Source organism: Mus caroli, unplaced genomic scaffold, assembly GCF_978045245.1.
Source record: "Mus caroli unplaced genomic scaffold, Mus_caroli_1 scaffold_11, whole genome shotgun sequence".
Lineage (NCBI taxonomy): Eukaryota > Metazoa > Chordata > Mammalia > Rodentia > Muridae > Mus > Mus caroli.
Window position 1 is genome coordinate 16,427,284 of NW_028227266.1, and position 72,089 is coordinate 16,499,372.

A 72,089-nucleotide genomic window follows, 5' to 3' on the forward strand; every position below is an offset into this window, starting at 1 on the left:
GGTTGTTCTGTTCAGAAGTGTTCTCCCATATCAATGAATTCAAGAATAGTCTCAACTTTCTCTTCTGTCAGAGTCAGTGCATATGGACTTATATGCAGATCTTTAGTCTATTTGAAGTCAAGTTTTACACGTGGTTATATGTATGGATCTATTTGGCTTGTTCTACATACAGTCATCAAGTTTGACTAGCACCATTTGATGTGTCTTTTATCCAATGTGTATTTCTTTTTTCCTTACAAAAAGCCAGTTTTCCATAGTAGTGTGGATTTATGACTGAGTCTTGAGTTACATCCATCAATGTCGCTGGTTTTGTGCCAATTTCATGCTGTTTTTATTACTAGAGCTCTGTAGTATAATTGGAGTTTAGTGGTCATGATGCCAGCAGTTCTTTTACCATTCAGGGTTGTTTTTGCTGTAACAATTGTGTGTGTGTGTGTGTGTGTGTGTGTGTGTGTGTGTGTGTTTAAATGAAGCTGAAAATTGTCCTTTCAAATTTTGTGAAGAATTTGTTTAAAATTTGATGTGAATTTTACATTGAATCTAAAGTTTGTTTTTGGTAGGACTGTTATTTTTACACAGTTCTATTTGTTACTTACCTTAGTGTTGTGACAACATAAATAACAAGAAGTAACTTAAAATTAAAGAGTTATTTGGGCTTATAGTTTGAGAGGATACAGTCCATTCTGGTTGGGAAATCCTGGCAGTAGAGGATAAAGCAGCTTGTCGTATTGCATCTGCTGTTAAGCACTGAGCGAATACTATCAAAAATCAAATTAACTTAGGCAATTTTCAATATCCTCAGTTCATTTCATTGCCCATCCCTATATCTGTCTGAACAACCTTTATGAAATTCTTTAACATATATTATTAAGACATGAATAATCTCAATCAATCCTAAAAACTAACAATGCTATCAGATAGCAACACAGATACACAGCAGAGTTTTTGTCCTGCTTTTCTGCACGATATTAATCTATCACCCATCATATTTATTAAATGTCTTGATCTTTCACTCTTTTCATTCTACAACTAATAAAATCCCATGTGTGCAGTTCCATGGTAAAAATTTGTCTTTTGTCACACCCTCAGTTGGTGTTTCTGGGTCATGATCTTTGGTATTTGTTTGAGAACAAATTTGTCTGCGGCAAGAGTAGTTTTGTGTTGACATTGATTTTGAAATGAACAAGTTGATAAAGCTGCTATATTTGAGGTTAGGTTGGGTGTGTTTTCAGTATTTAAATACGTGTCTAAATATGTAAGTAAGGCAGTGTAGTTTTGGGGGTATAGGTATGGGTTATGGGTTATAGCGATTGCATACAGTATTTAAAGTAGGAAGAGTGATTGCTTACAGGTTGAAGATTTTAGAAAGAACAAGCTGACGACAGGCCCATAAGATGATGTGGGGCAATTAGAACTTGGAAAAAACCATTATGTATGTAGTCTACTTGAGCATCCTTGTCAAGGCGGTCCAACTTAAAAACTACATTTCCCATAAACCATTTCAATTGTAATTCTCATTTAGAAGCAATTAATTGGTTTCGCGAGAGTTCCTAGTTCACCAAGAATGCCCGGCTCATTAAGGTTATCAAACTCCATTTCCCAAGATGCACGCCGTGAAGGGTTCACGTTTTAAATGGCTTATGAAGTTTCGCGAGATTTCGAAGATGGACGTGAAATAGAAGCCATTACTTCGGGGAGCTAGTGGAAGTCACATGTGCGAAAGGATAGTTGGGGTTCCCTCTGTGTTTGGACCCTTCTGTTCCCCAAAGCGTTCTGAAGCATTCCGGGGCCTTGCGTGAACTTCTAGTTCTTCCGCCTTAGCCGCGGAGACTTCCGCTTCCTGGATTCCACCCTCAGTCTGGTAAGCCGGTGGTTCGTCACTTAACCCGTTAGCTCCTGGAAGCGGAGAGCTGTGGCCCGGATGAGGCCACCAGAAACCTTAGGAGGCGTGCCTTGAAGTTCCAATCCTGGCGCCCGAGGAGAGCTTGGATTGGAACACTTCGTTGGTGACAAAGGGGGGTTCTGCTGACCTGGTTTTAAAATATGTAGACCAGGATGTTCATGGGTGTCGGAATGACAGTGATTGCTCTTAGCATAGGTTTCTTTTTAAAACTGTCATTGATATGTGCACACTTTTTTCTTTTTGTTATTGTGAAACTTGCCTAATACCTTTTCTATTATGTTAAATCATCAGTTGCTTTATGCGTTTGTTGGCTGACAATCCTCATGTGAATAAATTACTTGTAAAAATAGTTGTAGTTTAATTTGAAAGTTAATCTAATTAAAAACTGCATTGGCTAATGTTCTACCTTGAACTTTTCCCATAATATTTTTCCATGCTTTTATATAAAGGCCACAACTTCAATAAACATATAATTAAAGATAGCAATAGCTATGTTTTTTTGCAGAGGCCAAATTTTTGTTTGTAGTCTACAAGGTGACATTGGTATCTGTAAATAATAAACATGACTTTAGAAGTTAGTGATGATGGTTACACAATAATGAGCATGCTAGGTGCCAGGGAAATTGTACACTTACATTTTAAATAAAATGGCAATTTTTATATTATGAAAAATATTAAAAAGATGACCATTTAGTGAATTTATAAGCTAGATTATGATGGGGATCATTCAAGGCTTGTGTGCTCTTGTTATAGTACATATTTTCTCTCCCCTATAGTGAAATATATGGATTTTACTGTTCCCCAAATACTATTATGTATTTTAATAAAATCATTTTCTACTGATACAAGTATCCCATCACATCAAGTATCTTAAACTCAAAGGGTAGTCACTTTACAGTAGTGTCACACCTTATATTTTAAAATGAGATGTAAAACCCAGGTGTTGCATTTCTCTCTCCAAGGTGTGTTGGATCTGTATTTTAGTCTTTAGAATATTGACATTTTTATGCCATTAAATTTATAGTTAATCTGCTTATATATCTGAGAACTTTGATTTTAAGTGTATTTTCTTTTTTTTTTTTCCTCTCAACCTTTTTTCTACTTTTTTAAAAAAAAATTATTAGGTATTTTCTTCATTTACATTTCAAATGCTATCCCAAAAGTCCCCTATACCCTCCCCTGCCCTGCTCCCCTACCCACCCACTCCCATTTCTTGGCTCTGGCGTTCCCCTGTACTGAGTCTTATAAAGTTTGAAAGACCAAGAGGCCTCTCTTCCCAATGCTGGCTGACTAGGCCATCTTGTGCTACATATGCAACTAGAGACACGAGCTCTGGGGGTACTGGTTAGTTCATATTGTTGTTCCTTACGTGTGTTTTCAATTACATTTTCTTCAAGCTGTTATACTTTATGAATTTGAGATCAAGATTATTTCTAAAATATATATTTCTACTAATTTATAATTTAGAACAGTATTTGGATGTTGTTCATAGGCAGTTCTGTCACCTGACTAAAATAAGTAAATATACTTCCTTTTAATTATACACATTTGTTGTATCCTGGTTTGGATGGAGACTTGAAATATCGGTAGTGAGTTTATCTAGCACAATCATAGATATCCCTGCTTTCCTTCTGACTCTAAGTAAAATTGGCTTCCCATATGCTGGAATTTTTTCTATTTTTATGTCAAGGAACTTGTCTTTTTCTGGAGGTGTTTTGTTTTTTGTTTGTTGTTTTTAATTTTGTTCATCTGTTTGTTTTTATCCTACTTTTCTTTTCCTTCTGTATTGCTGTAGCTGTACTCTTCTACTGTGTTTTCTTTTTTTTTCTGCTCTTTTTTCCCTGCTGTATTTCAGGTACTGATGAATTGAAATATCTTGTGCTTGACCAATATAATGCTGGTATATCGAGTGAATAAGCAAATAATGGAGTTTTGGTTTTTTGTTTTTTTTTCAAGCATAATGGAATTAGGACAATTGACTTTTCAATAGTAACTAAGTTTAGAAAGGACACATTCTCTTGACATTAGGAACTTCTTGCTGCGTTTGCTTTGTGTGTGTGTGTGTTTTACTGTTAAATTTTCCTTTTCTATTTCAGGCTCATGCCAGCCATCTTCCCAAAACATGTCAGAGGCTTTTTCCCTCTAAATTCTGGAATATTTTGGGTAAGGATATCACTGGACATGTTGGTAGACTCCTACAATTTCAGCACTTAGGAAGTAGATGTAGGAGAATCAGAAGTTCAAGGACAGGGTGTACTGTATGCATGTCTAGTTATAGGCCAACTTGGGATGCATAAGACCCTATCTGATAAGAACTAAAAAGGGGTCCATTAAGATGGCTCAGTGGATGAAATCATTTACAGAGCAGGTGTGACTTACCACTTGAGTACACACGTCAAATCCCATCACTCCTTTAAGGAAAATGGAAGGCTCACACAGTAGAATATGGATGAGAAGCAGGTGTATATGGGGGCGTGCAACTGTTCTAGAAAGCACAACATGGCAGAAATAACAGAGACCCTAAATCAACATGGTGGATATACAGACCTTGTTCTCAGTGGTTGCAACTTTGGATGGTCCTAGAACTTACTGTATAGACCTGGCTGGCCTCAAACTTAAAGATATCCCTGTGTGTCCCTCCCCACTGCCTCACCATGCTCAGTAAAGTATAGTTTGCCATATGATTATCATATATTATGGCTCCTTTGATATGTGTATTAATATAGAGGTTTCTTTTGACTGTCATTCCTCAACATCTTGTTGGAAGTAAATATCACCTACTAGCCCCTGAGACATGGCCTAGGTAGCAGAGGTGTATTGAAATATTTATATTGATTTACTGAGAATGCAACTCATGTTGTTTATAGCTAATAATGAAGAGAGAAATGGATCTAAATAGTAGTGGAATTGCAGAAGCTGTAATATATATTGCTTTGTATATGTTTGTATCCTGAGTTGAAATGAGTCCTACAAGGGCAAGCTCAATTAAAATGCTGCTTTGCTTGTAATAGTTGCAATTACATATGAATGCCCTGCCTGTCACTATGTTGTGAAGTCATATATGGAAATAAAGTTGAACATTGGAAGAATTCTAACACAGAAAAGGTGTTCCCAATAGACACTTTTGACACACAAAAACAAATTTGAATCATAAACTTGACAACTGAGGCATAACTTCTGCCCTTGTGAGAAGGAAGGCAGGGACTAGCATAAGTTCTACTGTGTTCCAGGTGCCAGTTCAGGGAAGCCCTTCTTAGGGCCAACACATGATACCTCCATGTCTATTTGGGTTAAGCACTCTAGTGCAAGGAACCTTAGTTGAACTTAATGGCCTCCTCATTCTGTTGCTCTCCAGCTGGGATAGTAGCGACTACTCCTTGCTAGCCAGTTGTTTTTCCATAGTCTGAATCCTAATGAGGAGAAGAATGTTTCTGAATACTAGGGGTATTGAGGAGACAAAATGCAGTGGGATAGTATTCACTGTGTTTCAAAGGTGAGTGCCGTAGAATCCAACATCTGGTTCCTCTGAAAACTGCATCCCACTTCATCAATGGTGCTGTCCCTCTGATTACCACTGTTTTATATTGTGTATCTTGCAGAAAACTTCAGAATTAGTATTCTTTATAGCTATTTCTAGATGTGCTTCCCACAGTTAGTCTTTGCTGCATCTGTATGTGAGACCACCAGTTTATCCAAAACTAATAGTCTCTGCACTGCATCTGCATACCTCTTGCTTTTCTGTTACTACAGAACACTGGACATATTCCACAGGTCTAACTTGGACATAGGGGCATCCTTTCAGCTTGAACTACCCGGGAAATTTGCGCCATGAAGTAAATGAGAGGCTTAAGGTACTGCACTACACTGTAAGGCTGTCTTAGCACCATGGTTGTTGTTCAAATCACAGAACCTTTGAGAATATTTCCAACCCTTCGAATTCTTTTTAGGTCTTTTCTGTGTAATGCTTGTGAGGCACTTGCTTCATAGACGCTATCTTGCTGTAAGAGTAAATGTGTATTGATTTCAGTTCATTTGTTACTTAACTCTCTGTTTACTTTTCTGTTATAAATTATCATTCCAACTTAAGGACAGTGAACAGAGCAGAGAAATTGAAGCCTTACTTGGAGTGTATCGCATGGTTAGAAACGTAGAAAAAGAACTAACCAAGTAAACTGGGTAGTTTGTGGAGGTATGACATCATGCTTTCATTTCTGTTGCTGTGACAAATTAACAAAAAGCCTCATAAAGGAAGAAAGACTTTGCAGGGAAGACACAAATGCAGCAGTGCAAGGCAGCTAGCCACGTGATATTGAGCTGAAAGAAATGAATGGATCCATGTTGCCTGCTTCCTATAACTCAGCAAATTTCTTATACCCTTACACAGCCCATGGCCCAGTCCATGAAGTCGTATTGTCACAGTGACCTGTGTCAATTAACACTTGAGCTAGTTTCCCTGTGCGTGACCACAGGCCTGTCTGGACTAGACAACTCTATTTCAATCGAGACTCTCTCCCAGGTAACTATTAGTTGTGGAAAGGTGACATTTTAAATTAGCCATTGTAGACAGTAATGTCTACTGGCCATTTTTTATGGATACTTGGAGTATCAGTAGCAAGAGGCTAGCTCTGACCACTTTTCTGTGAGCATTTGTAGGCAAAAGCATAGAAGAAAGAATGCATTGTTCCCCAAGTGCTCAAAATATGCATAGGTTTAAGTGATTCAGGAACCAAAATATATTTCTGGACAACTCAAATTGTTCCTTACTGTAGCAGATTGAATTTGAAATAATGTTGCTGGAATTAGGGTCAGACCCTGGATCTTACCAGCTTTGGCGGAGTAGGTTTGATCACTATTCTGAATAAGGCAATTAAAAGATGAAAGTGAAAATTAGGAAAAGGATATTCATTCAGGGAGTCCACAGTGGAAAAGTGTTGTAATGATTCTCCAAGTCCATGTGCTGGTGCTGACATTGAGGTTTCTGCTTAAGCAGAGGGGGAAAGTATATATAATTAGCAGTTCCAGTGAATGTGTGGTGTCTCCTGCAATATAGTCTGATAAATTATCATAAGCCTCAGAGTGACATGAGACTTCAACCTATTCTTTACCCAGTGAGATTCCTGGGTATATTTTATTTTCTGGATTGAATTGTTTCAGCAGTCTGGTAGCAAAGCGAAGGATATTGGCGGCCCTTTAGGCTATCTTCATTTCTGTGAGGATAATAACAGCAAGAATTGCAAGACTTTGTTTCATCCCTTCCTCTTTCTACCCATCCCTCCTCTTTATTGGGTGATTTTGAGGCTCAAACCCAGACCCACAGTCTGCTAGGCAAACATTCTGCTACTAAGCTCTATTGCTACCTTTAAATTCTGCTTTATTGATTATTCAGGTCCACATTTATCTACTTGTCATAAAATATAGCCTGTTATAATTTAGTAAGTGTATTAAGTGAATGTGTATGTGTGTGTGTGTGTGTAGTAGTAGTAGTAGTAGTAGATGAAAAAAGGCAAGGGTTTGCATAGTAATTGGAGTAGATAGTAATATTTCAAAAGTTTTAAATTTTAATAAAAATCCTAAAGAGAAGAGCCACCCAGACACAGATTGTAGGGAAGAACTTTGGAAGCAAGAGACAGCAAATGCCAAGACCCTAAGTTGTGTGCATTTCAGGGGTATGGAGCTCAGTGAAGTCATTGTGCATTAGCATAAGTGAATGACTGAGTAAGAGACTTAATTCTTGAGGAAAATTTGACACTTTCAGCATGTTTTCAGCAAAGATTTGATGTTACATATATTTTATAAACAAAGTTCATGGCAGCAAAGAATTTAGGAGCTTGATTTTGATTTAGGAAATTTAGGTTGATTAAGTGAGGGGTGATGTCTGTGATCAAAGCAATTATAATATAGATGCTGAGGAATAGCCAGAACTTTGAGTGTGTGAAGTGACAGGATTTGCCCATATGGATGGATGGAAAATGTAGGAAAGAAAGAGGAGGGGCAAGGTTGGTTATGCAATTTAAATAGCTCCATTTTTTCCTTTTCCTTTTTTTCCCCCTTTTTCCTCCTATGGCTATGTACATATGTGCACATGTCTGTGTATGGGTGTACTCATTCATATGTGTTTTAGGCAATAGGTTGCTGTTGGGTGTCAGCCAATTTGAGATAGGGTCTGGTATTAAATCCAGAGCTTGCTGTTTTGGCTAGACTGTCTGGCCAATAAGACTGTAAGATCCCAATATAGTCCTCTCTTCTTTTTTTCCTGTGATATGGTCATGGACTTGAGTTGCCATTGCCAGTGTTTTATTTGAGTAGTGAGATTTGAAATCATTTCCTTATGTGTGCATGGCAGGCATTTTACCCATTGTACCAGCCATTTATTTTAGAGTGCTGAAGATTAAAGCTAAAGCCTTTACTCATTCCAGGAAAGTTCCCTATCCTTGAATTACACCTTCTTATTTTTCATATTAGTAGGCTAGATATACAACTCTGTTCTGCTTTTAACCATCTATGACTCCAAAACTGTAATTTATCACCTTGGCAAGTCAAGTATTTTCCCTCAGGTGTAAGAAATACGTGCATAAGTAAAGGAGCTGCAAATCAAATGATTACAGAAGATAATTTCCCAACACTTAACCAAAGACTTAAACGTGTTTATAAATATTGGTCAAGCATCTTACTATCTAGAAATTCATTCAGTGGGGAAAAAAGTTATAGAATTTTAGCTGTAAGAAATTATTGGAGGTGTAGTTTTTCTATTTGTGAAAATAGAAGAGGGAAGAGGAGCTGTTGGGTAGTGTGGGGATGAGTAGATCCAAATTCTCAATTAATAAAATGTTACTAAAAATGAGAACCATCAAGGAAGTTTTATTTTATAAATACTTTTGTTGATTCTAATACTGCTCTGTTGCCTTTCAGACAAGATTGGGATCCAGTTACCAGTTATCCTTGTTGAGGAACCAAATCGGAGTTTCTACGAAGTTGCCTATGGCTGCTGGAGACAGGGGATTCTGTTAGACAGTAAGGAGGCAGATGTGCAATTGGTCACAGAGGGTTCCAGTCAGAATTCCTGAAGATCCTTCACAATGGTCACAGGTAGAGAGGCTCACAGTAGGTTCTGACAGCAAATGGGGATGCCATAGTCCCGGGGAAACTGCTGTTCAGGGGCAGCTTCGCATAATAACTCTTGTCCTTTGGTCCATGTACTGAGGTGCTATGTCATACTCCATACAGAAAAGAAAGGCTTGCTGGGTTTCTCCTCTGCCTCACTCCAAGTGTATATTGTGCCTCACTCCAAGTGTGTATATTGTTGGGTTTTCTTGAGAGTGCACATACACAAATACATCTTTGAGATTGCTCTCATTTGTCCTTCCATTTATTTGTTTAAAAATTTTCATTGATTCTTTGTGAATTTCACATCATTCACCCATATCCCACTCATGTCCCCAACCCTCTCTTGCACCCACCCTTACAAAGGAAAACAAAAGATAAAAAAATTAAGAGAAGAAAACTCTCTGGACGCTTCTGTGTGTCACTAGGTGTACCTTTTTGCCCAAATATCTTTACTTGCAAATGCTCACAGCAGTGACTCATTGTTCTGGTTCGAGGGCTCTGGCTTCTGCTATTCCATCAATACTAGAGATTCACAGGGCTCCTCTCAGATATCCTGCTGTTGCCTTGTGTCAGGGATCCTGCAGCTTTGGTTCTATAGGACTGGCCCCCTTCCTGTGCTCCAGTAGTTCATAGATGGAGTAGATGTTGGAGTGGCCCAACTCAAAAGTCCTGGATCTGGGCCTGGGTGGTGGCTGTGTTGTTCAGCCCACCAGCTCTCCTGAGCCTGTGTCACCAAGATCAACTCTCCAGCAGTACCCAGAAGAGAGGTAACCATCCTCCAACTCCCACCCCACCCTGCCCAGTGCTTCAGCTTGTGAGAGGCAGGGCTCCCTAAGTCACCAGGGTCATTTCTACTGTATTGTGCTCCTCAGGAGAGTTGCAGGGGGCCTGTTCTCCAGAGAGCGCGCTCTCTCTCTTTCTCTCTTTCTCTTTCTCTCTCTCTCTCTCTCTCTCTCTCCCTCCCTCCCTCCCACACACACAGTGTGTGTGTGTGTGTATACATGTGTTTATGTATTTATATGTACATATACATAGATATACATTTAACCATTACAGTAGATGTATATTAATTGGTACTCAGAACTCAATATTATGTCTGCCATATTTATTCTTGGTTACTCATTTACAATAGTTTTTATTTGTTTCTTTGTGTGTTTTAAGATGTCTCATTATAAGGTGGTTTGCAGTTCTCAATCCTCAAGCCTTCTGTGTATGAGGGGTTATTGGAATGTATTACCAAGCTTGGCTTCCTTGCTAAGTATTGATTGCCACTTAATGAATTATTGGAGAGTCCATGCATAATACTTTCTTTAATTTGTAAATATTGGCAAGTAATTTTTACAAGAAAATTTCTACAAAGAATCCAAACTACAATGCAATTTCCATAGCACACAAAAGCTACTAAGTATGAATGTGTTCCTTTTTATAATATCCTAAGATGAATCATATATGTGTGTGTATGTGTGTGTATGTGTGTGTGTATACACACATACACATACATATATGGTAGTAAATAGTGTGATTATGGATATGTAGATAATGGAGTACAATATATACTTTATGTATTTGTTAATATTAGGATTTACTCTTTTAAGTATTTCTTCCCATTTCTAGCTCATATCTTCAGATCTTCAACTATTCTTAAGTTTATACCTCTCTGTGTTTATCACTTTCTCCTCGGGGAATTGCAAGTGTTTACCCTTTAGGTAGATACTCCTCTCTGTCTCTATAAAGTATCAGAGTGAAATAAAGTTTACAATGATTACACAGGTATTGGGGGTAGGTGATGCTTCTCATGAATATGTGTAAAATTTTAAAAATCATATGTTTAGTGTGGGTGCCTTATAAAAAAAATAACAGGTTAATCTAGATTTATTTATTTATTTATTTATTGCCACTGTGGTATCAAATCAGTTAAGAAAGAATTAATGAAATTTAGGAAAATTTGATGGCAATGAGGTAGCTCAGGAGGTTAGGTAACTTGCATATGCCTGAAGATCTGAGTTGGATTCCTAGTGTCCACATGGAGGAAGGAAAAAACTACAATCCATATAATGAATAATATAGATAGATAGATAGATAGATAGATAGATAGATAGATAGATAGATGTAGTAAAAAGAAAGTACAAAAAGATTAAGTGTTTAAGCAAAGTAATTTGGTTGGCTTTTGCTCTGTTTTGATATATAGGTCCCAAAAAGAGGCCATAAATTTGAAAGAAAAATGGAGATTTAATAGGAGGAAATGTAGGGAGGGGGAAATGATACAAATACATTAATATTTCAAAAGAAATGAGCCAGGCGAGGTGGCGCACGTCTTTAATCCCAGCACTTGGGAGGCAGAGGCAGGCAGATTTCTGAGTTCCAGGACAGCCAGGGCTATACAGAGAAACCCTGTCTCTAAAAAACAAACAACAACAACAAACTAATATTTCAAAAAATTAAATTTAAATTCTAATACTCAATTACAATTGGACATATCATCAGATTAGCATGGTATATATCCAGAGGGAATGAATTCATGCTTAAGTCAGTATTTCTTGCAACATTTGTAGTAATTCTGAAAATGTCTAAAAGTTTTCCTTTTAGGTTTTGTAATGTGCAATCTTTTTTTTTTTCCCCCTGCTATGTCTAATTATTTTCCTGTGTACAGTAAACTGTAACACTTTGAACTACTGAGATAAAATGAGTAACTGGAGGTATATAGCTCAGCAGTAGAAACACTGGGCATTGCAGAGGAGTTTTGTTTGGCTCACAGCATCCTTGTGGCAGCTCACAGTTGTTTCTCCATTTCTAGAGGATATGACATTGTCTTTTGATCTCTACGTGCACCAGGAACACATATGATGCATACACATACACAGAGAAGACATAAAAATCAATCATTTTTTTAATTGAGATGAAATAAAACAAAACTTAGCCTTTAATGATCCTTCAGTGATGATCCATACATTCACAGTGCCCTTCATTACCCCTGTGTAACTCCTGAAGTTTTCTATAACTTCAAACTGAAGCTGAAAATCCCTTGAAGAATAACTCTTCAGTTATTTCCTCCATAGCCCCTGGCAGAAGCATTCTGCTTTTTGCCTCATGAATGACTTCTTGGACCTCATGGAAGTGAAATCACATACCTGCCCTTCTTCGTTTTGCTAATGTCTTTGAGCGCAATGTCTTCATTGTTTATTTATATGTATTGTAGCATATACCAGAACTTCATTCCTTTTAAGGCTGACTAAAATTCCATACATTTCTTTATCCATACTTGCTAACGTCTATCAGCTGTTTTCCCCTCCCTCTGTTTTCCTCTCAGTCCCTGCCCCTTCCTCTGTCTCTTTCCTTATCTGACTTGCTTTCTCTCCCTTCTCCTGCCTGCACTTCCTCAATATCTGGGACTACACACACAGTTACCTAAACCCTTGAAGGCTGTTGAAGTTAATGTTTATGTTAGTATTCTTGATATCTAATTCATCCATAAAGGTATTTTGATTTGTTTGTTGTTATTGATGATGTTGTTGTTGTTTTAACTTAAGACCATTTTTTGTGTCTATAATGAAAATAAAGATCAACTTACATTTTAAATTAAGAGTTTTAAAACCGTGATCATAATGGTTCTTTAATACTGAACTGTTTTGTGCCCTTATTGAAAATTGTTTTTCTACCCATACCAGATTTCTCCCTAGCTCTTTGTTTTGACTTTCCTGTGTATACTTTAGTCATTTTTCATACTGTGGAAGTCTGGAATTGTGACTTTGTGTGTGTATGTGTGTGTGTGTGTATGTGTGTGTGACTCAAATTTTAAGTTTGCTCACTTTTAAGCATTGTTCTTAGAGTTCTTAATATTTTGCAATCAATCTCAATCTCTCTCTCTCTCTCTCTCTCTCTCTCTCTCTCTCTCTCTCTCTCTTTCTCTCTCTCTCTCTACTAATAATTGTTAACTTTTTTCTCCTTTTTTTTCCCCCCATTTAGTGTTTGGTCATCTACTGCTAAGGTCTACCCTTAAGAGTAGTTTGTTTTTTCAGTGAGATACGATTGGAGAAAACTAATTTTCATATGTATGCAGTTACCAGTTGAAGATAGCTTCTGGGTTAGGGATTGGACTTATGTACACTTTCCCTTCCAGTTCTGTTTCCAGTTTATGGCTATTATGAATAGAGCAGCAGTGAACATGGTTGAACAAGTGTCTCTGTAGTAGGATGAAGCATCTTTTGGGTATAGATGGATCTCAAGATAGGTCTACTCCTAGCTTCCTGAGGAACCACCACATTGATTTCCATCATTGCTATACATGCTTGCATTCCCCCTGAGCAATGGTTGGGTCTTCCCCTTACTCACAACCTCGCCAGCATAAGCATTCATTTGTTTTATTGATCTTGGGCATTCTAGCTGGTGAATGGTGAAATCTTCAAGTAGTTTTGATTTACATTTCCCTGTTGACTAACAATGTTGAAAATTCTTTAAGTGCTTCTCAGCCATTTGTGTGTCCTCTTTTGAGAATTCTCTGTTTAGATCTGTACCCTACTTTTAAATTAGGTTGTTTTCTTGATGTCTGGGTTTTTTAAGTTCTTTATATAGTTTAGATATTAGCTCTCTATCAGAAATATAGTTGGCAAAAATTTTTTCCTATTCTGTGGCCTGCTCTTTTCTCCAAATGATGGTGTCCTTTGCCATAGAAACTTTTCAATTTCATGAGGTTCCATTGTTCTTTCTGGGTCTTCAATTCAATTCCATTGATCAGTCTGTCTATTATTGCTCTGTTATTGTTGTGTTCAGAAAGTTTTTTCTTATGCCAGTAAATTCAAACTATTCCCTATGTTCTCTTCCAGCAGATCTAGCCTTATGTCCAGGTCTTTGATCCATTTAGAGTTGAGTTTAGTATCTACCTGTTTGCCTTCTTCATGCAGCCATCAGGTTTGATCAGCACCATTAATTGAAGGCGCTATCTTTTTTCCTGATTTTTTTTTTTCCAAAAGATTAATTGCCCATTGGTGTATGGACTTATGACCGTATGTTAAATGTGATTTCATTTTTCAGCGTGCCTCTTGTAGCTATATTTCTGTAATACAAACTTGAGCATGGTAATACTTCCAGCAGTTTATTTTTCAGGATATTTTATATTCATAATCCAAATATACATACACATATGTGTGTGTGTGTGTGTGTGTATATATATTCAGAAACATGTGTGTGTGTGTATTTGGATATATATGTGTGTGTGTATATATGTATATATATATGTATATATATATATATATATATATTCAGAATCGTGTGTGTGTGTGTGTGTATGCTATTGTAGAAGATAACTGCTTTCCTCATTTCTTTCACAGACCATTAGTATTCTTGTATATAAAGGCTACTGATTTTTGTGTAGTGATTCTGTATCCTACTATTTTACTAAAAGTGTATATCAGCTGTAGGAGTTTCCTAATGGAGTTTTCAGGATCACTTACATATATAATCATAATATCTGTGATTAAAAATCCATAAACTCTTTTTCTGTATATATTCCTTTGTTCTCCATCAATTGTATTATTGTTCTATCTAAAACTTCAAGTACTATATTGAATAGGTTTGGATACAGTGACCAGTTTTGCCTTGTTCCTAATGTTAGTGGAAATGCTTTGTGTCTCTTTTCCTTTAGGTTGATAACCTGTCTGATTATGAGTCAAGAGGAAATGTCAGGAAACAAAATTCAGTGTTCTCCTCACTAAGTAAAAGACATAGCCTTTGAGGAATACCTTGTGGCAATTGTCCACTTAGGAATGCAGTGCTTCTTCAAGTACTCCCAGTGCCCCACAGATGGCTACCATCAGTCTATCTCCCACGTTTGGTAAGTTCTTATGTTCTTGCTGATAATAAATGAGCTTGTATGTTTCCTACCACTCGTAAGAAAAAGGAGATACATATACGTAAGCTGATGAGCCAGGATGAGTGAGCTGAACAGTGGTAGACTGTGTTATTGACTAAGGGCATGTGTGAGTTTGAGACAAAGAAGAGGATGTGTATAGCTGGCGTATATAGTGAAGAAGGTAAAGGTGAAGGCTAACCCTGGGTGATCTGTTGTTTTCATAAATTTGAGAAAGGCGCTTTACCTCTGAGGACTTCAGTTTCCTCACTCTGAAACAGGAAGTGTATAGAAGTTGAATATCCCTTATCTGAAATCAAAATCTGAAACTATGAGGCTAGCCATGATACCACTTGAGGAAAATTTTAAACTTTACATCCTAAAGACAGGTTAGTCAAAGTAACTATGTTATAAAAGTACCTAAAATGATCTTCAGCTAGGCGTGTTAACTGTGAAGCATAAATGAATCTTGTGTTTAAACATCAATATCATCCCTTAGATACAAAGATTCCACAACTTAATGGATCTAAGCAAGTTGTGTGTAGGATATATTGCTGCTCATGGTTGTGTGTCACCACCTGTCACTGTTCTTGTTTGTGAATATGGAGACGCTTGTGTGAGTGTTGGCACTTATCTGAGTATGCTTCCTGAGTGGGTAGATGGATCTCAAGGACTGTCTTTTCTTGCCTTAGCTCTGTCCTCCCTGGACTCTGCGGATAACCAGGAATCAGAATTCTCTCTTCCATCAAAATGTGATTCTTGTCAGCAGGATTTGGGTTTGTTTGCTTGCCATGCTCCAGAGCCTGATACACCAGCTCCTGTTTGTTCTCAGGTACATAAGATCACATGGCCCAAGGGTGGGACAAGTACGTTTTAGGACATCACCACCACCACTGTGTGTTAGAATTCTTGTAGATATTTATCCAGGTCAGTGAATGCCTGGTCAAGGAGCAGCACACCAAGGAAAGTCAGATGGCACTAATCATTATTACGGAAGTTAGAGGTTATTTGTGTAACAAGTGCTTCTTTGATGTTTGCATAGTGCTCAGAATCAACTTGTCGAGACAGAAAGGAAGTAAGGCTACAAGCTCTCAGCCACCCTAGACTTGGAAAGAAATTTTCTTCTTGTCGGTATTGTATTTGAAACAATGAGACAGGTTAAGGTCAACTCAGAAGAGACACTGTCTGGAATATCCTTCTAACACATATACAGAAACCTTCAGCAGACCATATCTGGAAAAAACCACATCATATCCCTTGTGTCCATATTCTGCCTCTGTTGTCTTCCTATGAGCTGATTTCTCATTGGCCTCAAATGTGTATGTTATTCCAGGAGTCTGTGACATTTCAAGATATTGCTGTGGACTTTACTGAGAAAGAGTGGCCCCTGCTAGATTCTTCCCAGAGAAAACTGTACAAAGATGTAATGCTGGAGAATTATAGCAATCTAAGTTCACTGGGTAAGGCTATCATTTTTCTCTCATCTATTCTGGGATAAAATGTTTTATATAGTAGTACTTGCTGTGACCCAAACCTAGATGGGGTTTGTACCAAATTTGAGAACAAGTAGAATTGGTACCTACCCTCATAGATTCTCTGGTAGTCCTGCCCATTTCTTTCAGCTCAGAGGCTTTTTTAAGTGTGTGACTGAGCTTAAACCATGATTGTCTGAAATAAAAGGTCCCCATTCTTGTCTACAGGGAATGCTCTGTGAAGTTACTGTAAAAGTATTATAACCAAAGGTCAAAGTCGTAGCAGTCACATGCAAAGGTGGATGTTGTTGTAGATAGCATGTGATATCCAAGCAATATGGGAGGTGGAAATAGGATAAGTGCTGGAGATTGTTAGACAACAGCCTGGCTCCAAGTTCAAGGAGAGACTTTTTCTCCAGGGAATAAAGTAGAGTTATAGATCAGGATGCCTGGTGACCACACATGCATACACACACACACACACACACACACACACACACAGAGAGAGAGAGAGAGAGAGAGAGAGAGATTTTATTAAAATTAATTTATTTAAAAAGTTTTCATTCATGTCTTGGAGGTGTAGCTCAGTCAGTAGTAGAGTGCTGTTCTAGATAACGCAAGGCCTTGACTTTCATTCCTAGCACTTAAAAAAAAAAAATCCAAATTCTTTTGGATGGCAAAATTGTGGGTTTGGTTTTTTTTGTTTTGTTTTGTTTTGTTTTTTAAGACTGTGTTCCTTAGAAAAGTGGCACTGCCATTTTCCTGCTCCTAAGTCCGCCTTAACCACGTACAGAAAACCCTGAAGACCAAATTGTTGACCGCAGTCTAATGGAAGGCTTGTTCTCTGCATGGTCCTCTTTCAACATGTGCCTTTTCCTATAAGTAGGTTATCAGGTTGGCAAACCCCGCCTCATCTCACACCTAGAGCAAGAAGAGGATCTGAGAATGGAGGAGAGAGGAATTCAGCAGGGTCCTTCTCCAGGTGAGTGAGCACTAGGCACAAAAGGGTAATTTGGGCTATCAGGTCTTTTTCAGTGATTTGAGTAGGGCTATACATTGCTACTTTCCTGTTTCTGTTACAAAATAACTTTGGTGTATATTTAGCCCACATTTGTATCAGTTCAAAGGGATTGGTGCCATTTTTCTGGTGTAGGCTGTGTCATAACATAACAGGTTGCATTTGTATAGTAGGTATAAAGTAACTTAAGGGAGAAAGAGTTTAGTTACATTTTCAAGCTAAAGTTCATCATGGCAGGAAAGACCTGGCAACAGGTAGGTAAAGTGACTGATAACTTGGTATGTGTCTTCCTGATGGAGAGAGAGAGAGAGAGAGAGACACAAATGCTGTACTCAGCTCACTTGTCCTTTATATTCAACATATGCCCCCATGTCCACCTACTCCATGGGATGCTGCAGCCTACATTTAGGATGGGTTTCCTGGGTCCAGCATGGCCTTCGTAGGGGTGGAATGACGTTGTTTCCACCCCTGGAACAGGGCTCACAGGACATAGGCCTCCAGAAGTATCAATGTCTGCAGTGGGTGTAAGGCTTCTTTGTATAATAATGTACGTATTTTCACGTTCCTTCAAGAGCTGTCCTCTCTGTTAATGTTTATGACTTCATGATAATCAGAGACAGCATGAGTCCAGGAGATGAAGGTGTGGCTAATGTCTCAGCAAAGTGGGAAATGTTGGGACCTTCAGGACAGCCCTTAAGGCTATGGGAAAGAACTCTAAATGAGTTTGAAAATACATAATTGCTCAACAATGCAAAAAATAAGAATGCAATATGAATTATATGAGGGGCTTCACAAGTCTAAAGGAACAAAGGCAGCTATACTATGAGCCAGTTTGTGAGAAAGATACAAAGACAGGCAGATTCCTGAGTTCAAAGTTAGCCTAGGACAACAAGGTTAGGCCCAAGTGTGGTAGAAGTAGTAATTTCAGGGCAGGTTCCCACCCAACTAGCTTTAAAAAGTGCTTAACAAAAGCAGACTGATCTCTGAATTCTTTTCAATGTCAAGAAAAATAATGTGTTCTTGCTGTCTCCTAAGAATCAAAGGACTGGGGTCATGGGATGCTGATTCATAAGGTAATAAAAAAGAAAACCTGGAGTAAATGACTGGATAGATACGTAAAATGGAAGACTGGACCTGTGTGCTGTAGGAGATGAGCTGTCCAGAGAATTTTTTTAGGACAGAGAGAACTGACACACGCACAAGCAAGCAGGGCATGGACAGTAACATCTTTTAAAATAGCAAGCAAGCAGAATATAGACAGAGAAATCTCCAGAGAGAAAACAGACTGGAAAAGCTGTATCAAGTAGAACACAGGTTATCAGCATAGATTTGACATCGTCATTCTTTTCTTCTCTCCTAGACATCCATTCTTTCAGAACCCTTCTTCAAGCTAAGGCTGGTCCTTGGCACTTCACAATAAGTCCCACCCCTTTAAAAGTTCTGCCACGTCACTGTCACTGGACCAGTTCTTTAGCATGTGGATTCTTTTTTTTTTTTTTTTTGGTTTTTCGAGACAGGGTTTCTCTGTGTAGCCCTGGCTGTCCTGGAACTCACTTTGTAGACCAGGCTGACCTCGAACTCAGAAATCCACCTGCTTCTGCCTCCCGAGTGCTGGGATTAAAGGCGTGCGCCACCACGCCCGGCTAGCATGTGGATTCTTGAATAAATACATTCAGTACATTAATATGGAAATATATCTGATAGCACTTGGAAATGAAGTGTTCTTTGTCTTACTATCCATCTGTTGTTTCAAAAACCCTTTAATCAGTAGATTTCATCTCTGTTAACTTAAATTTGACATTTACATTATTCATTTGTATGTTCCTTCTGCCTTGCATTTTCTTGCGAATCATGAGAATTTACATAGAAATTTACTTTTCATCCCCATCATCTTACTTTCTTTTGAATGTGTCAGATTTTCCAGTTTTTTTCTTTCAGATTGGGGAACTACATCTAAAGTCAAGTGGTCTATTCTTCTGGAAGATATTTTTGGGAAGGAAGCATCTGATGATGTAAGACTGGTAAGATTTCCTTAGGCTAAATCTGTTCTGTGTTGGAGAAACTCAATGCAGCTGCTAGTCAGCTCACTCAAGGACCAGTCAAGTGACATACACTAGAGGAAATAGGAGTTTCACAAGTGCTAAGTTACAGTTGTTCCTTGGTATCTGTGTTCCAGTGAGCTGAACTCGGTGGAATGCAGGTATCAAATTCTAAGACTACTTAGTTTCTTTATATAAAATGCCACTTTGTATTGTCTGCATAGAACCTGTACATAATCATTATGTTGCCCATAATACATAGTATAGTGTGGTATATAAAATGTGTAAATAGCTTTATTATTGTATTATCTAGCTAATAATGATAAAAGATTGCATATGTTTGACATAGATATAGGTATTTTTGTCTTTAAATTGTGACTGAGATTGCTGGAATCTTGAAATGGAACCATTGAGACCCACTATATTGTGAATTTGGGCAGGATCCCAGCCCCAGACACTCTTTAGAGTTCAGATAAGTAAATATTTCTATAATGCATGATGGGGTTTAATTTAGTTTTAAACAGTGAACAAAACTGCATGCCAAAAACCACTGTAGCACAGTGCACATAGATCCTTACAGCACAGCAGTCAATATTCTGCTTTTACTTTATTTTTAACTAGGCAAAACCTTGTATAACCCAGGCTAGCCTGGTACTCTAAATCTTGTTCTTTGCTTTTGCCTTCTGATTTGGTATTGCAAGTGAGTGCCTACAACCACTTCACTCCTTTTCTCTTTGATGAAGCTCAAATGAAACAGGAACAATGATATCATAGTTTGGGCTGTTATTGCTCTATAAAACACCAGGAGCAAAAGTAACTTTAAAGGGAAAGGTTTTATTTGGCTTAGACTTACACATCCATAGTCTGTCACTAAAGGAACTCAGGACAGGAACTCAAACAGAGTGGGAACCTGGAGGCAGGTACTGATTGGAGAGGCCATGGAGAGCTTCTACTTATTGCCTTCCTCAGTTTGCTTTCTTATAAGACCAGCCCAGGGATGGCCCCATCTACAATCGGCTATTCCCTTCCTCCATCAATCACTAATTAAGAAAATATACTACAGGCTTACCTAAAGCCCTGTCTGATAGAAGCATTTTGTTAACTGAATTTCTCTCTAAGATGAATTTAGCTTGTATCACTTCTCAGTTGTCATAAAACTATTCAGCACAGTTATAGTAATGTGTTTCTATTAGTGCTAATTTATTCAGAGATAAGATTTAAAGAAGCTGGGCTATATCCTAATGGTAAAGCCCATTGTTGTATATTTATCAGGCCTTCCTTTCAGCCATCAGCACCAAAACCATAAAATGAAATAAGGGGTGTTATAAATGTGAAAGTTAGCTCTCATCTCTTAACCAACAGGAAACATCTCATCTTTTGGAGACATCTTCTGAATTCAGCCACTTGTGTGAAGTCTTTGATATTGGCCCTCACCTTACTCAGCCAGTAGGAAGGCCCACAAGCAAGAGACCCTATCACCACCACAGCTGTGGAGCTGCTTTCAAGAACAGGATTCACCTGACTCAGCACATGAGCATGAATGATGGGAGAAAATTGCATAAATGTCACCAGTGCCAGAAAGCCTTCACCACCAGTGCTTCTCTTACAAGGCACCATAGAATTCACACTGGGGAGAAGCCTTATGAGTGCAGCAGCTGTGGAAAAGCCTTCAATGACCCTTCAGCTCTAAGGAGCCACACAAGAATTCACCTGAAAGAAAAGCCCTTTGACTGTAGTCAGTGTAGTAATGCCTTCCGGACGCTCTCGGCTCTGAAGATACACATGCGAGTTCACACTGGTGAAAGACCCTACAAATGTGAGGAGTGTGGCAAAGCCTATGGCAGGAGCTGCCATCTCATTGCCCACAAGCGAACACACACTGGAGAGAGGCCCTATGAATGCCAGGACTGTGGAAAAGCCTTCCAGCATCCCTCCCACCTGAAGGAACATGTCCGAAACCATACTGGGGAAAAGCCTTATGAGTGCACACAGTGTGGCAGAGCCTTCCGATGGAAGTCCAACTTCAATTTGCATAAGAAGAACCACATGGTGGAAAAAACCTATGAGTGCAAAGAATGTGGGAAATCCTTCAGTGACCTCCTATCAAGAAGGAAACACATGAGGATTCATATTGTAAAGAAGCCAGTTGAGTGTCATCAATGTGGGAAAGCCTTTCGAAACCAGTCCATCCTGAAAACACACATGAACTCTCACACTGGGGAGAAACCTTATGGCTGTGATCTCTGTGGCAAAGCCTTCAGTGCTAGTTCCAACCTCACTGCACACAGGAAGATTCACACTCAAGAGAGACACTATGAATGTACTTCCTGTGGCAAGGTCTTTGGTGATTACCTGTCACGAAGGAGGCACATGAGCATCCATCTTGTCAAGAAGCGGGTGGATTGTAGGCAGTGTGGAAAAGCCTTCAGGAATCAATCCACTCTGAAGACACACATGAGAAGCCACACAGGTGAGAAGCCATATGAGTGTGACCATTGTGGAAAAGCTTTCAGCATAGGATCCAACCTTAATGTACACCGGAGGATCCATACGGGGGAAAAGCCTTATGAGTGTCTGATTTGTGGAAAAGCCTTCAGTGACCATTCATCCCTTAGGAGTCATGTGAAAACCCACCGGGGGAGAAGCTCTTTACACCATCTGTGTGGGAAAGGTTTCAGTGAATACTCAAATGCAGAGGAAGCCTGACAAGCATAAGTAGTCATAAATCTTTCTTCCATGTAGAAAATGCAAAAGGCCACACGGCACTTCAAAGAAATCCAGTGTGTAGAAAGTTTGAGAACACCTGAGTTATTATGCAGCAATTGGGATCTCTGTGAAAACCTAGGGACTGGGAAGAGTTTGTATTGAGTAGCAAGAAACTGTCAACATATATCATGCTCCCAACCACACAAGAACTGAGCCAGAGTCTTCACCCTGAGCATTAGTGTAAAGTCAGCAATACTACGTGAGCACACCAGAGTGAATCTTAAAAAATGGAGAGCAAACTGGCCAGCTCTTTATTGTTGTTGGCTCACAAGCCAAGATGCTTCTCCTTTTTTTTTTTTTTTTTTTTTTTTTGGTTTTTTCGAGACAGGGTTTCTCTGTATAGTCCTGGCTGTCCTGGAACTCACTTTGTAGACCAGGCTGGCCTCAAACTCAGAAATCCGCCTGCCTCTGCCCTTCGAGTGCTGGGATTAAAGGTGTGCGCCACCACTGCCTGGTGCTTTCTTCTTTTTAAAAAGAAAAATCTGGCAGGGGAAGTACATGGCACTCAAATTCTGATATACATGCTGTTTATAAAAATCTTCATTTAAGGTTTTGGTCAGTAGCTTTGGCTTTAAAGCTGTGGCAGTTTTGCTGTCCAGGGCACTTGTCAGTGTCTGGGTAGGTTTTAGTTCTGAGAGTGGAGGGAGATGTGTTACTGATACAGAAAGAGGACATCACAGATGCTATCAAATAGCCTATGATATACAGAAGTCTTCCATATCAAGGAATTATGTGTACTACTATAAAACTACTGAGGTTGAGAATAATCTCATGATTCCTGTGAACACTCACATGAGGAGAAATTTTTTGCAGCTTTTTAAAAGAAAAACTGCAATGCAGTTCTCTCTAAATGTATGAAAACGCATACTGATGATAACTCTATGAAAATGATTTTAGCCACAGTCCCTTGGTGTATGAATGTGAGGTTGAATTTACAAGTCTATTTTGATAACAACTGAGTCTAGCTCTTTAGTTTTCTTGACCTTTTTATTTTTAGGGTTAGGGTTCTCTGAATAACTCTTAGTCCTCATTATAAACAATTGAATATAGTATTTTTTTTTTTACTATAGCTTTGTAAATTATATCTTTATTTCACTTTAGTAACCTTATCCTGACCAGAGACATATTTAGAAATTTGTGATGTTCTGTACTAGATTATGTGGGTATTTTTGAGTACCTGTGTCATATTCATTGTGGTCAGGGCATGAAGCTTCCTAACAGATCCTTTAGTTGGTTTTGGCTTTCTATCCAAAAAACCAAAAGAATAACAAGGACCTATAGGATTTCCCATATCCATTTAAACTCCTTTTATAGCAGAAGAGTCACAGTTTTATCTGATTATCAAATAGTTCCACTATAAGAAATCTTTTTCAGTTTTTCATGCAACTTGCATTCTCTACATGCCATGACTCTGGCCGTTGACTCATAAATAGAGATATGTGTGTGGCATTCTGAGAAAAAGCTCTTGGGAAAAAATCTGATTTATGTTTTTTTAATTCATTTTGTGGCCCTGAAGATGAACACTGCAGTCTAAAGATGATAGAATAGAGAAGTCACAGTGATACTAGTCTATATTGTGGCTTTTGAAAGAGTACCTTGGAACTCAATTTATTAAATAGACTTTCTCTTCCCTGAGAAAACAATAAAATTGATTACAAGTTTACAATGAGACTGATATTTGTTTCCCTGTTTGCTTTATTGTTTGGAAGTGAGTTTCCTCTCCTGTTGGATGCTGTCCAAAACAGATAGACCTCTTTCTCTGAAAAGCTAATCACTGATAACTTTTTGTACAGATTTAATTGGTGTCCTCTTAGATACAGATTTTAAGTACTTTAAATCAAGTATTCATGTGACATTTCAAGTTGATGTGTTATGCTTTTGACAGCTGTGTATAGATACACTCCAGGTTACTGTAGGAGTACATCTTAATAAAGTACATCCCTTTAAACCTATCAGTCAGAAACAAAGTAGCAATCTCAATGCATCCTAAGACTTCTGGTATGTTTGTGCATGGGGATGGAGGCCAGAAGATATCTGATGTCATGTGTACATGAATCTACAATGTGCTTTTGGGTTTATAATACAAGCAGATATACATAGCAACATAATGATAAATGCTTTGAGGAAAGACAATATAAGGGTTAACATCTAAAGATCTAGAATGTTAAATCTCTGCTATGGGTAGTAGATAATGCCTGGCTGACTTGCCTTTTCAGGAAATGTTGTTACACAGAAGTCCTCAGGAAATAGCTGCATTTTAGCTTCATAGTCTTTTTAAATACACCAAGTAGGAAGAGGGCTTGTTATGCCTGTTGAATAATGGTATATATCTTTATTTTGCTATGACAGAGAAATTCCAGCTCCCTGTAATTCTATATTTGTTTCAATCTGTTGTTGCAGAGATTACAAAAGGTTTGCTTAACCATGTAAAACTTGGCTTTCCTTGCTGTTTTTAAAAGCACCCGAATCTATAATTCCCTTACCTTTTTCTGGTGCTAGAGATAGAACCCAGGGCTGTGGGCATACTGGGTAAGTACTGTACCCTCAAAAAACCAACCTTCAGTTTAAGCAATGTGTGGCCTTTTTAGTTTTGCATCGCCAACTATCTTGATTTCAGAATAAAAGCCAATATTAAAATGAATTTAGTGGGAATCTCAAATAAGTATGCAAACCTTTCAGACAAATTCTGACCTTGGACTTTGATAACAGTCTCCACTGAAATGATCTTTACTAAAATATGATAGGAAGAAAATGACAGACTTGGGTTTGTTTTGTGAGTTAATCTGGTCTCTATCAAAGAACTGTGCAAGAATGTCATTCACCATTTACATGAAAGGAAAAGATGGAGGCCCAGTCTACTAACTGGAAATGAAAGACAAGCAAGGTTCACAGTTGATCTTCATGTCCTTCAGTTAGTAGAGTATTTGGGCTACTGTGTGGTGGGCAGGAGTTTTAACACACAATTCTCTTTTGTCTGGAGTTCCTTTATGCCCTCTTCTCTACTGAACATTCTATCACAGTTCTTGAGTACACGTATCTGGGCAGATAATTGTTTCTCCCTGAATGACCCTCAGGAAGAAACATTTAGTGACCCTCAGTCAAAAGTTTACCTAAATTCATTAGTGAAAGAACTACTGTCACTTACTGGTTCTTGCCTAATGTTAGAGAAAAGAATGCATATCCCAGAGGCTTGACCTAATGAAAGAAAAAACTTTCTCAGCTTTTGTTTAATTAGGAGACTTGGGAGTGCAGTACTGCTTCTCCCTTGTGCCCAATTCTTCCCTTCCTCATATCAGTAAGGGTAGGCTAGGCTAATGAATTCTCATGGGTATATAAGTGGCTCAGGGCTCTTGCAGCTCATTGTTCTTCCCTGCCAATTCTCAAAACAAGGTACATGTTTGCTCAAGGGGGAACATCTAATTGAGGACTAATATAGTCTTGCTGTGTTTTTTTAATTCCTGAGACCTCTCCAGAATAACCCCTCTGCCTTGTGCAAAATTAGTCTCTTAGTCAAGCTGAACTTTTTGCTTCTCTTGGGACATTAGGATGAACACACACTGAAATTCTTTACACTTAGCTTTGGGGAAAGATAGTCTAATGAAGCATTGCCTTATCCTTAACTGAGTAAAGGGTAGGGAAAAAGATGCCAACAGGTTAACTCTGAGGAAGCACCCAGGAGACTCAACAGAGAAGATGTTGAACTTGGGGATGTCAGACCCATGGAAAGGTGATGAAAACATTGTGTGTAGAAGGCTTATTAAAATTAAAGAGAAATGGCTGAAGAATAAATATATTAAGCACTTTCCTAGCATGCATGTGTCTCTGGGTTCATTCACCAGTACTGGTGAAAACAAACAAAAACCAAGTCAATAATAGAAATAGTTGAATAAGTATGCCAGTGTTGAGGTTCATTCACCAGTACTGGTGAAAACAAAAAAGTCAACCAATAACAGAAAGAGTTAAATAAGTATCCCAGTGTTGAATGCACAGATACAGGAAGATTTTAAGGAAATCACATTATTGGTGTAAATAAGGAAAGAACTATAATGTAAAGCTGGAACGATGTGGGGGCTTGCACACCATATCAGTGTGCTAGTGCTAGTGTGGTCTCTGATTCTTAAGGTTTTGCTTAAGAGCTACAGAATATAACAAGCTACATTTGCTATTCAGATGTTTGTTTCTGTCAGTTTGTTTATACCCCATCAGTCATCCACTCACATGAATGACTGCAGAATGGATCTCTATTCAGTTCTGTGGAAGTAGTGTAGATAGAGGAAGGTTTTATTTTGTTTTCTTTTCTAAAGAAAGATCAACTTGTAGCTGAGGAGGAGAGGATGTTCATGAACTTTGGATCCTTTACCCTCACTTCTCAAGTCCCAAGGTGACAAGCCCAAGTTTATATGCCCAGTCACATAATGCTGAGATGTAACCCCAAGTTTCAAGCAGGCAGTAATCACTCTACCCCAGCTTGGTAGTAGCTATTCTTATTGCAGTCTACCTTAAACCATTTTGTTTACATTATAATGTAATTTAATACATAATGTATTATGTAATTACATTATATATATATATATATATATATATATTGACAAAAGCCAGCACAGAAGCATAATCTGCTTATACTCAATCAAATGGTAGGTTTGCCAGAGAACAATGGAACAATGGGGAGGAATAATAGGCAAATCACAAAACTTATGGAGACTATCTTAATAGTAGTCATGGTTTTATGGGTATAGAGATGTTAAAAACTTATGTGGAATTTCTTATATGCCAAAGGTATCTCAGTAAAATTATTCACTCTTACTTGGACATGCATAATGTAAACAAACTGGTTTATGGTAGACTGCGATGAGAATAGCTACTACAAAGCAGGATATATATATCTATATCTATATATATATGTTATTTTTCTAGTTTTGTACCTTTTAGGGGGGAGAGGGGCTCCTGAATACACAAATAGGTGGTTCTCTTTATCTATAGCTGTTTCTTGTGTCTTTTCTTGGGCTTTTTTCTGTTTTCTGTTTATTTGTTTTGTACTATTCCAATATTTTTATATTATTATATCATTTCTTATATGCCAGAATGTGGGTGGATTCAGATATGAGCACAGGCTGGAAGGAATACAGGGTGGGAAAATGATAATTAGAATATATTATATTTAAAATATTATTTCAATACAGGGTGAAATCTTTATTAGGACTTGTTACAAAACGTAGAATTTAGTTATAGGAGCATTTCCTTCATATGAGTGGAAGATAAGTATTGTTTTAGCCAGGCTTTTTAGAAAGTATAAGAGAATTATGTACCATAATTAAAGATTGGGGTTGCTGAGCAAACGTTTCTTCTAATGTTTAATCACTAATATTTGCCTCTAGTCAATTCCCATAATAGAAGAAGGCAAGACTGACTTTCAGATTAAGGGGGGAAGTGTAGGATGACAACATTTTTATTTCTTTGTCTGCCATTTTGTCCTGGTTCAGGAAAAGCAAAATTCTGCCTGAAGGTGGACAAGCTGGCTCTACATAACAAGGATTTGAAAAGAGTGGCACTGGTGTGTTTCAGAAGTAATTCTAGCAATATCTTTCTTGTATCAATGTTCCACTTGGTTAAGCTGACAGTTTCAGACCCTATTTCTCTTTAAATGACTCTGTTCAATGTGTAGTAGGGGACTGAGATATGAAAGAGGTTTACAGATAATTTCATATGTGGAATGTGTAACACTAAGGCCTACATATGCTGGTTAACTTTTTTTCCAAGGCTGGTATTCTTTTGTGCCAGAATTGTTCTTTTAGCCAGTGTTCTAACCAGAAGTAGTCATATGCTACTATTATTTTTTTTTATCTTAAGCTCTTAGATTCTAAAAGTGATTTCTCACTGGGAAGGCACATTAATTCTGTAACACTTTGACATTATTTCTGAATCTCAACCCTTCTCCAGGCAAGGATTCCTAACTAGAAGCCAATATTTTAATTTCTGTTTTGGATCTCTTGTTTGTACATCTTCTGAGCCTGTTTTTTGTTTTTGTTTTGTTTTGTTTTTCTAATTGTCCCTTTTCTTGGCTTCTGGTTCATGATAGATCAGTAGTTATTACCAAAGGAGATTTTATTCTGAGAGTACTCTAAAGATATTTTGGGTAAAGAGCCATGACTTAATGGGAGAAGAGCATATGTTAATGTCATAAAATGAATTGAGACTAAAAACTATGTAAATATCTAAATATCATAGAGTAATCCTCAGAGAAGCCTTCATCACATGGGAAAAGAATGTGATCTGGCCTCAAAATACCCATAGAGTTCATAAACCTTGTAGTATAGTAATAACTTCTAAAACAGAAAGTGAAAAATAATGGTGGCAATTCACTACTGATCCATGCTTATGAGGGTCTACAGCTTGGACACACCCTCCAACACACACCCCTCCAATTTCAAATCAGGTACCAATGCTAGAGATCTGTGTATAAAGGGTAAGGTATTATTGCACCGAATAAAACTCCTGAGGGCCAGTCAGTTTATGTCTTACTCTCAGGTGTTTCTTGTAGCGGGGTACAGCTTTCAGGAGTGGAAGGTTTGCCATTAGAACACACACCCCCCTTATTGACAAGGAAGAGGGGGATCAACAAATACTGTGTTTATACACACACACACACACAAATGCCTGCCACTTACCATGTGTCTGTATGTTAGTTATATAATGCTGATCCTCTATTCAATCCAGTAATTATTGCCAAGAGTCAGAATTTTTTTTTTTAATAAATGGTAAAGATACAAGTAAAACTTTTGAATTTGCCCAAGTCTAGTCTCACTTCTCATCAAATGGATGATTCAGCATTACTCAAGCCAACTCAAGGTAACTTTTTTAGTTTTGTGATCTAAGTTCCAGAGCATTCCCCTATGATTTTAAAGACATATGTAGAAGGTTCTTTCAGCTCATTGGTATAGGGGAATCCTTGTATGAGGCTCTTTAAGTTACACTTTTAAACATATTTTATTATTTGACAATTTCATACATTTGTAAATTATATCTTGATTAGACTATCCTCAACTCCTCTGTCGTAGTCACACCAAAAAATCCTCCCCTACATGTCTTCCACACACATGCAAATCTCTTTAAAAATAACGCATTGACTTCACATGGTATTACATACATGCCCATGCACATGGGGTCACCTAGACATGAGCAAAGTTTTAATGCCCGAACCACCAAAGAAAGATGAAAACTGCCCTGGCCACAACCCTCCATAATATGTCAATAGCTCTTAAATTTGGAGTAGAGACTCAAAAGTCCCTCCCCAATCCATGCTGGAATGTTAACTGGCTTGATCTTCTGTAGGTAATCACAGCTCTTGTAAGTTAATAAGTGCAAGGCAACTTCTGTTTCATGTTTGCGAAATGGAACCAAATGTGAAGATTTGAGAAAGTGTAGCTAGGCCAGGACAATATATTGAGCAAATTGTTTTGTATGTTTTATTTACTGCTATGAAGTTCAGGCTGACTTTGATTCCTGATTTTTCTGCCTCCACTTTTTGACTGGTAAGCAGTTTGTGCTTTTATTTCATATCTATTAGAACATGCTGATATATATGAATTTATATAATGTGTGTGTGTGTGTGTGTGTGTGTGAGAGAGAGAGAGAGAGAGAGAGAGAGAGAGAGAGAGAGAGAGAGAGAGAGAGAGAGAGAGAGAGACTTTTACTGGCACCAGCCACAGAATTTTATCTTAAAGCAAAATGCCAATGGGATTCTCTCTGTAGATGAGTAACAATCACTCTCTACTTTCTTATTTTGAAGCAAACTCAGGGACTATGTATACAATACACGGTATACAGAAGCCCTGCCACAGAGCTACACCATCCTGACTAATAATAATAACCAAAGCAAGCCTCAGTAAATATATTTTGTGGGAAAAAAGAAAAGTCATTTTGAGACATTTTTAATATAGTTTTTTTCCCTGACAAAGACCAAAGAAAACATCCAGCAAGCATTGTCATGGAGACAGTAACTTAAGGAGTTGAGCCAATGAGGTATATGTCATATATCTCTTTTTACTGGTTGTATTTTCTATCTTGTCCCTCGCCATTCTTGTAAGTATATATAGTTGAAATTATTTGCATAAGGAATCTAGTTACTGACTACTCATAATTCACTTTGTTGTTTCTATTCTATCTATTGTCTTAAAATATTTTATTCTTGTACTTCAGAGTAATATTTCTTCTCTGTGTCTTAAGAATATAAAAGAATGTAACTTGTGCTAAAATACTCTTATCATCACCCCTCTTGATTCTATTATCTACCGAAACCTGTCTCCTATGCTATGAAAAAATCTTCCAAGAGCCTGATTCAAGTCCTTGTTCCTCAGGCTGTAGATGAAAGGGTTTAGCATAGGAGTAACCACAGTATACATCACTGAGGCTATTGAACCCTCTCTGGATGTATAGGACATTTGAGAAGTAAGGTAGACCCCAAGGCCTGTGCCATAGAACAATGAGACCACTGAAAGATGAGAGCCACAAGTAGAAAAGGCTTTATACTTACCCCTAGCAGATGAAATGCCCACTATAGAGTTGATAATTTTAGAATATGAGAAAAGAATCCCAGACAGAGGAATAATACCTAGTAAACCAGTTACACAATAAACCAGGACATCATTGGCATATGTGTCTGAGCAGGCAAGCTTGAGAATCTGAGCAAGTTCACAGAAGTAGTGGGGTATTTCTGTTTTCTTACAGAAAGACACCCTCAAAAACATTAAAGTTTGCAACAATGAATAGGCCAGGCAGATTAGACAAGACAGTAGAAGTAGACTAACACACAAGTGAGGGCTCATGACAATCATGTAGTGCAAGGGGTGACATATGGCCACAAACCGGTCATACGCCATTACAGTCAGTAACAAACTATCCAATCCAGAAAAAAACATGAAAAAATACATCTGAGCAAGGCAGCCTTCATATGTTATGGATTTATTCTGTGTCTGGATGTTCACTAACATCTTGGGGACTGTGGTGGATATGAAGCAAATGTCTGTAAAAGATAGGTTAGAAAGAAAGAAATACATTGGAGTCTGGAGGTGGGCATCTGAGCTAATGATCAGGATGATAAGCATATTTCCTGTGATGCAGACCAGGTAAATGAAAAGGAACAGCCCAAATACAAGAGGCTGGATATCAGTTTCTTTTGAAAGTCCCAGAAGGATGAATATTGAAGTAGCTGTGATGTTTTCTTGCTCCATAAAATTTGCAGTCTTTACCTGGAAATAAGCAAACATAGTTACAATGAATGTATCATTCATTACAAAGTCATTCATGGAGTATTATATTTTATCACAGTTTTTGCTTGCTTTACAGCCCCAGACTGCTGTTTTCACCACTACCACAATGCCTTGTCCATTGCAACTTTCCTGGTTTACAGTAAATGATATCTTCTAAATAATTTCTGAGACAGAACCCGTTTTCATGAACATTTCCCCTCTGCTTTGTAGTAAATGCCTCTTAGAGTCCCAGGAAAATATAGGACAAGCAACTATTGGTTGTAGAATTTGAAAATATTTTATTAACTTGTGCTTTTGCCAGACTATCTTGTTTCATTTGATTCAAAGAAATATATTTTGAAAATTAGGAAATCTCACTATTGTTATGCAGAAGGTGTCAGTCCTCTCTAATTCATCTGTCTAACTACATCATAATATGCCTAACCCCAAAGATCAATTCAAAAGCTCCATCATACAGTTACATTTTCCTTGCATGTTTATATTATTCTTAATTTTTCTTATACTCAAGCAACTGTGTCTTCTTTATTTCATATTTCCTGCACTGCATATAATATTAAACAATGAATGCTATATTTCATGGATACCATAGACAACACATCAAAAGTATCTCATTTGCTTATCATGCACATGGCTTCACTTTGATCTTCAGCAATTTGAGAAGAAATACAAAATAAAACAAAAATTAAAATCTAAAACAAGAAAAACAGACAATCATGATAATACATTTTGCTAATTGCAGTACTGAAATAAATGAAGGAGGATCTCAGATATGAAGCAGCCTGGGCTTCTCATAGCTATATTTCCAAGAAAAATAAAAATGAAAAAGCCCTGAAATAGATTAGACAGACAGACAGACAGACAGATGTGTGTGTGTGTGTATGTATGTGAGATATGTATAATATATATCATACATACACATGTATATGTGGGGTGGAAATGTATGTGCATATTCTCCCACTGAAGCTATTCTTATTCACAAAACCTTTAGTAGGGCTAGAGATGTAGCTAGGTGTTATTGGGTACTCAGCATGTATATGACTTTGAGTTCAATCCTTAGCTCTGTAGAAACAAACAACAACCATAAACAACATATATACAATATATGTTATATATTATATGTAATATAATATTTCTTCTTTTGTAATAGATATTTTTCTTGTTCCTTAAAATCATAGTAAAACTACCATAATGTTTACATTATATTAATAGGTTATATGTCACCTAAAAGTTACTTAATATATACAGACAAGAGTATGAAATTTTAGAGAAATACTGTAGCACTTCATAGAAGGGACTTAAAGAGCCACAGATATAAAGTCATCGCATGTCTCCAAATACAGAAAAATGGCTATAAAATTACTTATTCTACAAATATCTGTTCAGTGAATGACAGTTCTACACTTCAGCTAGTTCCTTTCTACATTCAAAGTTGGAGGCAATTTTTACTTTGTTTTAAAATTTCATCTTCATTTATTTGATTTACATCTTGCTCACTACCCCTCCTCTTGATCACCTTCTCCAACAATCCCTCCCTTTGTCCTCTGAAAGGGTGGACCCCCTCTGGGTTCCTCACCACCACCCTGACATATCAGGTCGCTGCTGGGCTAGGAGTATCCTCTCCCACTGAGGCCATTATTATTCACAAAACACTTTAGTAGTGCTAGACATGTAGCTTATTATTTCTGGGTATTCAGCATGTGTATGGCTTTGAGTTCAATCCTTAACATCATAGAAGCAAGCAAACAAACAAACAACAAAACACATCACACAAACAAACAACAGAACCCATCCTGAAACCCTGTTTAGCCAAAAAGAGAGGTGAATATATTATGATTTTCAGTTGAGCATAAAGGGCATGACAGTGTATCTAAATTTATTTCATTTTGAAGGCTTTAGTTTATGATTAGATACTAATTTCTGGGTTGTGATGGAATTTCTCAGTATCAGTATGACTGTCTTCAATTTTATCCATAAATTATATAAGAATTTTCTTCCTTTGGATTAAAATGTCCTTTGCAACATTCATGGTCTTACTTTCAACCCTCATGAAGAACATTTCTCCTGATTGAGAAAGCCTTTAGATATTGGGTGGGATGTATATTGACACTTTATCTCTTCCTCCTTTTCTTAACTGTCTATTATTGGATTCACCAGTGCATGTCAGGCCATATAATAGGACTGTGGATAAAAAGGCAAGTGAGCAGGGACAATAATGGAGCAAAGACTGAAGGAAAGGCCATCCAGAGGCTTCCCCACTGTCTGATCTATTCCATTCACAGACACCAACCCCTGACATTATCGCTGACACCAAGATGTGCTTGCAGATAGAAGCCTGGTATGGCTTTCCTCTGAGAGGCTCTGCCAGCACCTGAATAAGACAGATGCATATACAGCCAATCAGTGGACTGAGCCTGGGGAATGAAATGGAAGAGTTAGGCAAATGGCAGAAGGAGCTGAAGGGGAGTGCAACCCCATATGAAGAACAACAGTACTAATTAACTGGATCCCTCAGAGCTCTGATGGACTAAACCACCAACCAAAGAGTAGATATGGACCAGTTAATGGCTCCCCGTACATATGTAGCAGATAATTTGGGAGGCTAAAGTGGGAGAATAACAAGTTTGAGCTTAGCCATAGACACTGTCTTAAAAAGAAGAATCTTTGGTGCTTTCTGTCTTTTTGAAGCTTTAAGAGATACAAATATAGTTTTTGACTTGCTTTCAGTAGTTCTGGTCAAGATCCATGTGAATCAGTTTAGCAATAAGATTCTTAACTATGTTAGGAACAGTAATTGTTCAATCTGAAGAAATTCCATATCAGCTTGTTCAAAATCCAAATTAAGATTGTTTTGAGATTCTTTCTCTTCCCCAGTAATATTGTCTACCACCAAGAAAGCAAATGTTCACAAAGAACATGAGGAAAGCAAAACCTTTAACTTAAGCATCTACTATGGACATCAGTGTGGAAGTTTCTCAACTAAATATGGAAAAACAATATATATCAGCTCCACTAGTTTTACATATACTTAAAAGTCTCTAGATTCCACCACCAAGATCTGTGTATACCAGTGCACATTTCTATTGTATTCATAATACCCAGGAAATAGAAGCAGACTCAGCATTTATCAACTGATTAAAGGAAAATGAAAATTTGCATTTGTGTACTAGAATTTTATTCATCATACAATTATTAAAAAATAGATGGAATTTGCAAAATATTGTTAAGTAATTAGATTTCCAAAGATATATTCCATGTTTCCCATGATCTTATCTGTGTATCCTAGATGTGTGTGTGTGTGTGTGTGCGCGTGCGCGAGTGCATTTTTGTATGGGTGTATGTTTGTAGAGGCCATAAATCTAGACAGGAATTCTTGAAAGGAAAAATATAAAGCTCTTAAAGGAAAGGAGTAATAAAATGCATGTCATATGAAAATAGAAGGCAAAATACTGGGAGTTTAAAGGCTTAAGTTACAGGAGAGATTGTGAAATGAAGAAATAGAGACTTGGATACTAGATATAACTTAAGTAAACAAACAAACAAACAAACAAACCCCACAAAATAACTACTTTATAAAGTAAGGAAAAATCCACTCAGTATCTTACAAACCTAGAATATCATAACAAAGTCATAGTACTTATCAACAATCTTCTCCTGGAGTTTCCACTTAGTTATCTAGAAAAAAAAAAAAAAACTTGATAATTTCAATTTTGTATACTACTACAATGCTGGAGATAGAACCGAGGAGAAGAACCTCACTACTGGGCTATATTCTTGTATTTCTACACTTTAAGCTACACTTTATGGATACTCACAATTAACAGGGAGGACCATTTCACTTCCATTGTTCTTTGAAGAGTGTAGGACTATGCTCACAAAAATGTCCCCTTGGGTAAATGCATTCAAATGAGTTTGTAAATAGAGTTTTAAAAAGAGGCCCTAAAACTTTGAGGAAAGTGAAAAGAATTGAGACCTCAAGAAAGAAATAAGGCAGTGGGGCATAGTAGAGCTTGGAGATTCCTGTACTGCTGTTTATTTGAATTCGGTGCAAGTTATCTATCTATCTCAATATGTCTTACAATCTATAAGGAATTTGCACATGTGGAAGCTTTGGTGACCTTCTTACCTTTGCTTTATCACTTTCTTTTCAAAGCTCTGACACCACCATGGAAATTCTGAAAACTGGACTTTTACTATCATTCCATTTTCTCAATGGAAAGCATTATGTGCCCAGCAGCAGAGAAGATTCTAGAAATTTCTGGGAGAAACTCATACCTGAACAAGGCTATTATCCCTTTACATAGTTACAGAGCTATTATTTGGAGAATTACTTATCTCATCTCTCATTAAATAAATCACTGTTTGATTGTATATTTCTATAGTTTCATACTTGGGAGCAAGGGAACTGATTTATTCTTCTACGTTTTCCCTGGGAGAGTAGAGTTTGAACCAAATAGAAGATTCACCTTCTCCAGTGGCTCAGTCCAGTTCAATTAGACTTTTTCTTCTTAATTTTCTTCTTGCATATGGCCTCTGGAGTACCTGTTTCCCTTAGGAATAGCTCATTCATTCTGGCTCTAGAATCTCTACAATGCTAACCATTTAAAAAAAAAGAAAAAATAATAACTTTGACATCAAGATCCTAATGAGTTCTGTAAGAAACCTAAGAATGTATGTATATATATATATATATATATATATATATATATATATATATATATATATAGTGTTTAAATTATAATATATATATATTGTTTAAATTATAATAAACATCAAACAGATTTTTTTTAAATTTAATTGAATCTACCAGTGAATTCAGAATAAAGGACAGACACTGAATGTTTATACACAATGAAAACAAATGTGTTAAAGTTTTTTTGTGACAAAGTTTTTAAATAAAGGAAGAAAGATTATGTAGTATTCTTTCTGTAGTTTCTGCTCTTGGCTAGCTGACAATTGCTTTTATGCTATCGTGCAGCTCCATAGAATGATAAAAGACTTATAGGAAGCAAGTTGTTCACTTCCTGCCAGAAAAAAAAAAAAAAAGAGAAGGTAACTTGGAGAGTGTAAAATACCTTTACAAGGTCTACCCAAACAGCTCACTTTCCCAATCATGTCTTATATTCTATAGTTTCTACAAACTGGCAGTATTTTTCTTAATTATGCACATACCCATAAATCAACCAGTTGATAAACTCAGAATCTTTATAATCTGGAGACTTCCAGAATGCCCCATATCTGGCTATTCAATTAGGGCTCAAATCTTAAAACCTTGAGCTTTGCGGGATGATTAAGATCCAAGCAACAAAAATACAAATTTTATAAATTTCTGAATTCTAGTTCTTAATGTGGAATTTGGTGACATTCTGTGCTTTGTTGATGTCATTTCATAAATGACACCTTCTATTTCCCCTTTATAGGTACAGATTGAATTTTTTAATGTTAGTGTCATTTGAAAAGTGATAGCTGCTTTTAAAAATTATTGAAAATATTTTTAATGCACTACATTCTAGCTATAGTTGTTAAGCTGGAATGCCTGTTTACTCATGTACAAGTTGGGAAACCCCATCTACCATCCTTCTCTCAACTCCACCGGAATAAAGAAAACTCTCTAACTCAAACAGAGAACACTCTGGGCTAGCATGTCATCAGCATTCATCATTTCCACATTTTCAGCAACTCACACAAGAGTGCCTAAACAGGGGGTTAGTTTTTGACCATGGATGGGCACAGTACCAGCTCCTAACAGACACATCAACTACTCGCCCAACCTCTATAAAACCCTTTCTTCTTAGCCCATATGGGCAACTTCATTGACCTCCACCTGCAAGATTGGTGAGCCCACCAGAAAACTGGTTCCTAATAAACCCGCTTTATTTACTTTGAATCTGGTATAAGCTGGCCTCTATCTAAGAAACTGAGGGAAAGAAAAATCCTATCAATAAATAAATACTCTGGTCCCAAATCCTCCCTCTTACTACCTGCCTCCCTGACAATAAGGAACTACCCATTTCTGCCACATTTTAGAAAACCATCAGGCATCTAAGGTATAATAATAAATAATATAATTAATATAATATGATATAATTAATATAATAAATCAATATAAATAATATGATCAAACAAAAACAATCATAATAGGACAAAAACAGAAGTTAAAGGGCCAAAGAATGAGCAGAAGAAACACATAAAGACACAGAGTCACACACTTGCAAACACAGGAATCTCACACACACAAAACACACACACACACAGAGAGAGAGAGAGAGAGAGAGAGAGAGAGAGAGAGAGAGAGAGAGAGAGAGAGAGAACTAGAAGGCATAATACATACATAAAGGACCTTGGGGAAGGGGGCAGAAAAAGTAAAACCTTGAGAAAATATTATGAAATAAAGAACCTCCGAGCTGGGCGTGGCAGCACACACCTTTAATCTCAGCACTCGGGAAGGCCAGCCTGGTCTACAAAGTGAGTTCCAGGACAGCCAGGGCTATACAGAGAAACCCTGTCTTGAAAAAACAAAAAAAAAAACAAAAAAAACAAAAAACAAACAAACAAACAAAAACCCTCCAAAGATGTCCTAGTCATCATTTCTTGTTGCTGTAAAGAAACATTATGGTCTAAAACAATGTGAGGAGGAAAGAAATTACTTGGCTTACACTTTCACATCATATACTCCAGCACTGAAAGAACTCAGGACAGGAACTCAAATCAGGCAGGAACCTGGAGGGAAAAGATGCTAACTGGCTCATTCCCAATGTATTGCTCAGATGGCTTCCTCATAGAACCCAGAACCACCAGCCCAGGAATAGTAATACCCACAATGGACTTCCTCAGCCATTCACTAGTTAAGATGTCTTATGCTGGGAAGTGGTGGTGTATGTCTTTAATCCCAGCACTTGGGAGGCAGAGGCAGGCAGATTTCTGAGTTCACGGCCAGCCTGGTCTACAGAGTGAGTTTCAGGACAGCCAGAGTTATACAGAGAAATCCTGCCTCGAAAAACCAAAAAGAAGAAGAAGAAGAAGAAGAAGAAGAAGAAGAAGAAGAAGAAGAAGAAGAAGAAGAAGAAGAAGAAGAAGAAGAAGAAGAAGAAGAAGAAGAAGTCATATACCTTGAACTTATGGAGTCATTTTCTTATTTGAGGTTCCCTCCATTCACATAACTCTAGGTTGTGTCAAGTTGTTATAAAACTAACCAGAATAAATGATCCCTTGGAAAGTTGATATTCAAATACATCACTGTTAAGCCACAACTTTTCTTTCCTTGTTCATCCCAAAGATCACTCATTAATATTAACACCACAACATAAAATATTTTTAAACTTAAAAATTCTCAGAGTCTTTACAAACTCAAACACTTTAACTTCATTTTAAAAGTGCAAAATATTTTGTAAAACCTAAGATCATTTAAAAAATTTAGTCTCTCTGAAAGGCTTTGTGTCACCATTTCACTAGCATACATTGAAGGCAGGACAGAATTGTAGATGACTTGGTGCTTATCTTTCTCTTGTGGAGTAGTTTCCCATATTAAGAACATGGCCCATATGAGGTGAAAGTTCTAGGTAGATATCAGCTTAACTTACCCTGTTGTATAGGTATTGTCTTCAGCAATATGGCCTTGCTCTTAGTCTATTGAGAGCAACCTATATATGTGGCAAAAGCTTGGATACTTGTGGGATTACATGGGAGACATTTGGCCAGCAACAGAATTAGATGTAATTCATTTTCAGTACTGGAAACTTCTTTTGGAAACAAAAGATAACAAGTTGGGGGTATTTATCCCCTATTATTTGGTGATTTCATTTATTTTGCATATATATGTATTGCCATTCCACTGCAAAAACAGAGAAGATATTTGGTCAACCATGTTCATTACTGCTCTATTGCTAATACCCAGGAATTGGAAACACCTTATATATTCTCAATAGATGGATGGATAAGGAAAGTGATATATATATATATAATCTATTCTATTTCTGCTGAAGAGGGAGATCTATTCCTTTTACCTGGACCCTTGTTCATTATGTAATCTCTTTAGTTCAATGTTTTGTAGGTTCCTTATCATTGACTTAAATGGTACTACTACATATAAATGAATACATACAATATTTATTGTTCCTGGTCTGGTTACTTCACTCAGGATGGATTTTCCCCCCCTTGTTCCATCCATTAACCTGTGACTTTTATAATTTTTTTCCTTTTTCTTTTCTTTTTTTCAATCTTTTATTTTTTTATTTATTTAACACTCCAAATTATATTCCTCTTCTGGTCTACCCTCCCACTGTTCCACACCCCTACTTTCTCCCCATCTCCTGTCTCCACAAGGATGTCCCCAACCCCCAACCCCACCCGACCCCACCCCACCCCACCCCACCCCACCAGACCACTAAGCTCCCTGGGGCCTATATTCTCTTGAGGGTTGGGTGCATCTTCTCTGACTGAACCCAGTCCTGGCAGTCTTCTGTATATGTGTTGGGGGCCTCGTATCAGCTGATGTATGCTGCCAGGTTAGTGGTCCAGTGTTTGAGAGATGTCAGGGGTCCAGGTTAATTGAGACTGCTGGTTCTCCTACAGGATCTCCCTCCTCCTCAGCTTCTTCTAGCTTTTCCCTAATTCAACTAGAGATCAGCAGCTTCTGTGCACTGGTTGGGTGTAAACATCTGCATCTGACTCTTTAAGCTGCTTGTTGGGTCTTTTGGAGGGTAGTCATGATAGGTTCCTTTTTTGTGACGAGAACATAGCCTCAGTAATAGGGTCTTTCAGGCCTTGGGGCCTCTCCTTGAGCCAGATCCCAATTTGGGTCTGCTACTGGACCTTCTTTTCCTCAGGCTCTTCTCTGTTTCCATCCATGCAATTCTTTCAGACAGGAACAATTATGGGTCAGAGATTTGACTGTGGAAAGGCAACACCATCCCTCACTTGATGCCCTGTTATTCTGCTGGAGATTGAGTCTACAAGTTCCTTCTTCCCACTGTATGGCATTTCATCTAAGGTCACTCCCTTTGAATCCTAAGAGTCTCTTGCTTCCCAGGTCTCTGTTGCATTCTGGAGCCCTCACCCCCACCCCTACCCCCAGCCCAACCTCCTATCTCCTGAGGTTGCTTGTTTCCATTCTTTCTGCTAAGGTTCCAGAGACAGTATCCAAATGAACAAAATCAGAAATGAAAATGGAGGCATAACAACAGAAATGGAAGAAATTTTAAAAATCATCACATTCTACTAAAAAAGCCTATACTCCACAAAACTGGAAAAATATAGATGAAATAGGTGGTTTTGTAGACAGATATTACATACCAAAGTTAAATCAAGAGTGGGTAAACTGTCTAAACAGGCCCACACCACATGAAGAAATGGAAGAAATCATTAAAAACCTTCCAACCAAATATAGCCCAGGACCAGATGGATTTAATGCAGAATTCTACCAGAACTTCAAAGAAGACATGATAATAATATTCTTCAAACTATTCCATAAAATATAAACAAAACGAACACTACCTAATTGATTCTATGAAGCCACTATTACTCTGATACCTAAACCATACAATGGCCCAAACAAAAAGGAGGACTGCAGACCAATCTCATTTTTCAATATCGATGCAAAAATACTCAATAAAATACTTGTAAACCAAATCCAAGAACACATCAAAACCATAATTAACTACAATCAAGTAGGATTCATTCCGGGGATGCAAGGTTGGTTCAATATACAAAAATCCATTAACAATCCACTATACAAACAAACTCAAAGAAAAAAATACATACGATTAACTCCTTAGATGCAGAAAAATCATTTAACAAAATACAACATCCTTTTAATGTTAAAAGTATTGGAGTGATCAGGAATTCAAGGCCCATAACTAAACATAATAAAAGCAATTTATGGCAAACAAACAGCCAATATCAAATTAAATGAAGACATACTTGAAGCAATCCCATGAAAATTGGGATAAGACAAGAATTCCTACTCTCCTCATATCTCTTCAACATAGTACTCGAAGTGCTAGCTACAACAAGACAACAAAGAGATCAAGGGGATATAAATTGGCACAGAAGAAATAAAGGTATTATTTGTAGATGACATGATAGTATATATAAGTGACCCCAAAATTCTACCAGAGAACTTCTCCAGCTGCTAAACAACTTCAGCAAAGTGGCTGGATATAAAATTAACTCCAATAAATCAGTAACTTCCTTTATACAAATGATAAAAACTCTGAGAAAGAAATTAAGGAAACAACTACCTTCACAATAGCCACAGATAATATAAAACATCTTAGGGTAACTCTAATCAAGCAAGTGAAAGACTTGCATGACAATAACTTGAAGTCTCTCAAGAAAGAAACCAAAGAAGATCTCAGAAAATGGAGAGATCTCTCATGCTCATGTATTGACAGAATTATTATAGTAAAAAAATAGTCATCCTACCAAAGGCAATCTACATATTCAATGCAATCCCAATCAAAATCCTAACACAGTTCTATAAAGACATGGAAAAAGAGAAAATCTCAACTTCATCTAGAAAGGCAAAAAACAAAAACAAAAAAACAAAAACAAAAACAACCACAAAAAAACAGGATAGTGAAAATAATCCTTAACAACAAAACAACAGCTTGGGGAATCACCAGGCCTGAACTCATGCTTTACTACAGAGTAATAGTGATAAAAACTACACAGTATTGGTACAGAGACAGACACATATATCAATGGAATAGAACTGAGGACCACAAAATAAAAACACATGTATGGACACTTGATCTTTGACAAAGAAGGCAAAAATATACAATCGAAAAAAGAAAGCATCTTCAATAAATGGTCCAGATCTAACTGGCTGTCTGTATGTAGAAAAATGAAAATAGACCTATATTTGTCACCATGCACAAAGCTCAAGTCCAAGTGGATCAAGGACCTCAACACAAAACCAGATACACTGAATCTAATAGAAAAGAAAGTGGGAAAGAACCTTGAACATATTGGCACAGGGAGAAATTTCCTAAACAGAACTCCAATGGTTCATCTCTAAGATTAAGAGTTGTTAAATGGGACCTCATAAAACTGGAAAGCTTCTGTAAGTCAAAGGACATAGTCAATAAGTCAAATTGGCAACCTACAGATTAGGGAAACATCTTCTTTAAACCCCACATCTGAGAGAGGGCTGGTGTCCAAAACATATAAATAACTCAAGAAGCTAACCACCAACAAAATCAAACAACCCAATCAAAAAATGAGATATAGAACTAAACCGAGAATTCACAACAGAGGAATCTCAAATGGCTGAGAAGCACCTAAAGAAATGTTCAAAGTCCTAAGTGATCAGAGAAATGCAAATAAAAATGACCTTGAGATTCCACCTTACACCAATCAGAATGACTAAGATCAAAACCTCAGGTAAAAACATATGTTGGTGAGGATGTGGAGAAAGAGGAACACTTCTCCTCTGCTCTTGGAAAAGTAAACTGGTACAACCACTCTGGAAATCAATCTGGAGGTTCCTCAGAAAATTGGAAATTGATCTACCTGAAGAACCAGCTATTTCACTCTTGGGAATATACCCAAAAGATGCCCCACCATGCCACAGGGGCACATGTTCCACTATGTTCATAGCAGCCTTATTTGTGATAGCCAGAATCTGGAAACAACCCAGATATCCTATGATAGTAGAATGATACAGAAAATGTGATTTACTTACACAATGGAATACTACTCAGTTATTAAAAATGAAGACATCATGAGTGTTTCAGCAAATTGATGGAGCTAGAAAATATCATTGTGAGTGAGGTAACTCAGAGCCAAAAGTACATGCATAGTATGTACTCACTAGTAAGTGAATATTAGCCAAAAAACAAACAAATATGTACATAATACCCAAAATACAGTCCACTGAACTCAAAAAGCTCAATAAGCCAAAGGGTCCAAGTAAGGACACCTCAGTCCCACTTGGGAGGGAGAGAAATGTAATCACAAGGTTGGAGAGAGAGAGGGAGAGAACTGGGAGGGGAAGTGTATGTGAGGCAGGGGTGGAAGAGAGGAACTTCATCTGGTATTGGGTGAGGAGAAAGGATTTTATTTTCTTTACTGGCTGAGTAATATACATTTGTATAACTGTAACATATTTTCACAATCTATATCTATATCTATATCTATATCTATATCTATATCTCTATCTCTATCTCTATCTCTATCTCTATCTCTATCTCTATCTCTATCTCTATCTCTATCTCTATCTCTATCTCTATCTCTATCTCTATCTCTATATCTATATCTATATCTATATCTATATCTATATCTATATCTATATCTATATCTATATCTATATCTATATATATATATATATATATATATATATACATAGGATGTTTCTAATTCCTGGCTTTAAGCAATAAAGTAACAATGGATGTGGTTGACCAAATGTCTCTAGTGGAATAGGCTTATGCCCAAGAGTGGTATAGCTGGATTTATAGGTAGATCAATTCCTATATTAGTATAGAGCTAGCAAAGTGATTTTTCTAAAGGTTATACAAGTTTTCAGTCTAATCAGCAATGGTTGACTATTCGATTCATTCTACATCCTCAGCAACATGAACAATGATTTGTTTTATTGGCCATTCTGAGTGTATGATGAAATCACAAAGTAATACTAATTTGCATTTACCTAATGGCTAATGTTGTTGACTTATATCTTAAATGCTTATGATCCATTTGAGCTTCCTTCTTTGAGAATATCTCTTTAGGATTATACCCCACTTTTACAATTTGGTTTCTTGTTTTTATCATGTACAATTTGGGTCTTTATATAGTTTGGATTTTATAGCTTTCTATAAAATATGGAGTTTGTAAACATATTTTCACGTTCTGTAGCCCCCCTCCTTTCCTGGAATGGTCAGATAGGATCTAGGCTGTTGTTTCAATTTTCTTATATTTTTTGAAACTTGCTCTGTCTCCCCTTGTGTGGCCAATATTGGAGAAATTCCCATAAGCTTATTGAGAAGAAGTTATACTCTTTTGTGTTTGAGTAGTGTTCTGTAAATATCTATTACATCCTTTAGGTCTGTGATAAAAATTAGCTCCAACATTTATATTTTCAGTTTTTGTCTGGATGACCAGTGTTTTGGTGAATATGTAGTATTGAAATCACACACTCTCCATGTGTGAGAGTCAATATGTAATTTAAGATGTATGAACTTGCGTGCCTTTGTATGGGTATGTATATATCAAGAATTGTAATATCCTCTTGGTGGATTTTTCCTTTCATGAGTATGTAGTCTTCTAATTGGTTGTGTTTTGAATTCTATTTATGCAGATATTAAAATGACTATACTAGTTTCCTTCTTAGGTGTATTCGCTTATTGGCTTATAATATCTTTTTTCCATAATTTTACCTTGACGTAATGTCTATCTTTGACATCAGTGTGTTTCCTGGATGCAGTAAAAATACGGATTTTATTTTTGAATCCAATGCGTTGGGGATTGGAAAACCTTGCTGTTAAGAGTTATCAGTGAGCAGTATTTGTTAATTCTTGTTATTTTTTTGTTGTGGTGTGTGCTTGTTCTTATTTGATGTGCTTGCTTGGCATTATATGTCCCTTTTGTTTTCTTAGGTGTGGTTAACCTGTTTACATTGTAGGTTTTCTTCTCATGCTTTCTGTAGGTCTGGATGTATAGATGATGATTGAATTTTAGTTTTTATCATGGAATGACTTTCTTTATCCTTATCTTGTGATTGAAATTTTTTCTAGGAATGATAGTCAGGGATAATATTTGAGGTCTCCTGAAGTTTGTAGAACATTCATCCAGCCTTTCTGGTTTATAAGAGTTTCCATTGATAAGTAAGATGTTAGGCTACTAGGTTTGCATATATGTTTGTTGTTTTTTATTTCTTTGCAACTTTTTTTCATTAATTAACTTATTTCTTCAATTTACAACCTTATTGCTGCCCCCTCCTGTTCCCTCCTCACGTAGTCCCCCAACCACTCCTTTCTATGAGACAGTGTGGCTACCACTGGGTATCTCCCCAACCCAGAGCACAAAGTTTTGTGTAGAGTTAACCAATCATCCCTTACTGAGTCAACAGAAGGCAGCCCAATTAGGGGAAAGGATTTCACAGACAGACAAAAATTTTAGGGACATTCCTGTTCCAGTTGTTTGAAACCCACATGAAGAATGAGCTGAATGTCTGTTACATGTGTGCTAGAGTCCTAGACCCAGACACTGTATGCTACTTGTTTGGTGGTCCAGTCTCTGAGAGCACTAAGGGCCTAGCTTAGTTAACACTTTGGGGCCCTCAATCCTTCCCCCAACTCATCTATAAGAGTGCCCAAGCTCCATCCTATGTTTGGATATGGGTTTGTGTATTTGTTCCAGCCAGTTCCTGGAGGAAGCCTCTGAGAGGACAGTCATACTAGGCTGCTGTCTGCAAGCATAACAGAACATCATTAACAGAGTCAGTGTTGATGCTTGCTGATGGGATGGGTCTCTATGAATTTTGTATTTTGATTATTGTATACCACAGGGAATTTCTTTTCAGTCTAGTCTGCTTGCTGTTCTGTATGTTTATTCATAAGCATTTTGTTCTTTAGTTTAGGTAGAATTTACTGCTTGATTTTGTTGAAAATATTTGCTGTGGTTTTGTAATTTATATTCCTTCCTCTATTTCTGTTACTTGTAGATTTGCTCTTTTCATAGTGTCTCAGATTTTCTGGATGTGTTGTGTCTGGATTTTTAAAAAAATTATTATATATTTTCTCCTGTCCACACTTTCCCACAATATGCCAAATATAGCCCAGGTCTCATGTCCAGAAGTAGAAAGAGCATTGTGAAAATGATTGGCTTTCCAAAATCTGTTTATAGATTCAATGCGACCTTAATCAAAATCCCTATCTCAATCTTCACAAAAACAGATAATATCTCCCCTAAAACACATATAGAATCATAAATGATTCCAGATGCCCAAACCAATCTGCATAGGAGGGAGATGAAGAAATTTCTATTCTATATGCTAAGATATATTACTGAGCCATAAAATCAAAATCATCATAATATTGGCACAATAAGACATGTAGAATAATTATGCAAATCAAGTATGAGTATATGTATCTCAGTCCAGAATTATTAGCAATGATTCCAACATCATATGCAGGAGGGGAAAGAGCCTTGTCAGTAAATGGTGATGGAAAAACTGGATTTCCAGATGCAAATGAATGAAATTATACCTCTGTCTATTACATTACATAAAAATAACTCCAAATTGAAAGAGGAACACTTCTCCATTGCTGGTGGGATTGCAAGCTGGTACAACCACTCTGGAAATCAGTCTGGCAGTTCTTCAGAAAATTGGACATATTACTACTGGAAGACCCAGCAATATATTCTGATCATATACCCAGAAGATGCTCCAACTTGTAATAAGGACACATGCTCCACTATGTTCATAGCAGCCTTATTTATAATAGCCAGAAGTTGGAAAGAACCCAGATGTCCCTCAACAAAGGAATGGACACAGAAAATGTGGTACATTTACACAATGGAGTACTACTCAGAAATTAAAAGCAAACTCATCCATTGATGGTGGGATTGCAAGCTGGTACAACCACTCTGGAAATCAGTCTGAAGTTCCTCAGAAAATTGGACATAGAACTACCTGAGGACACAGCTATATCACTCCTGGGTCTATACCCAAATTATTCTCTAACATAGCAATGATACATGTGCTACTATGTTCATAGTAGCCTTATTTATAATAGCCAGAAGCTGGAAAGAACTCAGATATCCTTCAACAGAGGAATGGATACAGAGAATGTTGTACATTTACACAATGGTGCACTACTTAGCTATTAAAAACAATTACTTCATGAAATTCTTAGGCAAATGGATGGAACTAGAAAATATCATCCTGAGTAATGTAACCCAATCACAAAAGAACATATGTGGTATGTACTCACTGAGAAGTGAATAATAGCCCAAAAGCTCAGAATACCCAAGATACAATTCATAGACCACATGAAGCTCAAGAAGAAAAAAAGACCAAAGTGTGGGTGTGTCGGTCCTTCTTAGATGTAGAACAAAATACTTCCAGGAGCAAATACAGAGACAAAGTGTTGAGCAGAGACTGAAGGACAGGCCATGCAGAGACTGCCACACATGGGGATCCATTCCATATACAGTCATCAAATGCAGATACTATTGTGGATGACAAGAAGTACATGCTGAAAGGAGCCTGATATAACTGTCTCGTAAGAGGCTCTGACAGAGTCTGTCAAATACAAAGGCAGTTGCATACAGCCAACCATTGAACAGAGCACGGGATCCCCAATGGTGGAGTTAGAGAAAGGGCTGAAAGGAGCTGAAGGTGTTTGCAACTCCATAGGAAAAGCAATAATATCAACCAACTAGACCCCTGACCCTCAGAGCTTCCAGAAACTAAACCACCAACCAAGGAGTATACATGGAGGAACCATGGATCCAGCTTTATATATAACAGAGGATGGCTTTGTCAGGTAGTAATGGAAGGAGAGACCCTTGGTCCTGTGAAGGCTTAATGCCCTAGTGTAGGTGAATATGAGGGCATGGGGCTGGGAGTGGGTGGGTTGGGGAACATCCTCATAGAAGCAGGTGGACAGCAAATTGGATAGGGGTGTTTTGGGGGGAAAATGGCAAAGGGGATAACATTTGAAATGTAAACAAATAAAATATCCAATAAATAATGGCTGTTTTGATATCCAATACAAAAAATAAATAAATAAGATTATATCTAATGAATCTAATGAAGAACCCAGACCAAAAAAGACAATCATTGCATAATCTTTTATCTAAGTCTTATAGCACAAAATATTCAAATGTGAGAACATATTCTGGAGAAACTGACCAAACCTGGAAATTAAATGTGGCTCTTACCAGAGTAGTAGTTTTGGGTAGCTACAAAGAAGGAAAGAGTAGTATACAAGAGACCTGATTAGGGAAAGGAAATGTGGGCTATCTCTTTAAATACTGAAGATTTATGGAGGAAGGTTAAAAAAAATGGAAAGGATATTTGAAATTTTATTAAACAAAACACTTTTTTTTTGTCGAGACAGGGTTTATCTGTATAGCCCTGGCTGTCCTGGAACTCTCTCTGTAGATCAGGCTGGCCTCAAACTCAGAAATCTGCCTGCCTCTGCCTTCCAAATGCTGGGATTAAAGGCATGCATCACAAAACACTTTTAATTATATAATTAATTGTATAAAACTTCTAATACACACACAATTCTGTATATATATACATATATACATATATTCATATATGTAATATATACATATATCCATATATATACAGAATTTTGTGTGTGTGGATAGATAGATAGATAGATAGATAGATAGATAGATAGATAGATAGATAGATAGGGAATACATTCTTACCTGGGCTAAGAATTTTCCCTTAAAGAGCCAAAACTGCCTTAAAAAATCCCTAATAGGAGATATGAGAATCCTTCATTTCAGCTGATAAGGCTTATTCAAGACATCAGAAACTGTAAGGCAGCCCCAAATTAATGTTTTTCTTTATAAGAGTTTCTGTGGTCAAATTTTTTCCTCACAGCAATTAAATGGTAACTAGGACTGACACCAAGCAAGTCATTTGGTAGATTATCAGCAAAGCTGCCTAGTATGTTGGGTTTTATACATTAGAAAATATTGAAAATTACCCTGGAGCTCCATTGTCTGACCATTTAAAGGCCAGTGTTCATTACGCCTGCCCAACAGTAACCAACCAGATTAGATCCCTCACTCCCATACCTCTGCCTTTCCCCAAGGGCATGCCTAGGTACCCCCAGTTACTTGCACCCTATCACTTGATGTCCATTGTCTGGTCACTGCTCTGCCAGCTTCCATCAGGCAAGCCAAACAAGGAACATTTATGCCACCCCAACAAAGAATAACAAAGTCAGGCCCCTTCCCCCATATTTCCTGGCTAATCACCTGGGAAATACCCAGATGCCCTAAGCTACCTGTGGGTTGTCCTCACAAGCTTCATTGTCTAGTCACCACTCTGCCCGTCTCCATCAAGACAACTGAACAACAAACATCTAGGCCTACAAGTAAGACCTGATACACCAAGAACATCCACTCCCAAGCTGCCCAACAGGAATGTGCTGCATTGTAAACATTCAGAATAGGACTAACTTACCAATACATGCTACAACAAGAACATCCAGCCAGGGACAATCAGATGGTGAGAGGCCATAATAAGGACACAAACATGAAGATCTAGGGTAACTTGGCACATTCAGGGTAAAGCTGTCCCATTTCAGCAAACCCGGGATATTCTAACACAACTGAAGCAAAAGAAATCCAAACTTATAATCATGACTACAAGAATTAATGATTATTGGTCATTAATATTTTTCAAACCAATAGACACATTTCCCCAATAAAAAGACACAGACTAACAGAATGGATTCTTCATTCTGTTGCATACAAGATACATATCTCAGCAACAAGGTAGAAATTACTTCAGAGTAAAGGGCTATACAATTTTTTCCAAAGCAAACAGACAAAAGCCGAAAGCTGGGGTGGCCATTCTAATATCAAATGAGACAGACTTTCAATCAAAAGTAATAAAAACAGATGGGGAAGGACACTTCATACTCATCAAAGAACTAGATCCACCCAGATGACATCTCAACTCTGAACATCAATGTCCCAAACACAAGACCTCTACTTCCATAGAAGAAACATCACTAAAACTTAATCAACACATTGGACCCCAAACATTTTAATAGTGGCAGATTTCAGCATCCCACTCTCACCAATGGACAGGTTATTATGACAGAAACTAAATAAAGAAAGGAGACTAACAGGGGTTATTAGTCAAACTGATCTAAAAGATTTCTACAGAACCTTTCACTCAAACTGAAAATAATATACCTTCTCAGACCTCATGGAAACTTCTCTAAAATTAACCATATAATCAGTTTCAAAGTAAGTCTCACAGATATAATAAAAATAATTCCATGTATCTTATCATACCAACAGGATGAAAGCTGAACTTCAGCAACAACAGAAATAAAAGAAAGCCAACAAATTCATGGAAATTGAACAACTCTGTACTCAATGGTCACTGGTTCAGGGAGGAAATAAAAAAGAAATCAATTTCTAAGGTATCAATAGCAATGAAGACACAACATATCTAAACATATAGAACACAATAAAAGCAGTCCTAAGAGTAAAGTTATATAACTAAATGTCTTCATGAAGAAATTAAAGAGCTCTTAAACTAGCAATTTAAAGGTACACTTGCAAGCTCTAGGAGGAAAAGAAGCAAGCACATCAAAGAAGGTAGAGGGCAGGAAATAATTAAGCTCAGGGCTGAAATCCATCAATTAGAAACAAAGAGTCAATAAAACCAAATAATCAATAAAACTTAGAGAAAGTCAGAAAGATAAACCTTTACCCAAATTAATTAAAAGGCATGGAGCCAGTATCTACATTACCAAAATCAGAAATTAAAGAATAGACACTGAGGAAACTCAAAGAATCCTTAGTGTTTTTTTTTTTTTTCAACAGTCTGTGCTGAATACTCTAAAAAAAAAAAAAAATGGGTGATTTTCTAAATATATCCCACTCACTAAGTTAAATCAAGGTCAAGTTAAACTAGAGAAATATTCCTATATCCCCTAAAGAAATAGAAGCAATAATTAAAACTCTCCCACCTCACTCTCCCAAGAACATCCAAGGCCCAGATGGTTTTAGCACAGAATTCTACCAGACTTTCAAAAAAGTACTAGTACCAATATTCCTTAAGCTCTTCCCAAAAATAGAAATGGAAGGAACATTGTCAAAGTCATTCTATGAACCCACAGTCACTCTAATACCTAAACCACCACACAAATACTCAACAAAGAAAGACAACTCCATACTGTTTTATGAACAATAATACAAAAATACTCAATAAAATACTCATACTGAATCCAATAACACATTAAAAACATTTTCCATCACAATCAAGTAGGTGTTATCCCAGGGATGCAGGGATGGTTCAGTATATGAAAATCCATCAATATAATCACTGGAGGCTTAAATATGCTTTGACAAAACCCAGTATCCCTTCAAAATAAAAGTCTTGGAGAGATTAGGAATATGAGGTGTATACCTAAAGGTTATTAAAGCAAGCCAAGCAAGCAAATCGCCAGCATTAAAAAAAATGGAGAGGAATTTAAAGCAATTCCATTAAAATCCAGAACAAGACAAGGCTGACCACTTTCTCCATATGTATTGAACATAGTACTTGACATTCTAGGTAGATCAATAAGGCAATTAAAGGACCTCAAGGAGACAAAAATTGGAAGAGACGAATGTTGCTGGAATTTCTAACCCTAATAAGCCCATGTTAAATATACACAATTCAGTTACTATAATTATAAGCCAAATGCCTAGATTGGACAGAACTAGCACTATGCTAACTTATTCCCCAGTTCTAAGACTCATTGCCATATGTAGTTTCTCCTAACCACACAATTCTGGTCTATCATGGCATCTCTTCTTCTTCCTCCCTCCTCTCTTTCCCTCTGCCATTCTCTTCCTTCTTTCCATGTGTTTGTCCTCCCTACTTTAGAACCTCCAATCTCATCTTTTCCCTCCACTGCCCAATCATAGGCTGTAGCATTTTATTGATCAACTACAATGTAGAGAAAGGTTCACATAGTATATATGAGTACATATATACTTCTTGTATCTGGAAACTCCTCTTGAGGAAGCAGTATGAACATCAGAATACAAATAGCATCAGGACAATCAACTATAGAAGAAGTCAAAGTATTGATGTTGCAAAAGATATGATAATATACATAAGTAACAGTGCAGCTCAAGGATACTTATCGGAGGCCTGTCACACTAAGACCATTGAAGTTTACCCCATCTCAATACCTACTACAATAAAATTATCCAGGGACCAAATCTGTCCAGATAGCTAAAGGCCCCTCAAAAGAACTAAATCAGAAAAAGCAACATCAATATGACACATCCAAAGCACAGATACCCACTATAGAAAGCTGTGGATATCCTAACACAACCAAAACATAAGAAAATTACCTGAAACCCAATCTTATAAAGATGATAGAAGCTTTTAAAGAGGAAATAAACAAATCCCTTAAACACATATAAGAAAATACAATTAAACAGTTAAAGGAAATAAATAAAACTGTGTAAGACCTGAAAGTGGAAATAGAAGCAATAAAGAAAACATAAACTGAGGAAAACCTGGAGATGGAAAAACTAGGGACAAGAATAAGAACAACAGAAGCAAGCATCAGCAGCAGAATATAGGAGATTGAAGAGAAAATTTGAGGCATAGAAGATACAGTAGAAGAAATTCATACATCAATCAAAGAAAATGTTAAATATAAAAATTTCCTGACATAAAACATGTAGGTAATTTGGTATAACATGAAAAGACCTAACCTAAGAATAATAGCAATATTAGAAGGTGAAGAGACTCACTCAAAGTCCCAGAAAATATTCTCAATAAAAAAAAATCATAGAAGAAAACTTTCCCAACCTAAAGAAAGTAATGCCTATAAATATACAAGAAGATTATTGAACACCAATTAGATTGGACTACAAAAAAAAATCCTCCTATCAAATAATAATCAAATGCAAAGTCTACAGAACAAAGAAAGAATATTAAATGTGACAAGGGGTGAAGGCAAAGTAACAAACAAAGGTAGACCAATCACAGTCACACCTGACTTCTCAACAAAGATTCTAAATTCTAGAAGGGCCTAGGTATATATCTTGAAAACCTCCAAACATAATAGGTGCCAACCTAGGCTACTATACGCAGAAAAACTCTCAATCATCATAGATGGAGAAAACAAGATATTTCAAGACAAATCCAAATTCAAACAATGTCTATCCACAAATCTATCCCTACACAATATACTAGAGGGAAATCTCCAGCCCAAGGAGAATTACTATATCCAAGAAAACAGAAAATAAATAATTCTATATCAACAAAAACAAGGAAAGCACACACATACAACCACTAACATCAAAATAGCAGGCAATAACATTCGCTGGTTATTTTTAAATTATTTTTATTAATTTATTTTTTACACTCCATATTTTCCCCCTTGTCCATTCATCCTCCAAGTGTTCCACATCCCATACCTCCTCCCCACACACTTGTCTACACCCCAACCCCACCTGACCTCTAAACTCCATGGAACATCCAGTCTCTTGAGGGTTAAGTGCAATATCTCTGAATGAACACAGATGCAGCAGTCCTCTACTCTATGTGAGTTGGGGGCCTCATATCAGCTATTGTATGCTACCTGGTTGGTGTTCCAGTGTCTGAGAGTTAATCTGATCTCCAGTTAATTGAGACTGCTAGTCCTCCTACAGGATTGCCCTTCTGCTCAGCTTCTTTAAGCATTTCCTAATTCAACAACAGGGTTCATCTTCTTCTGTCCATTGGTTGTGTGCAAATATCTGCACCTGAGTCTTTCAGCTGCTTGTTGTGTCTTTTGGAGTGCAGTCTTGATAGGTGCTTTTTTGTGGGTGCTCCATAGCCTTAGTAACAGTGTCAGGCATTGGGACCTTGCCTTGAGCTAGATTCCACTTTGGCCCTGTCACTGGACCTTCTTTTCCACAAGCTTCTCTCCATTTTCATTCCTGTAATTCTTTCAGACAGGAAAAATTATGGGACATATTTGTAGGCTGAAAACCCCATCCCTCACTTGATGTCCTGTCTTCCTGCTGAAGGTGGACTTTCTAAGTTCCCTCTTCCTACTGTCTGGCATTTCATTTAAGGTCCCTCCCTTTGAGTCCTGAGAGTCTTTCACCTCCCAGGTCTCTGTTGCATTCTGAAGGATCCCTCCTTCCTCCTATCTCCTGAGGTTGCCTGTTTCCATTCTTTCTGCTGGCCCTCAGTGCTTCATGGCTAATATCAAAAATATATAAATAACTCAAGAAGTTAAACACCAAAAAACCAAACAATCCAATCAAAAAATGGGGTATAGAACTAAATCAAGTATTCACAACAGAGGAATCTCAAATGGCTGAGAAGCACCTAAAGAAATGTTCAAAGTCTTAGGTGGTCAGAGAAATGCAAATCAAAATGACCCTGAGATTCCATCCTTACACGAATCAGAATGACTAAGATCAAAACCTCAGGTGAAAACATATGTTGATGAGGATGTGGAGAAAGAGGAACACTCCTCCACTGCTCTTAAAATTGTAAACTGGTACAACCACTCTGGAAATCAATCTGGAGGTTCCTCAGAAAATTGAAAATTGATCTACCTGAGGAACCAGCTATTTTACTCTTGGGAATATACCCAAAAGATGCCCCACCATACCACAGGCGCATGTGTTCCACAATGTCCATAGTGGCCTTATTTGTGATAGCCAGAAGCTGGAAACAACTGAGATGTCCCATGACAGAAGAATGGATACAGAAAATGTGGTTCATTTACAAAATGGAATACTACTCAGCTATTAAGAATGAAGACATCTTGAGTTTTGCAGGTAAATGGATGGAAATAGAAAATTTCATCCTGAGTGACATAACTCAGATCCAAAAGTACATGCATAGTATGTACTCTCTAGTAAGTGGATATTAGCCACAAAAAACCCCACACAATATCCAAGATAGATTCTATAAAACTCAGAAAGGTCAATAAGCTGGAGTGCCTGAATGAGTCCTCAATCCCACTTGTGAGAGAGAAGAAAGCTGTCATAAGTGGGGATGGAGGAAAAGACCTAGGAGGGAAAATGGACAGGGTAGGAGGGAATGGGCAGGGAGAGGGGAACCTAATCTGGTATTCCATGAGGGGAAAGGACCCAGCTATACCACTTCTGGGCACATAACCAGAAGATGCCCCAACATATAATAAAGACTCATGATCCACTATGTTCATAGCAGCCTTATTTACAATAGCCAGGTGTGGGGCAATGGGCTATGCACAGACAGCCTGGACTCCAGTCAAGCTGAGATCTTGAAGTCTGGTAGGACCTGATGGGTGGTAATTTCCATCTACATGGGACAGTAGACATTCAGCCATGTCTCCTGGAACCCTGGCAGTTTGTCAAGAGACCCTCACAAAGACCACAGAGACCACCATAGTTGCAAAACACATGAGGATTTTATTTATCCAACATGTTGGGGAACCCCCTCTCAGCACACAGGCCAGAAGAGAGACCCAGAACAAAGAAAGAACACACTTTTTATACTTTTGTAAGGGGCAGATTTAGGCACCAAGGTAGTTGGTTCGTTTTAATTGGTGTAGCAAATAACCTTTATAGGCATTGGTTGATTTGTATAGGGTGACTCCTATTTTGTCTGTCCTTGTGGTTTTTAGTGTGAGGCAGGGGAGAGGAATTGTTAATCTTGTTCTGGCAGCTGTAAGCTTAGTCATTTTGACTGTTAAACTATGTTTTATATTTGTTTAGTCAGCCAACATTTTTATCTGGCTCTGCACTTGGCCTGCTAGTACAGTTTGGAAAGTCCCTTTGAAGGGGGAAGGTACTGGTAGTCTTGGATTTATTTTGGATATTACAGGCCCATGCTTTTTGGGAATGGGGAGGCTCCCTTTTTTGGAGTTAATCTTCTTTATAAATAAGCTGTAAATCACATGCAGAAGGAACTTCAATCTTTAGAGTCTGTGCAAACAGCAACATGGAATATGAACTGCAGATATAGGCTATAACCAGGATGAAGGAGATAAAATAGAAAAAGAAAGCCAGGGCAGTGCCTGGCACCAGTCCAGAGGTGGTCACTTCTTCCGGGGCATGCGCACTGAATTCAGGTCAGCTGCTGCCACCCGGACTGCAATTGAGACCTTCCAGGAAAAGCTGGGCCCCGTCTCCACAGCCAACCAAGGGCAGCGGGCTCTGCCCGGCGCTGCTTTCTGCAACCTGGCCATCAGCCCCACGTTGCCAGCCAAGAGGGGCAAAGAGGACAAGGGGTCGGGGCTTCCTCCAGGGACCTTGGCTGCCTGGATTTCCAGGAGCTGGAAATTGACATTGAGTCTAGGTTGAGGATGGAAGGTGTAGAGCTGAAGGAAGAATGGCAGGATGAAGATTTTCTAATATCTTTACCAGAAGATGACAGCATTGAAGCAGATACACTAGATGTAACTGAACCAGACAGACAACCTGGCTCACTAGAAGTTAATGGAAACAAAGTACGGAAGAAACTGATGGCCCCAGACATCCGCCTGACCCTGGATCCTGGTGAAGACTCTCTGGTCGGATGACTTGGATGAAGCTGGAGAAGTTGACCTGGAAGGCTTAGACACCCCATCAGAGAACAGTGATGAGTTTGAGTGGGAAGATGATCTTCCCAATCCCAAAACTGCTGAAGTCATTACGGAAGGCTCGATTACTAAATACACAGCCACAGAAGAAAAGAAAGATGGACGCCGTTGGTGCATGTTCAGGACTGGAGAGCAGGACCACAGAGTGGACATGAAGGCAATCGAACCCTAGTTATTAGCCATGGAGGCTATGATGGGGATGGCTTAAATGCCATTGTTGTATTTGCTGTCTGTTTCATGCCTGAGAGTGCTCAGCCTAACTATAGATATTTGATGGAAAATCTCTTTAAATATGGTATTGTCACTTTAGAGCTGTTGATAGCAGAGAACTACATGATCATTTACTTAAATGGTGCGACAACTCAAAGAAAAATGCCCAGTCTGGGATGGCTCAGGAGATGCTACCAGCAGATTGATAGACGATTAAGGAAAAACCTAAAGTCTCTAATCATATGCACCCTTCTTAGTTTATCCGAGCACTTCTGGCTGTTACAAGACCATTTATCAGTTCAAAATTTGGTCAGAAAATTAAATACTTCTATAATTTGGCAGAATGGTGGAACTGTTCCCATGGAGTATGTTGGCATACCAGAGTGCATCAAACAATTTGATCAAGAGCTTAATAGAAAACAAGAACCATCAAAAAGTGAGCAGTAAGTTCCTCGTCCAGCCCAGACAACAAAGAGCACCAGGGAGGCAGGGCTGTAGTCCACTCTTTGCTCAAGGGTTTATGTAATCTGTTACAAAGTTTACTTGACTTCTTTCCAAATGGACTCTTGTACAAGGAACTGTTCATTGCTGTCATGGTTTCCAACTCTTGAATTTAGCTCTTTAATAACTTTGATGATTGTAATCATTTTATATTGCTAAATAGCAAAAAACTACACTTTATATAAAGCAATTTTTACATTTGTTTATTGATATGCATCTTCAGTAAAGTATATATATATATGTATATATATATATATATATATATACATGTGTATATATATATTATATATATGACAAAGGAAAGAAATATATATTTTTATGTTGGGGCAATAATTTTTAGTGTGTACCTATCTCATGGATGAATATATACAAGTAAATAAGACCATGATTTTAAATGTAAAGTGCATGTATGACTTTGTTTTTGTAATTGGGATAAATTTCCTGGGTAACTTAGGCTGGGTTGTCCTAAAGCAGGGACAGGTAAACTGACACCAAGAAATACCTAAGGTCATGCATGTGGTCGAGATAATAGTAGCAGCCTGAGCTTCTCCTCCCTGAAAGCACATTGTTTCTTTATGTGGTGGAAGGGCAAGTGGTTGAACAACTTGCTTTCCTCTCTAAAGATGTATTTTAAAAGCTAGTATTTAGGGTTTATATATTTGTATGTAAGGGACATTTTACTTTACCCAAAGTTAGAACTGTTGTAAAAAGAAAGAAAGAAAGCTCTTAAGATGTGTTCAGTAATGTGACATAAGTTGTGTCATGTGTGTGAAGCTGTGAGGGGTTGCAGAGGCTTCCATGAGTATTTATGATCATCTCTGTCTGTAGAGCAGATGGAATGCTATTGCAGGGCTCTCCCAGTGGGGCACTTTACCAGAGGACTTCCTTGTCAGCTGTTGGAGCACAATGGGGTTTGGCCTAAGCAGATGGGTGTTCATGTTGCTGTTGGATGGTGTACAGTGCTGTACTGAATAGATTCTGTAAGGATTGAAGTGCTGCTGCTGTGCACTCAGGATGACATTTGCTGGATATAAGCCTTCATTTCATGTGGTTATGTACTTTGACTGATCATTGAAATAAATATTATTTGTGCCTCAAGAAAGAAAGGAAGAAAGAAAAGAAAGAAAGAAAAAAAGAAAGAAAGAAAGAAAGAAAGAAAGAAAGAAAGAAAGAAAGAAAGAAAGAAAGAAAGAAAGAAAGAGGAAGGAGGGAGGGAGGGAGGGAGGGAGGGAGGGAGGGAGGGAGGAAGGAAGGAAGGAAGGAAGGAAGGAAGGAAGGAAGGAAGGAAGGAAGGAAGGAAGGAAGGAAGGAAGGAAGGAAGGAGACCATGACTTTTGCAATGGAGGTAGCAGATGCAGCTGGAGGGCTTCAGAGAATAAGTTGGAAAGCCCGTAATGTTCAAAAATTGTGCTTAGCCTTTTGATAACTATCTGAAAAGCGATAATAAAAGAAAATGGTAATGTCTAAGGATGTAAAATGCTGTCTGATTGAAGCTCTGGCAAGTCTGCATGAAGGAAATAATTTCTAGCAAGGATATGTATATTTCCTCACTAAGGAGTGAATTAGTCCTCTTCCCTACTTAGTATATCCTCAGCTGAACATATTTCTTTGGTGTAGGGAGAGTGCTTATGGAATTCACGTGAAGTATTTGACAGGACCATTTGAATCATGTTTTAAAGAGCAGAAAGAGTTATATGTTTTTGGGCAGTTTAGAATATCAATGTGCCTCAACATTGTTTCTGTACCTCCAACTTTTCATATTGTAGTTTCAATACCAAAGAGGTGTATCTCTTTTTGGTGTTACACGAAACACAAGAGATGGAGTCTTGACAATCAGGTATGGATTCATCCATCAATGTTAACCAAGGCTATTAATGTGTGTCTACTATCAAAACCATCATTGAGAAAAAAATTATTTGTAACATCAAATGTCAGGAACCAGGGCTGGTATCAATAGAGTGCTTCAGTTATTAAACAGGATACTTATGATAGTACAGTTGAACTTGTCCAAAATTTTCAATTAGTCACAACCCAGAGAAGAATGTTTACAGGGACAATTTGTCTCACAGGTTATCTGCTTACCCTGAAGAAAATAATTCCAAGACAGAGTTATACATCTTCACATAGCCTTCATAACTTCCTCAACTTCCTCTTTCCAAAGCACATCTACTACCCCTCCCTATAGAGTGACTGAGCCAGCTTTTAGCTTTTTGAGGCTTCCATATTTCCCATTGTAGAGAGGCAGCCTTGCATTGCATATGCAAATAAACACTGTCATCTATTAAGTTCAGAATATAGCTTCTTCTTTTTGTCTTTTTTATGGTGCCTCAGAAAATTGAATAGATAAAATGGATTATGGGGTAAATGTGACACTACTGAGATTTAGGTCTTGTATTGAAATCCTGGAATCCAAATAGTAAAAGGAGAGAATACACTTTGGCAAGTTGTTTTCTGTTATGAACATGTCTGAATAGCATTTTGTTGCGAGCCGTCCAGCGGCTCACAGGGACAGGTACACCTGAATAGCAGGCCAGCACTGAAAGAGAGAGAAACTAGGCGAGAGGAAGATGGAACCAAGACAGTGTTCTGATCAAGGTTCAAATTTTTAATGGCAGACACGCTTTATAAAAGGGGGGGGGGTGAATAGCACCAGGGACTCTCAGCAGGTAGTAGTATCTTGAAGAGAAACAGTGGCAGTGGCAGAACAATTGAGTGATCTAGGGAGGAAGGCTCCACCCTAGATAATTGCAAGGTCAAGTTCTGGCTTAGCCTGCTATGGGAGGCTACAGCATTTGACAAGAAAAACAAAAGAAATAAGTAAACAAAATATACAGGAAGACACATAAAACTATGAATAAAGTAAGTAAATATCTATCTATATATCTATCTATGTATCTATCTATGTATCTATCTATCTATTTACAAGGTCAGGAACCATTTTTATACTCAAGTTCTAATCTACTAAAGGACAAACTTTGATACATCTTTGCTCATTGTAATGCTGAATGCATTATTCATCACTTTACTTGCAGGTTCCAAAGAAGCTATAGACTAGACTCACTCAGCACTTATCACATGGATCCCTTCCCTACACCTCTCCATCCCAATGGCAGGGCTTTGCTTTGCTTTCCTTTCCCTAGTTTCTCATAGATATAGAAACTTGATTTTGGCTATGTGCATTCTTGGCTCCTGGCTTGTCTTGGCTTCTTTTCTCAGCTCTCCTTTTCTTCCCACTCTTGGTCCTACTTCCTGTTAATTTTTCTCTCACTCTCTTACCAGTCAGTTTCTTCACTCATGGCCTGGTTCAGCCTCTACCTTTCTAGATGCCTGTGGCTAAATTCTCCCTCATATCTACAATAAAATCCTTCTCCTCAACCATATCAAGGAGTGCTCATATCTCATTTTCATTCACTCGTTGCTCTAAACATTTACTCCCTTCCAAGGTATTCCTTTGCTGTGATGGTTACCACCTGGATTATGTTACAATCAGAATAGCAGGTGTGTGAAAAGAGAGTCCATCAATCAAGGAATGCAAAGCCTCATCTCAGCTCATACTACACCCTTGCAGTCTTAAAAGTCTCTGAGCCATTAGACATTCTACATTAGGTTTTAATTTTAAATTACAGTGCTTAAAAGGCTTATGCATCCTTCACTGTCATCCTTAAATATATTTCTCATCCTGGACTCAGGTTAAATTTTGGAAAATGAAAAAGACAGGAGGCTGCATCTCTGATGGTGTAGGCATGAAAGAGGACACAGCAATGATTTTTCTAGAATCATTTTAATTAACTAGTGTTGTTTAGTTTTGAATAGTTATTACTTATGGTCATCATACCCACCTAGTAGAATTATGCTTTGTTTACAAAGAGAACTTTATGTTAGGCCATAGTTAGGAGAGTCATGACGTAATGATGATTGTTACCCTGTGATGCCCACTTGAGTTATCCATATGAGAAATGTTCTCTGAAATAGAAATGGGCCTAAAGTCTAAAAGTCTCAATTTGTTATAGAATCAGACCCAACAGGATAAGTATAAGACATTGTCTTGGGAATGGGACTTAATGGCTTGTCAATCCTGATTAACAAACTTCTGCATCTAGGCATTCTTTTTGTTTTTTATTTTTTGTTGTTGTTTGTTTGTTTTCTTTTGTTTTTTTGAGACAGGGTTTCTCTGTGTAGCCCTGGCTGTCCTGGAACTCACTTTGTAGACTAGGCTGTCCTGGAACTCAGAAATCTGCCTGCCTCTGCCTCCCAAGTGCTGGAATTAAAGGCGTGCACCACCACCACCTGGCACATCTTGGCATTCTTATTGATGCATGGGCCAATTGGATTATACTTCCTGCTTGATTTATCCTTATCTTATTTCCGGTGGTGTGGAATGCAGCAGCCTAATGTATATATATTTTAGGTCAAAAAGTAGAGTCCCCAAAATGTCAACGCTGGTAACAATGTAATAAAAAAGAAAGCCTAGGACCAGGTAAACATACAGACTGTTGTTGGATAAACAGAAGACGTGACTTCAGCACTCTTTAAAAGTCTCATACAGTCAATGTCTGATATTATAATTTGGGTTCCTTTTAACTAGGACTTCACTTAGTATGTTCCCCAACATACTATACATATGAGTCATTTATCTCAGTCAACTGCGTCTAGTTTCAGTTAATTGTAGAGCTTTTTATCAACTTAAAGACTCCCACCCTACATTCTGACTTATAATAACCACTTGCTTTTTCACCATTGTGCTTCTCTAAATCCCCTGAGAGATATCCATAGCAGTTTGATTCCGAGTAACACTTTATTTCTACACATGGAGGGTCCATTTAGTGGTTTCACCATGCATTTGCTTACAAAAGCAAATAAATAATATCTTATATTCAGGGCATTAGCTTGAGCCCAAACTGTTTTAACACTAAAAAGCTTTTTTTTTTTTTCTTATTTTTCCTGAGTATATTGGGTTATTTCTCACAGAGGAATAGAATATCTTTAGAATAGAGCTAGTAGACTCTCCACTGTGTGTTTTATATACTCCTGGTAGGAAAAATAAATACTTTTACTTTTGCTGTCAAGATGTCTCTTCAATAGGATGGATTCATGTCCCCTGAAAAGTTAATGATCACCAGAATTAACAAAATGATATTATTTATTATTTTTAAAAGCAAAGCAACAGAAGGGAGAATGAAAATGTGAAAAATTTTCAAACTTGACATTTACAGAAAAAGAAGAAGGTGCTGAAACTTTTGTTTCCCCAGAGGTATAGGATAATGCTTTCGCATACGATAATGTGTTAAAAATACAGAAAAAGTCAATGCCATGCTTAACTTTTCTGCTCCTACATTTTAGATCTCAGTCTCAGTTTGGAAGTCATATAGTATTTGATCCCAGTTCTCACGACAAATGATTGTGTTTTATATCACATGTTCCTGTTGTACAACCACTCAAAACGTCTCAATTTTAGCCTTTCATATATATATAAAATTTGTGTCTGTGTATTTTATATGTGTTCATGTGGGACTTTGAAAGGCAGCCTGTTCTCTTGTTGAGCTAAGTTTAAACCCTGGAGACCCAGCAGTTTAATCTGCAAGGAACAGAAGGCTTGTTTGTGGCTCCTGACAGGAAGCCCCAGCTCCATAATTCTGTGGTCTTCAGTCTTGTAGTCTGTCTGGACTCCACCCCCACAGTTACCTGGCAACAGCAAGGTAGCCCAGCCCACTATAAAAAAAGCTGCTTTCTCTCTCCTCATTCTCTTATACTCTTACCTCTTATTCTCTTGCTCTTATTCTTGCTCCCTTGCTCTCCCTCTTTCTGCCTTCCCTTCTTCCTATCTCCATGTGGCCATGACCAGCCTCTGCTTCTCTACTCTCTCCCTCTCTCTGCCTTTCTACAATAAACACCTTAAAACCAAGGACCATCTCTGCTCATCTAAACCCACCCTGCTGGAGCAATGGAGTTTGTCTTTCACTAACAAACTGGGCATTTAACCTCCCTACAGGAGGTCTGCCTGTGCACCAGCCATGGCCACCAGCCAAACCAACCTGACCACTGAGTAAGATGCCTGAGCTAGTCAGACTCTCTCCCCTCTACAGTAACCTGCCAGAGCTCTCTCCCCCTACCATTTTCCCTTCAGCCTCCAGGCCAGAGTCTGCCCAAGGGTATGTTCTCCTCAATGTACACTGGCATCTGGGATGTCTGAGATGAGAATCCGTTGTTCTTGGCCTCCATTGCTGCCCATGGACCTCAGAACAGGCTCTTCCATGATGCTCAGCAGTCTGTGGTGCCCAAGAGTTGGAGCCCAACTTAGGCAGTTCCATGGGGACCCCAGATTGTGCCATTTCCTCACCCCTGGAGCAGGATCTGTGGCTTCTCACAGTCCAGTGCCCACCCAGTAGTTCCACAGGGTCCACAGCACAGACAAGAAATGAGATTGCTTCAATGAAAGCATATGCTGTACTGTCAGGTGCTTAATAGAAAAACTTATGTCTCAAGAAATCAAGAAAATTGTTTGATCCTTAAGAAAATGAATCTTTGTAATATCATGCAAACTTGATTGTAATATTTCTAGGCAATGATTGTGACAGTTACAGCCATCTATGTTTTTGAATTTCTACATCTTTAAGCCCCCCTGATATGTTTATACAGTTTATTTGACTTCAGGTATATTTTGAAATATATGTATATACAAATATGCATGTAACAACTATTAATAAATAGGAGGCAATAAACTTGAAAGAGAGAAATGAAGTGTATATGGAAGTTTTGGAGAGAGCAAAGACAAGATAAAAATGATATAATTATATTATAATCACAAAAGTGAAAGAAAAAATAAGTCACTGCCTACAATATAGACATATATAATTGAAAGTAAAGGTAGAACCTGAAATGGCATGTAAAATACATGTAAAATAGTGAAAAACATGCATCTTCATAGCATAAAATCAGAAACTCAAGTACATGGCTGTTGAATGAATCAAACCAAATTTCTTCTCACAGATATTAACTGAAAAAAAATAGAAATTTTATCTGATACTTCATATGGAACACATGATTCTCTATAAAGCACATTAATCATTCAATAAAATTGCATATATCAAACCTCATACTGTCTCATTTAATTGAAAGTATGTGCTTTGGTTTTCTAATATTTCTACAACCTGGAAGTCAAAAGAGTTACAGTTAAGATTCTCCCTGAGATAGGAAGGGTTTTACTTTTCCCAGAATATTCACTTTTCCATTTCTCTTCTACATGAGTATTAATAGATCCTTAGAGACTTGAATAGCTTAATGGATAATTATTGGCTCTGTGAATTGAGCCTCAAACTCATAAATACATACTCTGTGTTTCTGCTCAAGATTTTAGCAGATCTGATCCAGAATATGTTTTCTTCTTCTCAAATTCATCAGCTGCTTGAGAAGGGTCATGATTTATTGTCTTCCTACCAGTCCAGAACACAGATCCTGGGCCATCATCACACACACAAGACGAGTGTAAAAGTGTATCAGTCAATTTGGTCATCTTTGAATGGAAATAATTTACATCCTTAGTAAGCGCTAATCTATGCAAGAAACAAATGAGAGACAGCAGTGCATTTATTGTTGGCACCAGAAAGGTAAAGATATTTGGTGTTGGTTAACCAAAGACAAAATACATCAATAAGCAAAGTTTTATGTCATTGTGCAATCAAGTTTACTTTATTAGTTAAGCATATGTATATTCATTAGTTAATATGAGAGCTCTCATACTGTTTAGTTTTTTATCCATTAGGATTTTAACTTATTAAGAATATTTTCAACCATAAAATGAAAGTGATATCTTTCTGAACTATCTGCTATTGATTAAAAAATATCATGAGCTTGAATATATGAAGGTAGAGATGAAAATGATCATAAGGACCAAATATCAAGAACCAGTGATTGGGGCAATGTACAACACATGGGATTATATTATTTATCAAACTGAGATAGGAATATTTAGTTTAAGATGAGTCTAGTATCCTGAAATATGAAGGCAAAGTTTCTATATAGCCAGAAATTGTAGGAAAATAAAAGAAAAAATGAGTGAGTAGAGAAACATTTACCCAGAGCTTCCAAATATCAAATCATGTATTTCATTGAAGTTGTACCTTTATATATATATAACTATTTCCCTATAAAATATATTTATGCATTATCATCATGTTAATTTGAGATAAGAATTATATTTTATATAACTTATTGTGATATTTTTAATTCTTGAGATTTAAATTTAATTCCAATATTCCTCCCTTTTTTTCCTTCCTTCCAAACCCCCACAAAAGCCCTCTCAATTCTTCAAATTAAAGAGCACTATTTTCAATAATGATTGTTGCATATATATACATACATATACCTAAATGTTTACTGTTCACTCTCTTACATTGTTATTTGTACAAATGTTTCTATGGTTTATTATTCTTTTTGAAAATTTTAAAATGCCTTGCATTCTAACAGTGTGATAGTAGTTTGAATACAGTTGGTCAGATTGCATCCCCTGTATAACCAAGAGCCATCTATTCTACCAATTGAACCTTAAATTTCTCTTGCCCTAATCACTGGAAAACTCCTACACATTTTATTTTCTACTCTGTGTCACTAATATAACATGTAGTAGAGCTGTATGTGCCTTTTTCCTTTCAGCTATTATAAGAATGGCCCTCAGATAAGGTGAAGTAGGAGCAGGCAATCAGGATGTTAAAATCGAATAACACAAACCAAATCTGTAGCTTGTCCTCATTTGTTAATTTACCTACACTGTTTACTGCAGCATTTATTCTTGATCCCTTCTCCAAAATACACACACAAACTTCAATGCAAGAAAAACAATAAAATCACAGTTTGAGGTTCTATACTGAGGAAATAGGAAACTGTTAGAGGGATGTGAATAGATGATTCACTGGGTGAGATATTTGTTGTACACAATGAGGATCTGAGTTTAATTACCAGCATCCATAAAAGGGCATGGTGGGGTGTTTCTGTAATCTTCACACTGTGTGAGTAGGATTTCACTATCAGCCAATGTAATCCATGTAAGATCTAGGATCAGTAAGCTCAGGATCAATATATGCCTTAAAATATAAGATGGATAGTAACAAAAGTTGACCTCTTACCAACTCAAATTTTTCACATGAGTGGACACTTACTTTCATCACCACCCTAGAAATGTCTGAATTTACTTTGAAATTTCTAATTATATCTCAAAACATATGCCAAAAGAGGATGTAGGCTCCCATGTTGTTGAAGTTACAGGCTGTTGTAAACTATCTAATGTGAATGGTGGGAACAAAACTTCAGTCCCCTTTAAGAGAAGGAAGTGGATTTTAGCTGCTGATCCAACTCTCCATGTCTGATTTCAGCTTGTGTACTCAAAATATAAATCCAAGGAAATAATCTTAGGCACTTTTAAAAGATTAAATATATATAACTTCTTTATAGATTTCTTTCATTAAAATGATATTTTCCGAAGGCAATTAGGTAAAAGGCATGTTCTTCTTTGTATGTAAAATTTTGTTAGATTGATTTTTACTCTTTTTTGAGTAATTATTTGAAATATTTTTCTTTTCTATTATGCTTTTGCCTATTAACATATATTATTGTCTCAGAAGCCATTGTAGAATGGGTTGTAAGAATCTGCCCAACTGAGAAATGTAACTAAATTTGCATTTTGTCTATTTTGTGATTATTATCACAGTATACAAGACAGAGAAGCTTTATTAAAAATTGTGTATGGAGGTCACAGTTTTGTAATCTACATGTTCAATATATACAGCACTGGCTTTGATGATGGCGTCTTTGTGAATAGCTGAAATACAAATGTATTGGAGAGGAAGTGATAATTTGTTACAAGAGAAATTGAGAGAGGTTAGAGTTTCTTAATATCTCCAGGGCATCTCTTGCTTAATGTACTGCTCACATTACTTCTCTTGTCCTTTATTTCTTCTCTTCTCTTTTTCTTTTTCTTTCTTTTTCTTTCTCTCTTTCTGTCTTTCTGTCTTTCTGTCTTTCTGTCTTTCTCTTTCTCATTTTCTTTGTTTCGCTTTCATTCCTCTCCTTTCCTCTCCTCTCATTTCTTCACTTCCCTTCTCTTCTTCATTCACATCCCTTCCTCTATCTTCCCTTTCCGTTCTCCTTCCTTCCTTCCTTCCTTCCTTCATTCCTTTCTTCCTTCCTTCCTTCCTTCTTTCCATCCTTCATTTCTCCTTTATTACTTTACTATTTCCCCTAACTTTCTCTGACATGTTTTCTGATGGAAACAAATTTAGATTATTGCCTTTAACTGACAAGGGCTGTACCACTTATTTCTATTCAAATCATGAATTTCCCTTCTTCAATGTTTCAAGTATCTACCAAACAGAAAACAAAGCTCATAGCCCCAGAACCTTTTCCTGAGTAAATAGGTAATATCTAAACATGAACAGTTCTCATGTATGAATGGTTTCTTATGAATTGCTGATTTACAAACATATAGGCATGTAGACACTTACATCTCTACTGCTTAGTTCTCTACAATGGTCTTTTTTTTTTTTCTTTTCAAAAGATGTCCTAGCCTTATGGAACCATATAATTCAACAGGAACCTTGGAATTCATTCTCCTTGGACTCTCAGAGGACCCTGAACTGAAGCTCATCTTATTTGCACTATTCCTGCTCATATACCTGCTCACTGTGCTTGGAAATCTTCTGATCATCTTGGCCATCAGCTCTGATTCTCACCTCCACAGACCAATGTACTTCTTCCTCTACAACCTTTCATTGTCTGACATGGGCTTCAGCAGCACCACCATCCCCAAAATGCTGATAAACTTGCATACCCATAACAGATCCATAATTTATGCTGAATGCCTAACTCAGGTATCTTTCTTTATTCTATTTGGGTGTATGGACAGTGTTCTACTGGCAGTGATGGCATATGACAGATGGGTAGCCATTTGTCACCCTCTACACTACCAAGTCATTCTGAATCCTCGTCTGTGTAGATATTTGGTTGTAATGTCATTTTGTATCAGTCTCATTGATTCACAGGTACACTGCTTTATGGTGTCACAACTAACATTTTGTACTAATATAGAAATCCCTCATTTCTTCTGTGATGTTCCAGAACTTGTAAAACTTGCTTGTTCTAACACTACTATCAGTGACGTAGTCATATTTCTTTTAGGCATCATTCTTGGTTTCTTCCCTGCCTCAGGAATATTTTACTCCTACTATAAAATTACTTCTTCTATTTTAAGAGTTCCATCACTGTTAGGGAAATATAAAGCCTTCTCTACCTGTGGATCTCACCTGTCAGTTGTTTGCCTATTTTATGGAACAGGTATAGGAGTGTACCTCAGTTCAACAGTTTCTAGTTCTTCCAGGGTAAGTATGGTGGCTTCGGTAATGTATACAATGGTGGTTCCCATGATGAACCCCTTCATTTACAGCCTGAGGAACAGGGACATCAAGAAAGCCCTCTGGAAAATTGTCCTTCAGATAACATAATTTAACTACCTGCATGATCCCTTAATATATCGATTTTTTAAGTGAGTCACATAACTAATTGTGGTGGCATTTAAAATGAAGCAGTTCTAAATATTTCTGACCATAAGTAATCAAAAATTAATTTATAAGTATAGGAATTCAAGGTCTATCTTGCTGCACTTGTCCCAGTTACATGTAGTTTCACTACGTCCTGATTTCTGAACATATAAAATTATAAGTTGGCACTGCTCATGTTTTTGCACACCAAAGAATTCATCCAGAAATAGTATAACTTAGTTTGGGTTTAACTGTTTTGAATTTCTATGCTTTTACCATATGTAAAAATGAAAACATAATGATTAAATTACAGAAGTAAATACTTTCAAATTTTCTTAACATAGTTTACCAGCATGTAAGTATGAAACTAATATATATTAGACTTTTGTGCAAAATAGTTTAATTTTAAAATTTGATATTTGTGTTGCTGTCTTGAGTTTCATATAACAGCTATTTGTGCTACATAACTTCTTGGGAAGGGGGACCTACTCCACTTTGATTATGTGGCCATTGATAGCATTTTATCATATAGGGTTTGCACTAAACTTGAGGACATATGGACAAAAGCAATTGGACTCAATGTATTATGTGAAAAGAAGACATGCATTTGGGTGGAGAACATGTAATGAAGTATGGAGGGAGAATTGTTGGGGATAAATTGGGAATGATTGATTAATATGCTTATATTTCTCTCATATACATGTATGAGCTCAAATGTTAAGTAAATATTTAAATCACTAAATGAATTGTAACTTCATATTAAGACTGAATATGTAACAATATCTAAAATGGTCTTGAATTAACTCTGGCCATTTTGTGCTATGTATTTATGTAACTGATAATACTTTGCAGTGATGTGTATTATCTCAAAATATTAAATAATCTAAGAGAACATCAAACTTACATATTCTGATATATAATATCATGTTCATGATATTATCTTCATCAAAAGTGAAAACCATACATCTAAATAATACATATACGAATCACATTATTTGTAAATAATGCATGGTGAAGATTGTTATTGTTATTCTCTAGCAATAAATGCATTGTACATGGTATTTGATTACATAAAAACATTTTAACTAACACTGTCAGGAACTTTAACATGACTGCCTAGACTTTACTATCATTCCCACTTTCCCATCATCTTCCCACTAATTGACCTTCTACAAAGTATTATTGTGCTTAATAGATTAAAGAACAATATATATAATATTTGCACCAAGCCAGAGTCAGCTCAAGGGTACATTCTCCTCAACATACACTGGCATCTGGGATGTCTGAGAGTGAGAATCTGTTGTTCTTGGCCTCCATGTTGCCCACGGACTTCAGTACAGGTTCTTCCATGGTGCTCAGCAGTCTGTGGTGCCCAAGTGTTGGAGCCCAACTTAGACAGTGCCATGGGGACCCCAGATCGTGCCATTTTCTCACCCCTGGAGCGGGATCTTGTGGCTTCTCACAGTCCAGTGCCCACACAGTAGTTCCATGGGGTCCTCCACACAGTCAATAGAGGTGATTGCTTCAATGAAAGCATATGCTGTACTGTCAGGTGCTTAATAGAAAAACCCGTGTCTCAAGAAACCAAGAAAATTGTTTGATCCTTAAGAAAATGAATCTTTGTAATACCATGCAAACTAGATTTTAATACTTCTAAGTAATGTTTGTGACAGTTACAGCCATTTATGTTTTTGAATTTCAACATCTTTAAGCCTTCCTGATATGTTTATACAGCTTATTTGGCCTCAGGTATATTTTGAAATATATGTATATACAAATATGCATGTAACAACTATTAATAAAAAGGAAGCAATAAACTTGAAAGAGAGAAATGAAGTGTATATGGAAGGTTTGGAGAGAGCAAAGACAAGGTAAAAATGATATAGTTGTATTATATCACAAAAATGAAAGAAAAATAAGTCACTGACTACCATATAGACATATATAATGGAAAATAAAGGTAGAACCTGAAATGGTATGTAAAATACTTGTAAAATAGTGAAAACCATGCATCTTCATAGCATAAAATCAGAAACTCAAGTACATGGCTGTTGAATGAATCAAACCAAATTTCTTCTCACAGATATTAACTGAATAAAAATAGAAATTTTATCTGATACTTCATATGGAACACATGATTCTCTATAAAGCACATTAATCATTCAATAAAATTGCATATATCAAACCTCATACTGTCTCATTTAATTGAAAGTATGTGCTTTGGTTTTCTAATATTTCTACAACCTGGAAGTCAAAAGAGTTACAGTTAAGATTCTCCCTGCGATAGGAAGGGTTATACTTTTCCCAGAATATTCACTTTTCCCTTTCTCTTCTATATGAGTATTAATAGATCCTTAGAGACTTGAATAGCTTAGTGGATGATTATTGGCTCTGTGAATTGATCCTCAAACTCATAAATACATACTCTGTGTTTCTGCTCAAGATTTTTTTGCAGATCTGATCCAGAATAACTTACTTGCTTGTTTTCTTCTCTCAAATTCATCAGCTGCTTAAGAAGGGTCATGATTGATTGTCTTCCTTCCAGTCCTGAACTCAGAACCTGGGCCATCATCACACACACACAGGACGAGTGCAAAAGTGTATCAGTCACTTTTGTCATCTTTGAATGGAAATAATTTACATCCTTAGTAAGTGCTAATCTATGCAAGAAACAAATGAGAGACAGCAGTGCTTTTATTGTTGGCACCAGAAAGGTAAAGATATGTGGTGTGGGGTAACCAAAGACAAAATACATCAATAAGCAAAGTTTTATGTCATTGTGCAATTAAGTTTATTTTATTAGTTAAACGTATGTTTATTAATTAGTTAATATGAGAGCTCTCATATTTTTAGTTTTTTACCCATTAGGATTTTAATTTATTAAGAATATTTTCAAATGAAAGTGATATCTTTCTGAACTCTCTGTTATTGATTAAAAATATCATGAGCTTGAATATATGAAGAAGGTAGAGATGAAAATGATCATAAGGACCAAATATCAAGAACCAGTGATTGGGGCAATGTACAACACATGGGATTATATTATTTATCAAACTGAGATAGGAATATTTAGTTTAAGATCAGTCTAGTTTCCTGAAATTTGCAGGCAAAGCTTCTACATAGCCAGAAATTGTAGGAAAATCAAAACATAAAAATATTTTAACTA

The 72,089-nt window shown here is 37.2% G+C and overlaps 3 protein-coding genes and 1 pseudogene across 3 annotated transcripts; 3 read left to right on the forward strand and 1 right to left on the reverse strand.

Moving 5' to 3' along the window:
• The first annotated feature begins 1,676 nt into the window (after positions 1-1,676).
• Positions 1,677-23,819, forward strand: LOC110302510 (uncharacterized). Its single transcript, XM_021173298.3, is given in 11 exon segments — positions 1,677-1,861; positions 4,000-4,066; positions 5,654-5,754; positions 8,813-8,989; positions 14,646-14,834; positions 15,542-15,681; positions 16,183-16,309; positions 17,208-17,303; positions 19,278-19,360; positions 20,741-22,010; positions 22,013-23,819. Coding segments are annotated over 7 exon segments (1,794 nt in total). The 5' UTR covers positions 1,677-1,861; positions 4,000-4,066; positions 5,654-5,754; positions 8,813-8,989; positions 14,646-14,803; the 3' UTR covers positions 22,060-23,819.
• A 6,478-nt stretch (positions 23,820-30,297) lies between these two features.
• Positions 30,298-31,386, reverse strand: LOC110301454 (olfactory receptor 7D4-like). Its single transcript, XM_021171918.3, has one exon. It carries the CDS (start codon positions 31,369-31,371, stop codon positions 30,430-30,432), a length of 942 nt encoding a protein of 313 aa, XP_021027577.1. The 5' UTR covers positions 31,372-31,386; the 3' UTR covers positions 30,298-30,429.
• Positions 31,387-56,411: 25,025 nt separating this feature from the next.
• On the forward strand, positions 56,412-57,344 carry LOC110302467 (BCL2/adenovirus E1B 19 kDa protein-interacting protein 2 pseudogene; annotated as a pseudogene).
• Positions 57,345-67,915: 10,571 nt separating this feature from the next.
• On the forward strand, positions 67,916-68,887 carry LOC110302090 (olfactory receptor 7E24-like). Its single transcript, XM_021172867.2, has one exon. It carries the CDS (start codon positions 67,916-67,918, stop codon positions 68,885-68,887), a length of 972 nt encoding a protein of 323 aa, XP_021028526.1.
• Positions 68,888-72,089: the final 3,202 nt, after the last annotated feature.

Excerpts from the sequence above, each read along its gene's own strand:
- LOC110301454 (XM_021171918.3), bottom strand. The coding sequence starts at position 31,371 with ATGGAGCAAGAAAACATCACAGCTACTTCAATATTCATCCTTCTGGGA.
- LOC110302090 (XM_021172867.2), top strand. The coding sequence starts at position 67,916 with ATGGTCTTTTTTTTTTTTCTTTTCAAAAGATGTCCTAGCCTTATGGAA.